Raw genomic sequence first — 71,812 nt, 5'->3', positions numbered from 1 at the left:
ACATTATACATTTCCAATGTAGCAAAGTACATAAATTCTGAATTCCTCTAGTACGAATGCGTATCAACATACGATACGTGTCACCGTATGTAAGTAAAACCTATCAATAACGACTAACGACCTTTATTCATAACCGTCATCCATTTCAACTATGATTAGTTAGGTAAGAATAGCTGTTTTTTAACAGTGCCTTTCATTGAACTTGGTGCACCCTATACATTGTAGTCAACGGTCCACATGATTAGACCCCTATTCTATATTTATATTTTTACTACTTTGTTGGTATGGTAAAAGGGAAAAGAATAATTTTTGTTTTAACTTTTCGAGAGCGGTACAGTAGCACGTAGCATGTGGGTCAACTGCTAGCTGGCGTGGCTGTCACGACCCCAGCACGTGTGACTGTACATAGACCATAATAATCTCCTTTTATTTTAGCACAAACAATCTTTCGAGCCGACAACAATGACTAATTCTTTCACTTTAGATGCTTACATTAGACGGTAAACTTATAACCGCAATATGTGCTCCACTTTAAAGGACAATTATCGAATCTCCTTACAACCTCATAGTTAAGAAATGAAGTGAGAAACTAACTCCTATCGACACCTGCCTTGAGGTATTTACTTTTTGTTTGAACTTTTTATTCTTGGAATCATAAATTAGAAAGAGGAAAAAAAAGTTCAAGAGACTCTTGGGAGGGACACATGAAGGGTCATCATCAACATGGAAGATTGAATTAGAAATTTAATTACTAGTAGTTTTTAAAGTAAATAATAAACGAAACTATGTAAGAATTAAGAAAGGAGCAAATTTCTAAATATTTTTTTAAGTATAATACATTAATCATCACTTGTTAAGGAAAAAATTAAAGTAGTTTGTATATGTACGTGATCAGTCATGTTTTTTTAGTTTAATTGTTCGGATTTCTTGTAGGGATGGGTAGTATGATCTCCACCCCGTCCTCAAATATGATTTAGGGGATTTTATGTACATACCATCTCTATCTCTATATATAAAAAAGAAAAGAATCAAGAAACATGGTCCCAAAATGAAGGGTATATATACCACACTGAGATTCTGAATGATGGAATATGATCATTATTTTTAGACTCTCAAACCTTTAATATATAATATATATACACTTCATCTTTTGTTAATTATATTTATTTTTCTATCACTTTTCTTTTCTTTCTCCTTTTCTCTTATATTTAAATATGAATGTAGACATCAACATATATATGATTACAAAACATTCTCCCAGGGAAAATAGTATCCCTAAATCGATCGAAAATGGAGCAGGAATAAGAGGAAAGAAAGGAAAATATTACATAGTATCTTAAATCAATATGTAATTAAGGAATAAATGTTAAAAATATTCACCAAAAGCCTAGTTTTATTTAAATTATCAATATTTTTACTAATTTTTAATGAATAATACTAAATAATACCATTTTTTTAACTAATCGATTTTATTTGTATGCACTAATTCTATATCATTCATTTTTGCTAAGATCTATAAAAATGAACAGTGAAAAAGATTAAATAACAATAGTCCATGTGTATGAGGAAATATTCTAACTCTATCATACATTTAATTGAGTAAAATATAATAATTTATTAAATTTAAAACAAGTTGTTTGTTTAGAGTATCATCCGTTCTTGTTATGGACCTAGGCAAGTACCTGGGTTTTCCTTTGACTGGGGGCAAGATGAAAAGCAGTGATTTTAACTTCCTGCTGGAGAATGTCAATAGAAAGATGGCCTCTTGGAAGACCAACCTCCTTAACATGGCAGACCGGGTTTGCTTGGCTAATTCAATGATGGCCTCAATTCCAAGCTACATGACGCAAGTGTTCTGGATTCCTAGGAACGTGCTCCAGAAGTTGAACCAGACAATGCGTGGTTTTGTTTGGGCGAAGGGTGGGGGAACTCGTGGTTGGCATAGAGCTAGTTGGTCCACCTTAACCTTGGAGAAGAAACAGGGAGGACTGGGTATGAAGGAGATGACGATATCAAATACTGCCTTGATGGGCAAAGCGGCTTGGGCGATGCTAGCTCATCCAAAGAAGTTGTGGGTGCGTGTCATGCAACACAAATACATTCACAGTGAATCTTTTTTGCAGGTAAAGGCTAAACCAACGGACTCGCCGATTTGGCGAGGAATCCTTAAAGCTCGTGACCAACTCCAGGACGGATTTAGATACAAACTAGGCAATGGATCATCCTCTTTCTGGTACTCGGACTGGAATGGGAGAGGAAAGCTGGCAGAACAGGTGTTGTTTGTCAATATTGCAGACACTGATATCCAACTGGCAGACTTGATAGTTAATGGAAACTGGAACCTTGATCAAGTCTATACGGAAATTCCTCCGCATTTCAAAGATTCCCTGGCATTGATAAAACCTCAGCTTCATATGAATAAGGGTGATACGTGTGGTCTTGGTGGCAAGGGAGCAAAGGTTACTATACTGTCAAAGAGGCTTATATGTGGCTTAATAACAAAGATAGAGGTCACCAGGCTGGAGATGGCGACTGGCTTTGGATTTGGAAACTTAACTGCCCAGAGAAAATTCGTATGTTTATATGGCAAGTGATTCAGGATGTTATCCCCACCAATGGAAAACGCTTTCGCTGCAGTCTTGCTCCATCGCCGGCGTGTCCCCGCTGCTCGTGCCCGGAGGAAGACAACCTTCACTGCTTACGTGACTGTGCTCATGCGAGGGAGCTTTGGATGTGGCTGGGTGCTTGGGCTTGGCCAGGTTTTAATTTGCCAGATGTGGGGAGTTGGATTCGGAGAATGGTATCGAGTTCTCAGTGCTCGAGATTTCTGGCAGGAGCCTGGGGAAACTGGAGATGGCGGAACAACATGCTTTTCGACATGGAGCCTTGGACCCTTGAAGTTGCGTGGCGAAAGGTGTGCCACGACCATGATGAATTTGTGTCCACCCTCAACAGACACAAAGAGCATGCATGCAACAGGTTGACTAGGGTGTGGGAGCCTCCGGGAGCTGGTTGGATTAAACTCAATTCGGATGGCAGCTACAAGGAGAATGTTAACGCCATGGGCAGCGGAGGTTTGCTCCGTGACAACAAAGGGAATTGGCTTCAAGGGGTGATCCGTCATGAGTCTGAAGGAAATCCCTTGCTGGCTGAAATGTTCGCCCTCCTGGACAGTCTTCGCCTGGCTTGGGATGGAGGTCACAGACGAGTTCTAGCAGAAGTGGATAGTGAAGATCTGTTAGCAGCGATCGATGATGAGGTAGCAGGAAACTATGTCATGGAATTCTCTGAGATTAGGGAGCTGATCAAGAGAAATTGGGAAGTTAGATTGACTCGAGTTCCTCGTGACTGTAACTCTTCAGCGGACCATATGGCAAAATTTGCAGCCTCGGAGCAAAGTCTAAGGGTTCAAGTGCTGAACTCGCCCTATGCAGAGTTAGAACCTTTTATCCTTCGGGATAAGTTGGGGATTAGCTAATTTTTCTTGCTTGTTTGTGTGATTTTCCGATGGAACAAAAAAAAAAAGAGTATCATCCGTTCAAATTGAATATGACCGATTCAATAACTTTAATTTTAATTCGAGTTGACTCGCTATTTCTTCGACGACCTTCAATTTCAAATAAACTTGACACTTGAACGGTTCTTCATTTAACCCGTCCAACAGAACAACAGCTATTCCCGATCGATCTTATTGTCTTAACTGTGGTTTCTTCTAGATTTTTGGGAGGAAATCAAAGTCAAACAAAATCAATTAACCAACTAATTTTTATTGCCCTTTAAGTAAAGGTGTGGCCCTTAACTAAACAAGCAAGACTATATAGTATACCTTATGATTAAAACCACGTTGACAAAAGTATGCAAATATATATAATAACGCAAAAATAGAAAACCATGCTTAATTAGTACTAGTAAATGGACTATCGTGTAAGAACCCAAACCTATAGCTACCTTCATCACGTACATGGCCATACATTTCAGTTTCACCTTATCAAGCATAAGTCCCAACTAACTATCTGGTTAATTAGTCATCATTACTAGCAAACACTTCCTACAATGCTCGCTTTGTAAGAAAAGACTTAGGCCAAATAGTTGGAGTGCGAGGGAAGGGTTTGCAATTGGTTGAGGGTTCAATGGGTCAGTAGTATGATAAAAGATGTCTACTAAAATTATCCACGAAAGTATTTCCAATGACTAAAAATTTGTAGGGGAATAAAAAAGAAAATGAGTTTTCTGCGGATTTTTAATAAAAATTTGCCAAAAAAACTGCAGGAAATAACAGAAATTATAGAAGTATGAAAGAAAGGAAGTCTAAAACAAAATATAGGGATGAATACTGAAATGTTTTATTTTTTTGAACATTGACTAAAATATTATTTGAGTTTGGATATAAGAATGAAGAATAGGTAGGTCTGTGTCTGTGGCAAAAGTGTTGATATAGATAGACACAAAGAGATAAACATGAAAATTGAAAAACCGCAAAGTATTATGATATTGACAACGAGATGGCATACCATTCCCTTTTTGCACCCCACAAGTTAGAGTATCATTTTCAAATCTCTTTCTTTTGGATTTTTTTGGTTCATGAGATCTCACCTCAGGGTTTATGGGTTTTATGATAGTAACCTTTCGTCCTGACTCCCACATTTTTTGTGATTGAGTTAAAATTATTTCTCACTTTTATAAATTAGTTCATTTTTTAAATTATAAAAAATTACATCAATAGTAAAAAAATTACCTATGTAATAGGAGAAAAGGAAACTTATTTCAAGTTCACTACCAATAAATCATTGTTTATTTTACACGATTAACTAATTAAATTTCAAAATCAACTAATCAATAAAATTAAATAAAAATTATTATATAATGTATTTGAAATATGATTGGATGACCGTGTGAAAAATATTTACAATTTTATTAAAAGTATATTTTTCTCATATAAAAAAATGATATAATTAGTTGATTACCAATAATGTGTAGCACAACAAATAGACAATAGGGCTATGCCCTTCTTTATATGGGCCCTTCGAACCCAATATCAAATGATTTTATTTAATTTTGATTTGTATGGCATTTTTATTTCTTTTTTTGGTCACCTCCTTTTGTTTTTTTTTTGTGTGTTTTTTTTTTGTCGTAGGTACGTACTTGCATTGATAAAAAGGGTCAGGCCCACGAAATTACAACAAATTAAAGGCTTCACTAAAGCCTAGAACTCCTTTGACCAAAAAAAAGCCTAGAACTCCTCAGTCTTTACTACAGAGCCCCTAATAATGACAATAAAAACACTATGGGCCTGCTGACTGAGCAAAGGGTAGCAAGGGAAACACTGTGTTTTCTACTCAACCTTTATCAATCCACATCGTTTTGTGAACTAGTATCATTTGTTTTGGGCCAAACTGAACTGTAACTTGCAAACAAGTCGTATAGCCGTGCCAAACAAATTGGTCACCTGGCCCGGCAGTGAGTTTGTTGGGCCTAACCCATCTCAAACTCAACCAAAATAAAATAAAACTCAGGGTGTTAAAATTCGCACCCTCCACTTTACCATTTAAGATTTAAATTTTGGAATGTTAAAGAGGGTGCCAAAACATTTTAGTGTGAGTTGAGAAATTCAACACCCTAAAACCCATCTCAAATATATCGAAGCTTTAAGGCTGTTAAGGTATTCGACAAAAAAAAAAGCTGTAAAGAGTTATATGCACAAGAGGCTTGTGTGAAGGCTAGGTTGGGCCATAGCCACTTTTGTGGTATTCGTGATTTCTGGCATCATAATCTGAAAGTTCAGGGTTGACCAAAAGATTTACAACAACAAAAAAAGTTGTCCAAAAGAAAAAATCTGATAGTTCAGGGAAGTTATAACTTCTAATCTTCTATAATATCATCAAGGTGTCACTACTGTCTACTTGCCATGTTCTTCTAATTAAGACAATGCTTCTGCTTGTATAGTTTTTTCATGTTACGAATTGAAATTAAAGCATGTTTGGATCTAGGTACAAATTAATGCTAGTTTTAACGGACATTAACACTCAATTTAAGACAAGACATCATCAAAACTCTTCGATTAAGATAATGTGCTTGCTGTGGTAACTAAGGTCAAGGTATAGTACCATAAATGAGTTAACATAGTAATAAAGACTCATGTATCACATGAGTCAGCAATTGTATTTTCTCAATAATGTACCTTAAGATTAATGGCGTCGATTAGATATGTGTTAAGCCTCTCCCTTGATTGAAATCGTGTTGCTCAGACTCAATGTTAGGGTCGAGATTCACTGCAACCTCTGCAAGGTTGTGGTGGACGTCAACAAAGGTCGTTGGGGGACAGTTGAGTTGCCCAATGAATGAGAGTACTATTGAGACTAGAATTATAACATTGAGAATTATAAATTCAATTACAACATGTCATTAGTCTATTAAATCACCTAATGTGGGTATCACACCCAAAAAAAAATATGAATACCACAAAATTCACGTTAAGATAAATGTATTTTCACATTAACTCAACTCATAACTAACACCGAACCATTTAGCTTGTACCGTTGAAATTGCTTGTAAATTTAATTATAGCACTGCTATTCTAAAGTCAAACGTATTATATGGCTGAAATCATAGCACCTCAAAAATATATTATCATGCTGCATGTCTGATTATGCTAGCTAGCGCATGTCTTAGAGGCTACAGTTGACATTATTTTCCTTTTCATTATTCTATTACCATTTGATGTGAAAATCAAAATTTCAAGAGCTACAAGTCTAAAGCTAGCAAACCATAGGGAATTAAATCATATAAAGTTTCTGGAGTAATGATATATACACACCTCCTTATTTATACACTTCATTTTCACCTATTTTTATTTCTATCTCTCTCCTCTTATCATCTATCACATCTTATACTTTCTCTCTCTTACTTTTTCCTTTCTTCCTATCTCTCTCCTCCTCCACTTCTTTCCACCTCAATTTAGAGGTGTGGACAAATAATTATTGAAGTTTCTGTGATCTAGGGGGACCCTTTCACAGAAGGTTTCAGCGTTCCATTTGTCAAAATAAGATATGCAAAATAAGTCCCCCCAATAAAAAATGGCATGAGAAATGAACAGGTTCTGTCCTTAGTAGGCAGAGGCTCCGGCAATAGATGAACAAACATGATATCTTTTGTCGTTTTTAATATTTTATTTGTTTAGTTATTTGTATTTGTTGAGTACGATCAAACAAGAAATCTACTCCAATTGTTACTTGCAGTTTATTAACCCTTTTTGTCTCAAGATCGAGATTGGGAATGAATGAGACAGGTACGGGACCAAAGGATATTGGACCAGTTGTGATCTGCTTTAGAATCAGTGTTTGGAATTCTTTGCTTCTTCTTGTAAATATTTCAACAATTTTCCTTTCTAACATTAACAATTGATTAGAAGATAAAATCATGTGACAAGTGACAACATCCATACACACAGTTTAGCGGCAGTTGTTTCACTTCTATTACAATTTGTAACGATAAAAAACCTCCGTAAATTATGCGTATTGTGAAGGTGTCACATGATTCATGTATGTTCAAGAATATTTCTCTTTAAGAACTAATTATACTAGAATCATGTTCTAATTGGTCAAGAAATATTCAAAGAGTAGTACTTGATCAAGAAAGTACAAGTTCTAGTTAATTATGCAGAGGAAAAACAGAAGAGTGTAGCCCTTTTCAAAGAGCTATTTCACTAATACATATAATGTATTGAATGAGATAGATAATTAATTATTATAAGTTTGAGCTTCCTTCTGAGCCAAGTTAAGGTTTGGTAAGAGCAACCACTAATTTTTCATTGTTAATTTGTATTAGTACTTTATGTTGTCTTTCAATTCCGTGCTATGACTTAACGCTTCACATGTGATGTCAAGCAGATCAAGCACCCTGATTAAATATTCTGGTATTAGTTATTCCGTTTGTTTATTCTGATTAATATTATTATCCTTTGATTAAGTAGCATTGAACCATTGGCCAATGACTAGAGAAGGGGGAAATGCATACATGTTTTAAACCTTTTACTACTTGGTAGAAAAGAAATTAGTATCTTGAAGGATCTTCTTAATTAAGAACAATCTTGAAGATCTGGACAAGCTTTGCTTTGACTTAGCTTGTGAAGGATCTTAAACCTTGTCATAGGTATATATATAGGAGGTTTTTCAGCAGCGAGAATCATTTATATTTTAACTTGCTTCTGTGTGCAGGTCACCAAACTTTTTCTTTTTGAATCCAATGTCACCAAACTTCAAATTGAAATTCATCAATTTAGTCATTTTTTCAACCTGATCCATTTTTTTATTTATTTTTTTATCAATAAAAGCATGAGGGCGCCAAAGGTATGTTTGACCGCCCTTCAGCATATCCTCAAGAAAAATTAACATAGATTTTTCATCTTCACTAATCTATCTACAAATAATTTGTACTACTTTTTTTTTTATAAGCCAAAAAATATATTGAAGAGAAGTACAAGGGGTACTTCAACCCAATACAAGGAGAGTTATAGATAGCTACAAAGATTACACCTCAAGTTACATAAGAAGGAAACAAGAAAAAAAAACCCTTGGGAGCAAGACTTTGCAAACAATGCCTCATAAAAACCTTACTAGGAAAACCCCCTAGGGAAAAACCTAGTAAGGAAAATGAGAACATTATTTACAAAGCCAAGATGACACCACCAAGGGGCCAAGCAAACAACTAATTGATCCAAGACAATGTAGTGCTCCACCAACCAAATCCACCTCAGCCAAACATAATAAACAATAATAACAAGAAAGCCAACACCATAGTTCGCTCAACACTAATAGTAGCCCCAAGGAAACCAACAGAGAAAGAATTCAGAATGGCATACTCCATTCCCCACCAATACAATATAAGAAAAATCCACTCTGCATAAACCATATCAGATAGGAAACCACTGCCATATACTACCCTGTATTGTAGAGACAAAATAGCTCTCCAGCTCACCACCAAACAAAAGCATGGTCAAGTCCATTATCAGCATCAAGGATATTCAAAGAAAAGCTAATGCATCATTTTAATGCACTCCACAGGATTCATTAACCATTCAAAAAAGGAGGAGATAAACTTATTCTCATTTGATCTCTAGACCTTATGCTGCACTAAATCCACTACTCTATCAATATCAACAGAATCTCCCCTGAATATAGCTTCATTCCTGCACTGCCATAGTGAGTTAACACATGCAATCCATATCATATTCATCACCAGCCATGATTTCTTGCTTGCCAATAAAAGATTTTCATGAGAATAAAAATGCATCTTAGCACCATTCGACATAGCTGTTTGAATCCCCAACCAACTATACAACTTCATCCACACCCTCCAAGCCACTTGACAATTAAAAAACAAATGTTGACTGCACTCTTCATCAGAATCACACAAGCCACAGGCAAGAGATGCATTTGCAGGTAGTGCATGTCTTCTTGCTAAATCAGTTCTAGTTTGAACTCTATTAATTATAACCTTCCAGGATAACACAAGCTGACTTGAAGGAGCTTTAGTCCTCCAAATTCGTTTAAATACTCGCCTTTCCTCCAACCCAGAGATACCTATTAGTGCTCCATAGGCAGATTTAACACTATAAATACCCGTAGCATCTTTTACCCAGCACCAAGAATCACACACCCCCACCTTTGGAGAGAAACTTCCTATGAGTTGCAGCAATTCCTCTGTTTTTAACCTCTCCCGATCCAGCAAAGGCCTTTGCCAATCAAACCTCCACTTCCAACACCCATTCTCCCAACTTCCCATCTCATGGATTGTAGCCTCTTGCTGCGTAGACAGAATAAATAGCCTTGGTACTTTACTAACAAATAATATTTATCTATAAAAAAAATCTGTAGCTATAAGACAATAGGTATATATGGAAAATAATAATAAATTTTTATGAAATTTAGAAAAGGGCTTTATATGTTTTCGAATGATAACTCAAGTGGTAAAAGCTAGGGGACATATGAATTAGATGGAAAAAGTTAGCGATCAATTCCTAGAGGGTGCAATTTATCTTTACGATTACTAAAAAAAAGAAAATGATCTTATTAAAATAAATGATCTAATTTATATTTTTACAAAAAAAATCAACTATAATATACAATATGTATTGGGTAGCATTTAAGGGTATTAAATTCATGTATTGAGTAACATTGAATAGGATAATAAAAGTTCAATTAATGCAATAAGTGTATGAAAAATATAATATAATATAATATAATATAATATAATATAATATAATATAGTATGGGGTATTATTTAAGAGTATCAAATCAAGTTACGTTGATGAGAATTAATTATTAGTGGCAGTTAAAGTTTAATTAATGCAATAAGTATAAATGGAAAACGATAATAAATATTTCTGAAATTTAGTAGAAATAATTTTATAAAATGAAACTAAATATTCCTCTAAAAAGTCTTATAATTTGAAACAAGTGGAGGATTATTTTTTCTTACAACAACAATAAAAATAGAAAACAAAATGTTCTTCAGGCTTAGGGTTATGGCAATGGGTAGGGTAAATTTGGGTAGGGTACTATAGTACCCATTCCCTAACTCACGTTTTCAAAAGATATCCGTACCCGTTCCCATACCCGTGTGGGTAGTGATTTGAATGTCCGTCCCCGTACCTTATGAGTACTTATATGCCCGTACCCGTACCCATTATCCGCAATTTAGTTAACGAAAATGCAATTTTCATTCTCAAACAGAAAATAATATAACTACTATTATAATAAAGAACATTAATTAAAAATACAAAAGACTATTCAAATATTTAATAAGTAAAAGCATTCCTTTTTAAAAGAGTAAGTTAGAAAGTTAGAAACTTTAACTAAGTTTGTTGATATATATATACTTCCAAGTGTGTATATATAATAAAATTAATTAATAAAGTGTGTGTGGGTATGGGGCGGGTTGGGTACTATACTACCCATACTCGCACCTGTACCTACTAATTTTTTGCAGGTAATTATCCATACCCTATCCCAGACCCTTCTTGCGAATTTTTACCCTACCCATTGTGGATAATTTTAGCGGGTACCCAATGGGTTCGAGATCCATTTTCATCCCGGCTTAAAATTTCCATTCCGCACGTGTAATGCTACACAAGAGAAAAAAGTAGCACGGACAATATAAAGAATTTTTTTAGTGACAATAAAAAAATTAAAATATATGAGAAAATGGATTTTTATTTAACCTAAATGATTAACATGAGATATTTTTAAAATTGATTGATTGCCGATGTAAAAAAATTCATACTGACGTTATATCAAAATTAAACTCTATTGACAATTTTTTTAATTATAAAACTATGAAAAATATTATAGATATATATAGTCATATAGACACCAATTAGTACTACTTTCTTTGGCAATTTGCTTAGCTATTAACAGTTTGGAATTTTTTTTTTTTTGAAAGGAACACTTTGGACTTCAAATGTAGTTATAGAGAGATTATCATCTTGATAGTAGCAGTCAAATCATGCACTTAATGTGATAGCTTATTATTCGTTATTTCTTTATGTTATTAAAAAATTATTGCTCTTATCATAATGCATGCTTGAATTATATTAATTTACTATTTATAAAATAATTCATTCAATTAAGAGAATACGACTGAGAAAGACTAATTTACTAACATTTTTATTAATAACTAGCATTTGCTTATACAAAAAATTAAGAGATATGACTACAGATAAATAATAATAATAATAATAATAATAATAATAATAATAATAATAATAATAATAATAATTACTACTACATATTACTACGAAACTGACGTTGAAGTGGTACATTAAATAATGATGTGGACTAAGTTATCGTTTTACATTAGCTTTCCATCGTAAAGAACAATGTATCAACTAACAATTAACAAACATGGATATATAAAAGATGTGAGATTTGAGTACGTAGCAGAGGCAGAGAGTTCTTGATATGCAGCATCACTCTATTATTATAAATTTATGGTTGATAACGATTCCCATTTGCATTTGTTTGTTAGCAATATTGAAAGTTTTGTTCAACCGATTAACAAAATTAGAAACCATTAAATATTAGTTAGTTGTATATACACCTTATAGTATAAACAAGAGTTAGTTGTAAGCGCTCGAGTAGTTTGGTAAGAGCTCCAAAAAGTATATTTCTTTATATTAATTGCAATTAATGAAATGACGAAATGGGTTATACTTATATTAGAAGCACACATAACCCTAGTAATTAATTGAAACGAGTTTACATATTTTTCATGCTTTCTCTCATAACATTTATTAATTTCCTAAAGAAGACTATTACTAATCTCTTAAGGCTATCTATATTTTTTTTGGGTACAAGCCTATCTAGATTTTAATTAATGTTTTCAGGTTCGCTTGGCATATTAATTAGGCGTGGAAAAATAAATCTATATAATTATTATAATATGATTATATTAGTCATAATTCCTTACAAGTGTTGTATACTTTTTTTGTTGTGTTTCGTAATTCTAATCTGGGTGTGGTGAAGATAAAACATTTTTTCAAGAATGTGACTTGTGAATAAACTCTCAACTCAGGAGTCCAAACAACCACTTTTTTTCACCGGTATTTACAGGATAACAATTTTTGTATACTACTATAAGTTTATCAACCAAACTTTTTTTATATTAAAATGATAAGTAACTTAGTCAGACCTTATATATGTATTGGAATGAGCTTGATTAAGTTGTAATATATATACTCTATTCTCATTTATAAGTTATTTTTTGAGTTTTTTTCCCTAAGTTGTTTTATTTTTATTTTCTTTAGAAAACCCCTAAGTTGTTTTATAATATCAATAAAATATTTATTGCTTGTAACTATTTTTTTCATTTTCAAATAATAAAAAAACTATTTTTTCTTAATTTTTAAGAATTGGATAAATTTGACTTATAAATATAGACGAAAGATGTATTTTCTATGGTATGGTCCACATTGGAGTTAGTGTATGTTTAAAAAGGAAAACTTCAATTAAATAAAATTATTTTTTGTTAAATAATGTAATTAATTACATTATTTTTTGCATTAATTACATTATTTATATAAAAAAAATAATGTAATTAATGCAAAGTTAATTCAATTTAATTCTTATATAAAAAAGGTCAAAGTATACATTGAATTTAATTCTTATTATTATTATTATATCGAGTAACGGATGGATGGAGTAAACTATATTAAAATTTCATTTTTTGATATGTATTCACGTGGCATTGGCAAAACAGGATCCTCACCCCACATTCATTTTCAAAGGCCCAAGTTGGTTGGCCATTCGTGAGTGAGTGGGGGATGCTCATTTTGAAACACATCATTTTGTAGGTCCCTAATTAATGATTCAAAACTATAAAAGAAAACTTAATACAATCACCAAAAAAATAGAAAAAATATATGAAGGGGTTATGACTCATGATTCATTCACATGAATGAATGTTGTGGTAAACAATAAGATAAAGTAAGTTAAAATGAAATAAATGACAAAATTAAATTTGAATGAATCATATTTCCTATTATATCCCTTCTTTTATGTGAAATGATTATCATAGTACGTATGTATTGAAATATAAAAGAGGAAGCACGTAAATACAGCTAGCTACCTCTCAATTTGGGTTACAGCTGCTATTGATTGTTATGGTGGGTCGCACCACACTCTAACAATTCTCTGATCCCCGGAGACACCACCACCATAAACACTGTCTCTCCCACCACCACCGTTCACTTTCTGACACAAAATTCTCCGCCATCGTTCGTTCGTTGTCAAAACTCAAACTGGGTTCGTTTTGTTTTTCTCTGCTTTTGTCTTCATTTTTTGTTTTACTTTTGATTTTGAGGTTTTTAAGGATTTTGAAGTTTTTAAGGTTGAACTGTTGAAGTCAAAGGTTTTGTCAGTCGTGTTGTGTTTTTGTTTTTTGGGATTGGCGTGGCGGCGATTGAATTTTCTCGGGAAAATCCTGGTGGTGACGGCGTTTCGTTTGGCTGGTCGGAAAGTGGGAAGAAAGAGACGGTGGTGGTGGTGAGAGTGGGGGGAGTTTGCTGAATTCGATGAAGACAGAAACTTTGGTGGAAAATAATTCTGGGAAATGAAGGGCACTCAGAAAAGTGACATGTTTTTGGTGTGGAATTGAATTTTTTTGAGTGGAGGGTGGTAATTTAATGCTAGCTGTGAATTGAACATACCCTATTGATTCTTGTATTGAAGGGAGGGTAAGTTTGTTGCTTTGTTTTTTAGACTTTAGTGATTGCAATGCATTTATTGCAGAAAAAGGAGAAGGTAGAGTGTGTGGGGAGGGAGAAGGAGGGGCTAGAGAGAGAGAGTGTATGTTGCAGTTGACCATTATGAATGCTATAATTACAACTCATCCATTATCTCTTAGTACTCTGTGGATGCTTTTATTATCAGTATATTTAATTCATTCATTCTAATCTTTAATATATCTTCCTTCTTTTCTCAACCTGAAGCATCGGAGAACCACATTGATTTACCAAATTGCAAGGGGGTTAGTTGGTTGCTACTCTTTCTCTTCCAAAGCTTCAGTCTCTAGGTAATTCTCTTTTTCTGCTTTGATCTCACCCATCACATCACTACCACTCTCTTCTTCCTTTCATGGTTCATGATCAAACACTTTTGTTTTTTGTTTTTGCTGTTTGTTTCAATTTCAATTTCACAACCTTTTGTTTCTCATTTGCTGTCAATTTTTCATTTTTTTTTCTCTGGAATTGTCAATTCTCAAGGGAGATAGGAAAAAAACAAAAACTGTGATGTTTTTCACTTTTGCAGATTCTGAGAGTGTTAGATGTATCATATCATAACATGGTCCCCAATTTTTTAGCACTTTCATTTTTTAATTGGAGTTTGGAAGTTTTGGGATCTGAGATAGATCTCTATCATTTTGACCATGTTCCCTGATTTCCTTCATGTGTAATTTGGAACCCAGTTGGGGTTTTCACTCTACTTTTTCTCTGGATTTCTCTAAACATGCTTATTCTGATCATGAGTCAGATCTAATCAGTGCTAAAGGACAAAAAATTGGTAGGGATTTTGTAGGTAGTCGTCTTGTTATGTAGGCCTTGTGATTTAAAATTTGGGTTTGTACTTTGTAATTTTCTAGTCCAAAGCTTTCGATAAAGCTTGAGATTTTTAAAACTTTATTCTTGTCCTTTTATACGTGCTGGACTGTCCTTGGATTCTACATAGGCAAGATCTTTTTTACTTATTTAAAGAAAAAGGCAACTGCTACTTTCTTTTTAGCACTAAAATATTATCATAGGCTCATAGAGAGAACTGGGATTCTTAAACAAACCAAACTGAATGACATTGTTTGGAAGTTTGAAGCTCAAGATAGAGTATGGTCCCCAATTTTACTGATTTGAGTGCTTTAACCCAAACCTTGTTGCAATTTAAGAGCTTGTGGTAAATTTTCCATGGTCCTTTTCCTTTCTTATGCTCTCCACTTTACCCTGTCATTAGTGCCATGACTTGCATTGAGTTCTGTTTAATACCAGTAGCAGCTAAAATTTTCTTCCATATATGGGAGTAGGGAATGTATGATATTAGTGACAGAATCAGAGGTTCTTGTCTACTGAGATCCAAATAAATATTTTAAGGTTTCTAATGAATAATGGATTAGCTGTTTCTCTTCCTTTTTATTCTTGTTTTACTTGTCTTTCTTCTTATTTTATTCTTTTGATTGTCTGTTGTAGTTGTAGCATTGAAATAGAATCTTTGTTATTGGTGCTTGGCTTTGAGTACCTTTGTAAATGTTTCCATTATTGCTCTTTATTTCCATTAAGTGCAGTTATAGCTGTGGTTACTTGCAACCTAATTGTTTGCTTGCTGGTTTTCAGGTTCCTGCAGAGTATTGTGCGATCAGATTAGTTTCTTTGATTGAAAACGGTCAAAATAGCATTGGTTGTTGCAGCAAAGAAAGTTCACCCATGTATTTAAATATAAATACAGCATGAAACTAGGTAAAAAACTATTAAATTATGATCTCTTCAATTTGTCCTGTTACTATCTTCAACAGCATTTGCATTTACTTTTGGGTTATTAAGGGTTGAACAAGTATGGCTTTGCTTAACCTTTGGGGCAGTAAGAAGATTGTGGTCCCTGAAATGGAACTCCTTTATGTATTTTTTTTAAGTTTGTGGGGCCATGATTCCCAGCTTTCATTCAAGGTGCATTGTTCTTTGCCTAATTGTCTCATATATCAAATATGAACTCTTTAAGATTGTTATAAGCTGATGAATTAGGTTATGATAGTATGAATAATATAACCGTTTTCAACTTTGGTTCTTCTTATGATTTTCTGAAATCCTTAATGTCTTCAATGGAGTGTGTTTTTTAATCAAACTGCTTAATATTGTGAAATTTAGCCTTATTAATTCATTTTTTGCAGAAGGTGAACTGTCTTTCTTCCCAACAAAGAACGGCCTCGTGCCTGAGTCTGAATTGCCTGAGTTCAATGACAATGATCAAAACTCTGCTGGATACAAATCACAAAACCAGAAAGTGAAGGAATATGATAATAAGCTCCCTCTTTATTTAATGGAGAATAAACTAGTTTTAGATCCATCACCATTTGTCAAGGAGTCAGCAGATTGCATGACTACACCAAAACTTGATTTTCGTAACCGCGTGATGGATTTGAAATATGATTATGAAGCACAGATGCTTGAGTTAATGGAGCCCTTATCTCATTCTTCCAAGGATATGGAGTCTATCAAGTTTCCAAATGACAAGCAAGCAGTTAAAGAATCCCCTGCTTCACCAAAATCTAGTCCTCTGGAGGAAATGGATTCACGCGAGAATTCGGGGGATGACTGTATGGACAAAACTGTTACAGAATATGAACCAGAAAGGGTAGTTCGTTGCAAAGAGAGCAATTGCCATGCTGTGAAGGATATCTGTGTTGATGAAGGAGTCCTTAACAAGCATAAGATCATGTTTGAGAATAGTATTGATGAAAAGTCTTACAATTTTTTCCCTCTTGGGAGTTTTGAAAAGATAGAAAAGCAGAAAGAAAACACTGGTATCAATGTACTAAATCTAGCGGAAACAGAGGAGTCTGACCAGGTTTTAGTGAATCATGCTCAATCCAAGGAATTAATGCGCAAAGACGAAGATATGACTGAAAATGTTATTGGTAATGTCAATGAAGAGATGGTTTTACCCGAAGACAAGGTTTCTATACCTTCTGATGACGAGGGGGAACAGGTATTCAACATATTAGAAAATGTTTTCCAACTATTTTTTTTGGAAATCAATGTTTAATGTTCTTTTAAAAGGTTTGTTTGAGTATTTGAACTGCCATGGTTGTTACCTGTTACACACAGCATTGAAAATAGAATGTGTTCATGATTGAGTCACTGCTTGAGCAAGGTGACGGCGATTTCAAAACTTAAGAAACATATCTATTTCATTTTCAATGTACATACTTTTAAGTGAAGTTTCTTGTTCATTGATTATTCCCATATCTATTATGCGGCAAGCAGATCTGTTGGGGCTTTTATTAACCCGGAAAAGAAAAATTATTAGCTTCTTTGGAAATTTTGTCTGGTCATGTGTTTGCAAATTGCATACAGACATGCAGAAGGTTCAGATAATGATGCTCAGTGTTATATTTGCAGATTTCAAGTGAACCTGAATTGCACCCTGAGTCCGGAGAGTTGAAAAATAAGGGCGAGGAAGCAGTGATGGGAAGTCTCTCTTTGGTTCTAGCAGCTAATGAATCAAACAGTGATAGCATTGTTCTGGTGAATGAAAGCAGCACTTATCAGTTTGATTCTTCAGCTCCTGAAGATTGTGGCAGAAAGGAATGTCACCAATTTGCTGAAACTCAACATACATCTATGCTTGTTGAGGCCGATGATCAGGCTTTTACAACCGAGATTCGACACAGCTTAGGCGAGTCAAGTTTCTCAGCTGTAGGCCCTGTACTTAGTCATATAAGTTACTCAGGCTCGATACCATATTCTGGTAGCATCTCTCTTCGATCAGACAGCAGCACAACCAGCACTCGGTCCTTCGCGTTTCCAGTGTAATTTGCCTGAAAACTTTGTCTTCATACCTTTCAGTTGGATTCTTTGTATTGGCAATGGATGACTAATGCTGATTTCCATCTTGTGATTGCAGATTGCAAAATGAATGGAATAGCAGCCCAATCAGAATGGCAAAAGCTGACAGGAGCCGGTACCCAAAGCACCGCAGTTGGAGGGAGAGGCTTCTTTGCTGTAAATTTTGAGAGAATATTTTCTTCTCTTATAGGTTTAGAATTCATATATATCATTTAAACTCAACCGTCATATGCATATACATCTTCCTAACTGTTCACAGTGTGCATTAGGTTTAGAATACCTACTGCACAGTTTAAGTTTATCATGTTTTAGAATGCTCAGGCAAGTAAAAGGTATTGTTGTACCTTTTGCTTGTGTTTACCTTTCTCATTGCCCTCATATGGTTTCATAGATCTTTTTTTTCTCAATTTCAATTACAAACAATTAAAAGTACATATTAAAGTTGAATCATTTGCCTCCAGTTAAATATATAACTAAAATCTCTAAATTGAGAAGCTAGCTAGTTTAATTATCAAAGCCTCTTGATTTGACCACCTAGCGCGTAAATCAACTTTCACGAGGTTATTCTAGCTTAAGCAGGGGTCTCGAGGTCGGGTTTCAGTGAATGCTGCCATGTTAAATACTTGGTAAGACGAGCTTTGTCACCCATAAAAGTCATGCTTGGCTCGAACGGGATTTGCCTCAATGGAGGATGCTTGTGGGTTAAACCAAAAGCCTTTTGATTTGGTTGTTAAAATGTCGCCTTAGTTACTTTGGAACAGAAGGATTTGCCTCCGGTTAGGTACGTTTTATTGGAGAAATTTAGGAAATAGATAGAATTAGTAAATTGCCATACATAACCAAAGAACACGTAGAACTTCAACCGAAGAACATGTTTGGCAATAAGTCAATTTGGGATTTTAATGCAGCTTAGACAACTCATGTTTTCCTTAACTACTTTCATAATGTTACTTCCATTTATAAAATATTTATAAATAAGATACTGCTATATGAACTAAACATAATGCAAATAGGAGAAACTTAGTTATGGTGTCTTTTTGTTGAACTTGTCTTAATTAATTATCAAAATCTTTTTGCAAACTTCCATTGTGTTTACATGAGTATTTGTAAACTTTTTTTTTTTTCGAAGGATGAGTATTTGTAAATTTATTTTTGGGTAAAATTGAATTTGGCTGAAACTTGAAAGTGGGCTTAAATGTCTGCTATCTGTAAGCATTATTTCACACCAAATTCCAAGTCCAGAAACATCTCCTTTGCGAATAACACAAATTTGGGTTATGTTGTTCAAAATTAGCTTCAGTTTAAACTTACATCACAGTATCTAATGTGAATGTGTTCTCTGTTTATCATATGTTTAACCATGTTGTGCTGCTCCACTTGTACCATTGATATCATGTGGATGGGTTTTACTTGTGATGTCGATGATTCGAATCAAAATCATCTTGTGGTAGCAGGGTGAGGACATGTTATGTCACAACTTTTTTCCTGTGTTAACCAATATATTATCACAATGGATAGTTGTAAGACTAATCTTTTGTCCAAATGTCAGCGCACTAAGTGGAAGGAGACTGATTAATGAGTTTTTTTGATTTATAAGAGTTGAAAATCGAACCCCTAACCACTTATTTAAGGGATGAAGTGCTGAACTACTACGTCAACGCACTAAGTGGAAGAAGAGTAATCAATGAGTTTTTTCGATTTATAAGAGTTGAAAATCGAACCCCTAACCACTTATTTGGGATAAAGTGCTGAACCACTACGTCAACTCACTTGGTTTGTTATTTCATAACTAGATCAAAACTAAAGGAGCACAAGGGCTGAAATTCTCACAACTCTTGTTAAGGAAACCGATAGCCAACTCAAAGTCTGATTCTATAAGCAACTTGGAAAACACCCTAGCCTTGGCAATCCTAATACCATATATGATACCCCAAAGCTCAGTCCAGACGACTGAACAATTCGCCAACTTAGCAGAAAAACCAACCAGAAATTTTCCCTATTGATCATGGATAATCCCCCACATGCTGCTTTATTCTCACTGGGATGAGTGTGTCATCAATATTCACTTTAACCCAAAGATCCATAGGAGACAAGAGAGTTGCTGATTCGATTAGAGTTAAAGGAGAGAGCAGAGGAGCTGGCAGCATGCTCACATTCTGACAGAGCCTGGAGAATGAACTTGATAACAACAGCAGGGGCTTTGCTCAAATTTTCATAAACTAACTCATTTCTATCTCTTCAAATCTTATCCAATGTAATCCCCAAAACAAGAAACCAAGAAACCTTAAGATGTGATCTGCAGATACTTATCATATGCCTTAGGCACCTAGCGTCATTAGTGAGCTGAATATTACTAACCCCTTTCCACAAAAATAACTTGACCCTTTGAGGCCCCATCCACTTCCAAACTAATTTGAAAATTTTGTTTTGGTCCTCCATGTTAGTACTGGCGAGGCTAGCATCAGAAGACTATACGGAGAACCTGCCATTAGATGTGAGATTCCAGGCCATAGTACAGTTAATAAGCTGTTGAGGGAGCCAAATATTGAGCTGATTCAGATTACATACACAAGACATTGAGACAAAAGAAGCTAACAAATCTAGCAATATCCAAACAGGATAAGACATTGAGAGCATAGGGCTGCAGAATACTATTAGTTGGGACCCATAAATCTGTCCTCAACATCACATAATTACCATTCCCTATCCTGCAAACCATATTAGGCTTAACCTTTTCCCAGCTAGCACACCCTCCCCTCCAAAGGTTAGAGGGAGTCCTTCCTTTTTGGAAAGAAGGGAGATCATTATTACCACAATTATACTTAGCTTTAAGCACATCAACCCAAAGCTCCTCAGACATGGTGCAAACCCACCCAGATCACCTTCATCATAATGTTTGGGTTCATTGCTTTGGTGAGCCTTAGGCCAAGCCCACTATTAGAAGAGGGAGAGCAAACCTTCTCCAAGAGGCTGAATGAATTCTCTTGCTGCTAAGAGTGTCCCCCCAAATGAAATCCCTGCATTTTTTTATCCATACTTCTACAAGTAGTAATTGGAAGCACATTGTTTTGCATGACAGATGAAGGTAAGGCTGTCAAAACTCACTTAGTCGGAGTTAGTCTTCCACCCAAAAAATTGGCCTTCCAAACCGACAACCTTTGGTTAGCTTTCTCCGGGATATAGTGCAAGGTATTCCTAGAGACCCTCTTGTAATGCAACGCCCCACCTATGTATTTTCCAAGGTCAATAGTTCTAAGGTAATCAAAACTAGAACTAATTTGCTCCCTGACAGTAGAGTGCATATTCTTTGAGATTTGGTTTCTGGCCAGAACTAGTACAAAAGAGCTCAATAACCTGCTTTATAACCTCAACTAGGAAAGGGAAGCTTCAAAAAAAAAGGACTAAGTCATCAGAAAACAAAATGTGATAACCTAGGTCCATGCTTTTCCATCTTGATTGGTTTCCACAACCTTGTTCAATTACAGTGTTAATTAGATGGGATAACTTCTACATACATATGACAAATAGGTAAGGTGAAATAGGATCACTTTGCCTAATCCTTCTAGAGGGTTGAAACTCTTGAAGAGCTTCCCCATTCACCAACAGTCTCATCTTCACAGAAGCAAGACATTAGACAAGTATGAATCATCTAGCTGAAATTTTCAGGGACCTGAATATGTTTCAAGGTTTCCAAAATGAAGTCCCATCTTACTCCATCTCCTCTAGCTCACTCCTCCCCCTTACACATTCCCCCTCTTCTCCCCCAAAACCTACACCTCTCCCTAAAATCTGGTGCGAGAAATTCACATGGACAACATCTTACTAAAATTATCACGTGTGCTAATGACTAGGAAAGAAAAATTAAGCCACATTAATATTGTGAAGTATAAAGACTTAGGGCTCGTTTGGCACGCCGTATTAGACATGATAGTATAAGCTTATACAATACATTATGAGTTTATCTATTGTTTGGTGATGACATTGTATTGTATAAGCTTATCCATCAAAGTTCCCTTATACGTTAAAATGACGTATTATTTAATCCATCATGTGAGTGATGGATAAGGCATGATAAGGTTGTGACGTATAAGTCACCATCACCACCACCCTCCATTGCTGCCAACTTACACCACCATTGGCACCACCACCGCCACTGGTATTGTCGCCACCACCCGATCACCACCGCCGCCACCACCACCGCCCTACCGTCACCACTGGTGTTGCCGCCACCACCACCACCACCGCCCTACCGCCACCACCGACACCACAAACCTATCGCCACCACCACCATAATCGCCGCCACCACTCTATTGCCACCACCGACACCACAACCACCACCCTATCGCCACCACCACCATTGCCTCCACCCTCCACCATCGCCGCCACCCTTCTAAGCCGTCACCGCCTTACCACCACCACCCTATCGTCGCCAACACCACAAACATCAGCGCTGCCACCACCCGATCACCACCGTCGTCGCCCTACCGCCACCACTGGTGTTGCCGCCACCACCACCGCCCTACCGCCACCACTGACACCACAACCACCACCCTATCGCCACCACACCATAATCGTCGTCACCACTCTATTGCCACCACCACCGACACCACAACCACCACCCTATCGCCACCACCACAACCATTGCCTCCACCCTCCATCGTAGCCGCCACCCTAGCGCAGCTGCCACCGCCGCCACCGTCACCACCCTATCATCACCACCACCATCGCTGCCACCACCACCACCACCACCACCAACCTATCTCCATTGTCACCATCACCGCCACCAACACCAATCTACCACCACTGCCACCACCGTTATAATCACCTTCATATTTGATTTTTATTATATATCATTATTCAATACTTCATTAAACATAAAATTGCATTACTTTAAACGATATGGTAAATTATACAGAGTATGACCAAACGTTGGATAGTATATGAAAGTTATCAGGGCTTATACTATCAGGCCTAATACTATCAGGTCTTATACTATCAGGCCTTATACTATATGTAAGGCCCAAGTTTTAACGTTTTGGATAAGTGAATAAAATAAAGGAGTTATTTGATTAAGATAAATTTGGGAACGAAAGAGGTTCAGGAAAAGTCCAAGAATGTATCGAAAAACCGAAAGAGTTATAGCACGACTAACATACGCTTAATCCTAGGTCGAAGGTATTAGTGAATAGTTAATTTACGCTTTAGGACACGATGGAAACTAATTCCAAAAATCCTCAGAGAAATGTTAGAACTTCTCTTTTCCGTCCTTAAACAACCATTTCGATGCGAAATCCTGGAAAGTACGAACGTCAAATTCCAATTCTCGGAAGTTTGCCGAAACGGAATCCCTGATAGTTCGAAAAACCTAAGATCGACAGACGATGAAGACTTTTTCTATCCGGAAACTCAAATGAAGATTCCACCCGCGTTCACCTACTTCTCTCATCATTCCTAATCTTTCTTCAGAAGGAAGTTTTCTTGTCCGACGATCACTGCAAAAAGTAGTTTTTCGGGATAAACCGACTTACACCGACTTATGCCGATTTTGGATCTTTTGGTTTAATTCCAAGAATTCTATTTTGAGTTCTGGAATTCTGTCGCCAGAACCTATCTTAGAATGCGCAGAGGAACGCGCAGGGAAAAATCGGAATCGCAAAAAAATCATTTTTCCGTTTTTCCAAAACCTATAAATAGCTTGAAAAATTAGATTTTTTTCACAAAACCCATTTTCCCCACCCCTCCAAGCCGCGAGTTTCTAGAGAGAGAGAGAGATCCGGATCTTCGTCGTTTCTTGCCCGTTTGCTTCACCGTTCGTCACTAATCGAAGACCTCGAGGTAGGTAATCTATACTCTCCTTCGAATCGTCGTTTCTGTCCATTTCTCTTGCGACTTTCTGAGTTCAAAATTTTGAGGTTTTTGAAAAACTGTTCAAATCAGCTGATTTCAGCGTCTAAACTTCTTCCCTGCATGCTCCTGAGCGTGTTCTGCGGATTAGATTTTGTCAAATGTCGACGAAATGCCGCCGGGATCAATTTATACCCTAAATACCCATTTTTCGCCAAAGTCGCAACCTTTACGCTCTAATCTATCGACTTGGCTTAGTGCTAGTAGGATTTGTCGTCATAAACGTCGTTGTGGACGTCCCCATCCAATTTGTTTTTCAAAAATCCAATTTTGAAATTCTGAGCTAAAAATAATGACCAAACTACCCCTATATCAGTTTTCGATCCGAAAATTTTTCCGAGCCTAGAACCGTCTTAGTTACGGCTTATGTTAACCTAGGAACCAAGTTTGATCGAAGAAAAATCGACCCTCCCAATTAAGGAAAGTGGCCGAGAGCTATATCAAGGGGGGAGGAGAATCCGATTTTTCGAAAACTTGTCTTAACGCGTTAGATTGTCGTACCACGGAGGTAGTAGTGTACTGTGTAACCCTAGGACTCTTTGATTGCTGAGTTTCTGACTCTTGGTGTTGATTTCTGTGATTTTTGCTTAAGGTTCGTTTGAGGAGATTCCAAGAAACCAAGGAGAAGAGCTTGAAGAACATTTGGAGGAGGAAGCTGGAAGACCCACCGGTGAGGGCTACTCTCTGAATTACTAGATAATGCTTTAGGTGTCGATGAAATTCGACTTGATTTATGTGTTATGCACTTAATTGCTAAATGTCTGAAATGATTTCTGAGGCTTCGGCCGAACTTGTTGAGTACTTGATGCCATGATATTGTGTGCTAAATGATTCACATGCTATGTGCTACATGGTTAACTTAGGATGTGTTGGAATATGCTGTTTATGCCTATTGGTTGAGCTGTTTCATTGATGCTATTCCACTCGTGCCTATGTTTCTGGAAAGTGAGGATTACGGGCAAGTCATGCCGAATTTTTATGAGATTTTGAGAGAGTTTTAAAGGACGAACGGAGTTCGGACCTTGTTATGTTTTAATGGATCGAGACCTTCTCAGGGAATTATTTGAGATTATGGGATCTCTAAAAACTCTTAGGAAGTATTATAAGATTAAAATGAAAACTATTTTATCACGGAAAACTCATAAGACATTAATCAACTTCTAAATCCTTTGAACAATAATGATACCCTTAGATAAGAGCTTAGAGCCTGAATATTAGTTTGGGAAATATGAGAAGTGTCGTCGAGTCCAAGTCTTGAGGAAACTTACAAGTTTCCGAGTATGCTTATACTCTTTTCGCTCGATGAGCAGTTTAATGTTTGGCTATCTAAAGTTTAGCCGGAGACTATAAGTTTCCAAGTACTTCGGTACCTTTTCGCTCGATGAGCAGTTTATTGATTGGCTATCTAAAGTTTAGCCGGGAACCATGAGTTCCAAAGTATCTTCTTCTTCTTTTGATTAATTCATTTTGTCGCAGAATCGACGTTTGCCTTAGGGTAGGTTTTTTTTAGAGACAATAAGTTAGCTAGAACACGTGACGACGTGTCGAGTGAGGTCGGAGACGTTGTTTGGCTAATCACTTGCATTCATGCACTCATTTTGAGGTTAATACACGGCGGATTACCGGACCTCGGTGGATTCCAAAATGGTCATAAGACCCGGATTTCCATATTTAGGACACTACGGTGGTCCTCAGTAGCAGACGGAATGGCAGACCTACGGGTTCACTGCTGATCTGACTACTTTTGTGTGGTGTAAGAGGCGCCCGAGCGGAATGGTCCCACTTTGGCCGGTGTTAGGGCTGACTCGATGGTGTCCATCCTTCTTCCGGAATGCATTTTGTTACCCAGCATTGCATTTCATGCAACATACATGCTGACTTAGTTGCTGAGTGTGATTGGTACCTGTTTATCCTACTTGAGGCATGCTAATTCTTATTATTATCTTTATATTCATTGTGATATATGCAACCCTAGGATGTTATCCCTAAACTCTAAGCCTGAGAGGCTAATAATTATTATCCCATATATATATCTGGCTTTAATATTTATATAATTCTTTGGAGTTGACCCTCGCGTCTTCTGTGTGTGTTTGGGCGGACTACGCCATTGTCAGTTGAGTATGGCGGACCGGTTCACGATGGTTCACCCTTCAGGGGAAACTAGGTTGAAGAAGCTTGATCAGGAGGACTACGGTTCAGGGGTGGTCGACCCCGCTGGCCACCGAGCGACTTACTCGAGATGGGATTAGTGTAGGAGTAGAGTCTTAGCTCTGACCGTCATTGTTTCTTTGGGGACAGGGTAGTTTCCCGCCTATAGCTTTTTGTGTGGTTCCTCTACGGGGATCACAGAGAGTTGGTTGGGCTAAGAGGTCTTGTTTTAGGCCGCTGGGCCAACTTGTTCTCAGATTTTGAGGTTTAGTGTTACGGACACAGTATTTTTACCTTGGTTTGTACTTTTGCCTACGGGCGTTACTCTCTTTTACTTTCCGTCACTGGAGGTTTACTCGTGACGTGGTTTACAACTTACAGTGGGGGCTGTAATCATATTGTATATTAGTTCTGTTATCTTCGTTTTAGAGTTTCATCTCTTTCTGTCTTTACTTACACTATCGAAAAAAAATAATTCACGTTTTTCCGCTTAAGTTATTTCTTTGGTTACTAAAGTGACGCCACCGAAATCGGGGTGTTACAATTGTGGTATCAGAGCTTAGTCGAGTCTTTCGGGAGTCTTTGGGGAATAGGTCTTCTGTGCTAGGTTGTGTGACTCTGCAAAGAGTAAAAATTGATTGTCTGCCAAGCGATTTCTCGCTTAGAATTGATTGAAGTTATTGCTTGATCATATTGTATAGTATGTTAGATGCTATCCGATGATGAGTACTAACTGTTTGTTTGACTAAGCATAGGATGGTAAGCCCTGACAGGATGGCAAAGGCAATAGCTACCATGATTGAGGCAATGATGAATCAGGCTGCTGAGGACGCTTACAGACGCGCTGAGGAGGCTGCACGTGAACGACCTCAACCGCTAATCGAGGCGTCCAAGTACCAGCATAGTGGATTGGATCGAGCTGGAGCTGGAGGACCAGTGAGGTCAGATCCACAGGAGTACCGGCAGTGGAAGCCATACCAGCATCCCGAGGGAAGAGACCCTACCCAAGGATCACGCAAGTTAACGACCGCAACTAATTTCCAGGAGGCTGTGACATGCTACCGTTGTGGGAGACTTGGACACTACGCCTTTCAGTGCTCAGTGACTGGACCACAATGCTTCAAGTGCGAACAACGTGGACATTTGGCCGTGAACTGTAGGACGTTCCAAGCGGGACCGTCTGACAACAAGATGAAGGGTAAACTTCCTGCCATATCTAAAGGGGCGAGGAAGCAAGTAACGTGTTACAGGTGCAAGAAGGTGGGACACCACTCTAACAAGTGTCCAGACGGGAGACCTCTATGTTTTAACTGCAATCGCCCGGGGCATCAAGCCAAGGATTGCAATGTAACCAGGGTTGAGCCATCTGTGCCTACGGTAAGAGGAAGACATCCTGCTGCACGGGGAGGAGTCTATGTCTCGTGCGGCGAGGGAGCTGACGGACTAGTCAGAGGAGAGCGCACAAACGATGGTAACCTTCTAACTATTCCTTCTCATTCTAGTATAATACGCTCCATTACTCTCGTAGCACATGCGACGCACCAATTTTACTTAAATTGTTTAAGCATTGACTTTATAGTTATTACGCCTAATAATACTTTATTTGACCATTGCTCGTGTTTAAACTATAGAAGTTACACGAGGTTCAGAATAACACGTTAAGCCTAGAAAGTAGTCTTGCACCGATGCGTTTAACAAGAAGCTAGAAGCTGAAGGATGAATCTCAGAGAGATTCCGTATGGATAGTATATGTATGGTGTCGAGAGTGTGTAGTTCCGTAGCGGCATCATTGAGGATTTAATATCAAGATCTCTGTGACTACTGGATGTTAGGAACTCATCGACTGTTCCAGTGGGTTTTTCTAAATCTTCACCTTCGATGTATTAGGCCTGATCAACTTAATATTGAGGGGGTGATATTCGGAATCAGAACTGGCAATGGACTTTGATAGATGGATTGGTAAGATTAATTTGATTGGATCGAGGATTAGTGGAGTCGGGAAGTAAAGTTTTTGTTAAGTAATTGATTTCCTTTGGGGAGGAGTTATAGTTTAAGAAATGGATATTCATTTAAGAAGTATTGAAGAATTAAAGGACATTTGAGGTCCAAACGTGGTGAAAGTTTAGGTTTTAAGTCTATGAATTCTTGTCTTAAGTGCGTAGGACTCAAGGTTTGTTGGGTTTTGATCGAGAGACTAAGTATCGGATTGATGGGAGGACGATCTAGTTACGGAAATAAAGAGTTAGTATTAAGATAAATACTTGAGGTTGTTATAGGTGGACAAATTTCTTAGAGTCTAAGAGTGAATGGAACTTTGTTATGGATTCCGATATTGCATGCTGGGGTTAGCAAGTGAATTTCACTAAGTTAAGTGAGGATTTAAGGGTTAAGATTGACCTTGGGAGGTGAAAATCATGTTCGAATCAGAGATTTAGTGGTGTTGGCATTAATGATTGTAGTTAAACCTCCGAATGTTGAGGGATCGGATGATAAAATGACTAGTTAAGTTTCCTGAGGTACAGCTATGGTTTGATCTTCTAGGGAATAAGTTCGGATTTGGGGGAAGTGTTAAGGATTTTAGGTAATTGTAAAGTGGGTTGTGAATAAGTGAAGGTTGGTTTTATGGTTCAAGTAAGGGAAGTCTCGAAAAAGGGGAGATGACAATAATGGATTGTAAGATATTAAGATGGTGATTAGCTTATAAGTCGCTGATGAATGGATGTTAAAAGGGATTGGGTCTAGCGATGCACAAGGTATTAAGACTCACGTCGAGTTTTACTTGAGTGATGACTAAGTAGAAGATTGATCTCATGGTGCGAATGAGGATAGTTACGAAGTTGGAATCGACGTTAATGGACTAGTAGATTCCAAGGGAATAGTTCGTCTATGAGTTATAGAGCGATCGAGTTAAGTTTTGAATCATGAGTGGAGATCACGAGGACAGGTTGAACATTCACTTTGGAATGCCAGAGGTGTACTGATTTTAAGCAGAATTTTTGGACGAACAAAAGTAAAGGATCAAGTGGTTAAGGTTGTGCAATTGCACGTAGCGTCAACCAATGTTATTTCCAACATAGAACCGACACGAGTGGTCGAGCAGGACGACATAGAGCTTAAAGTACTTGTTTGACCAGAAGGAGTTGAACATGAGACAACGACGCTGGATGGAATTTCTCAAGGATTACGATTTTACCTTACAATACCATCCTGGAAAGGCTAATGTCGTTACTGATGCATTGAGCAGGAAGATGCATATCTCATCAATGATGGTTAAGGAGCTGCAACTGCTGGAACAATTTTGAGATTTGAGCTTAGATGTGAGAGCATCTGAGGGAGAACTGAAGTTTGGGACGATCAAGATCACCAATGGATTGATGGAAGAAATCCGAGACCAACAGTTACAAGATGAATTTTTACTCGGAAAATAAGAATTTAGTAATTCAGGGTAAGGACCCGGAATTCAAGGTAGGGAGTGACAATATCCTGCGATGCAAGGATAGAGTGTGCGTACCTAACAACCCTGACTTAAGGAGGTTGATTATGGACGAAGGTCACAAAAGCAAGTTGAGCATTCACCCTGGAAGGAAAAAGATGTATCAGGACTTGAAGGTGAATTTTTGGTGGCCAGGGATGAAGAGACAAGTGGCAGGATATGTAGCTGCATGTTTAATCTGTCAAAAGGCGAAGGTGGAACATCAGAAATCTGCGGGTATGCTACAAAGCTTGGATGTACCTCAATGGAAATGGGATAGCATATCGATGGATTTTGTCGTGGCATTACCAAGAACTCAAAGAGGATATGACTCGATTTGGGTAATCGTGGATCGACTGACTAAGTCGGCTCATTTCATACCGGTGAGAACTACGTACAACGTGGATAAGCTATCAGAGATTTATATAGCTGAGATTGTGCGACTTCATGGAGTGCCAACAAGTATCGTTTCCGATAGAGACCCGAAGTTTACTTCCCATCTGTGGGGAACTCTTCATGAGGCTTTGGGAACGAGGCTGAGATTAAGCTCTGCTTATCATCCACAGACTGATGGGCAAACTGAGAGAACTATCCAATCATTGGAGGATTTGCTACGAGCTTGCGTGTTAGACAATAAGGGCAGTTGGGACACCCTATTGCCACTGATTGAATTCACATATAACAACAGTTTTCATACGACCATAGGTATGGCACCGTATGAGGCATTGTATGGCCGCAAGTGTAGAACACCTTTATGTTGGTATCAAGATGGAGAGAATTTGTTAGTAGGACCGGAACTTCTGCAACAGACAACTGAGAAGATTAAACAGATCAGGGAGAAGATGAAGGCTTCTCAGAGTAGACAGAAGAGCTATGCAGATCAAAGGCGTAGAACCCTGGAATTCGAAGAAGGAGATCATGTGTTCCTGCGAGTTACCCAGACTACAGGAGTTGGTCGAGCAATCAAGTCAAGAAAGCTGACGCCAAAGTTCATTGGACCTTATCAGATTACTCGTCGTGTAGGACCGGTAGCTTACCAGATCGCACTACCGCCTTTTCTATCAAACATTCACGATGTATTCCATGCGACACAACTGCGGAAGTATATTGCTGATCCGACGCACGTCATCGAGTTGGATGACATTGAGTTGAAGGATAACTTGTCTTTCAAAACACCGCCAATCAGCATTGGTGACACAAGGATAAAGCAGTTGAGGGGAAAAGAGATCGAGTTAGTGAAGGTTATTTGGAACAAGGACACCGGCGATGCAACGTGGGAGCTGAAGGAAAAGATCAAGGAACAGTATCCAGAACTTTTTACTGACCCTTAAGTTTCGAGGTCGAAACTTTCTTTTTGGAGGGTAGTAATGTAAGGCCCAAGTTTTAACGTTTTGGATAAGTGAATAAAATAAAGGAGTTATTTGATTAAGATAAATTTGGGAACGAAAGAGGTTCAGGAAAAGTCCAAGAATGTATCGAAAAACCGAAAGAGTTATAGCACGACTAACATACGCTTAATCCTAGGTCGAAGGTATTAGTGAATAGTTAATTTACGCTTTAGGACACGATGGAAACTAATTCCAAAAATCCTCAGAGAAATGTTAGAACTTCTCTTTTCCGTCCTTAAACAACCATTTCGATGCGAAATCCTGGAAAGTACGAACGTCAAATTCCAATTCTCGGAAGTTTGCCGAAACGGAATCCCTGATAGTTCGAAAAACCTAAGATCGACAGACGATGAAGACTTTTTCTATCCGGAAACTCAAATGAAGATTCCACCCGCGTTCACCTACTTCTCTCATCATTCCTAATCTTTCTTCAGAAGGAAGTTTTCTTGTCCGACGATCACTGCAAAAAGTAGTTTTTCGGGATAAACCGACTTACACCGACTTATGCCGATTTTGGATCTTTTGGTTTAATTCCAAGAATTCTATTTTGAGTTCTGGAATTCTGTCGCCAGAACCTATCTTAGAATGCGCAGAGGAACGCGCAGGAAAAATCGGAATCGCAAAAAAATCATTTTTCCGTTTTTCCAAAACCTATAAATAGCTTGAAAAATTAGATTTTTTTCACAAAACCCATTTTCCCCACCCCTCCAAGCCGCGAGTTTCTAGAGAGAGAGAGAGATCCGGATCTTCGTCGTTTCTTGCCCGTTTGCTTCACCGTTCGTCACTAATCGAAGACCTCGAGGTAGGTAATCTATACTCTCCTTCGAATCGTCGTTTCTGTCCATTTCTCTTGCGACTTTCTGAGTTCAAAATTTTGAGGTTTTTGAAAAACTGTTCAAATCAGCTGATTTCAGCGTCTAAACTTCTTCCCTGCATGCTCCTGAGCGTGTTCTGCGGATTAGATTTTGTCAAATGTCGACGAAATGCCGCCGGGATCAATTTCTACCCTAAATACCCATTTTTCGCCAAAGTCGCAACCTTTACGCTCTAATCTATCGACTTGGCTTAGTGCTAGTAGGATTTGTCGTCATAAACGTCGTTGTGGACGTCCCCATCCAATTTGTTTTTCAAAAATCCAATTTTGAAATTCTGAGCTAAAAATAATGACCAAACTACCCCTATATCAGTTTTCGATCCGAAAATTTTTCCGAGCCTAGAACCGTCTTAGTTACGGCTTATGTTAACCTAGGAACCAAGTTTGATCGAAGAAAAATCGACCCTCCCAATTAAGGAAAGTGGCCGAGAGCTATATCAAGGGGGGAGGAGAATCCGATTTTTCGAAAACTTGTCTTAACGCGTTAGATTGTCGTACCACGGAGGTAGTAGTGTACTGTGTAACCCTAGGACTCTTTGATTGCTGAGTTTCTGACTCTTGGTGTTGATTTCTGTGATTTTTGCTTAAGGTTCGTTTGAGGAGATTCCAAGAAACCAAGGAGAAGAGCTTGAAGAACATTTGGAGGAGGAAGCTGGAAGACCCACCGGTGAGGGCTACTCTCTGAATTACTAGATAATGCTTTAGGTGTCGATGAAATTCGACTTGATTTATGTGTTATGCACTTAATTGCTAAATGTCTGAAATGATTTCTGAGGCTTCGGCCGAACTTGTTGAGTACTTGATGCCATGATATTGTGTGCTAAATGATTCACATGCTATGTGCTACATGGTTAACTTAGGATGTGTTGGAATATGCTGTTTATGCCTATTGGTTGAGCTGTTTCATTGATGCTATTCCACTCGTGCCTATGTTTCTGGAAAGTGAGGATTACGGGCAAGTCATGCCGAATTTTTATGAGATTTTGAGAGAGTTTTAAAGGACGAACGGAGTTCGGACCTTGTTATGTTTTAATGGATCGAGACCTTCTCAGGGAATTATTTGAGATTATGGGATCTCTAAAAACTCTTAGGAAGTATTATAAGATTAAAATGAAAACTATTTTATCACGGAAAACTCATAAGACATTAATCAACTTCTAAATCCTTTGAACAATAATGATACCCTTAGATAAGAGCTTAGAGCCTGAATATTAGTTTGGGAAATATGAGAAGTGTCGTCGAGTCCAAGTCTTGAGGAAACTTACAAGTTTCCGAGTATGCTTATACTCTTTTCGCTCGATGAGCAGTTTAATGTTTGGCTATCTAAAGTTTAGCCGGAGACTATAAGTTTCCAAGTACTTCGGTACCTTTTCGCTCGATGAGCAGTTTATTGATTGGCTATCTAAAGTTTAGCCGGGAACCATGAGTTCCAAAGTATCTTCTTCTTCTTTTGATTAATTCATTTTGTCGCAGAATCGACGTTTGCCTTAGGGTAGGTTTTTTTTAGAGACAATAAGTTAGCTAGAACACGTGACGACGTGTCGAGTGAGGTCGGAGACGTTGTTTGGCTAATCACTTGCATTCATGCACTCATTTTGAGGTTAATACACGGCGGATTACCGGACCTCGGTGGATTCCAAAATGGTCATAAGACCCGGATTTCCATATTTAGGACACTACGGTGGTCCTCAGTAGCAGACGGAATGGCAGACCTACGGGTTCACTGCTGATCTGACTACTTTTGTGTGGTGTAAGAGGCGCCCGAGCGGAATGGTCCCACTTTGGCCGGTGTTAGGGCTGACTCGATGGTGTCCATCCTTCTTCCGGAATGCATTTTGTTACCCAGCATTGCATTTCATGCAACATACATGCTGACTTAGTTGCTGAGTGTGATTGGTACCTGTTTATCCTACTTGAGGCATGCTAATTCTTATTATTATCTTTATATTCATTGTGATATATGCAACCCTAGGATGTTATCCCTAAACTCTAAGCCTGAGAGGCTAATAATTATTATCCCATATATATATCTGGCTTTAATATTTATATAATTCTTTGGAGTTGACCCTCGCGTCTTCTGTGTGTGTTTGGGCGGACTACGCCATTGTCAGTTGAGTATGGCGGACCGGTTCACGATGGTTCACCCTTCAGGGGAAACTAGGTTGAAGAAGCTTGATCAGGAGGACTACGGTTCAGGGGTGGTCGACCCCGCTGGCCACCGAGCGACTTACTCGAGATGGGATTAGTGTAGGAGTAGAGTCTTAGCTCTGACCGTCATTGTTTCTTTGGGGACAGGGTAGTTTCCCGCCTATAGCTTTTTGTGTGGTTCCTCTACGGGGATCACAGAGAGTTGGTTGGGCTAAGAGGTCTTGTTTTAGGCCGCTGGGCCAACTTGTTCTCAGATTTTGAGGTTTAGTGTTACGGACACAGTATTTTTACCTTGGTTTGTACTTTTGCCTACGGGCGTTACTCTCTTTTACTTTCCGTCACTGGAGGTTTACTCGTGACGTGGTTTACAACTTACAGTGGGGGCTGTAATCATATTGTATATTAGTTCTGTTATCTTCGTTTTAGAGTTTCATCTCTTTCTGTCTTTACTTACACTATCGAAAAAAAATAATTCACGTTTTTCCGCTTAAGTTATTTCTTTGGTTACTAAAGTGACGCCACCGAAATCGGGGTGTTACACTATACGTCGCACCAAACGGGCCCTTATTTCAAATAAAAAAAATGGGACCAAAAGCTGTGTGAAATTTTTCACAGGTCAATTTAAATTCATCCCTGTTTATCAGGGACCAAAAAACATTTTAAATTAAAAAATAGGCTGAACTCAATAAATAGAAACCAATTATTATATTAAAAATACGCATATCATTCAATATTTTATTCTTAAAATTTGGATTTTGTCTAACTCCACCCTCAAAGTTGGGTCAAAGGTGAAGATTTGTCTACAGTATAAAAAAGATATTTAATTATATCTAGTCAAAATCACATTTATGAGTGATATACAATAAATGACGTAGAATTGACTATGTGACTATGATACCATATTAAAATTTGAATTAGGCATAAAATAAGTTGGTCAAACTATAGGAATACAAAAAGCCTAATATGTGACTACGTGACTTGCTTGCTCTCCATTCGTGGTTGCATGCAAGCGCCGATGAGCAAAGTTGTTAATGGATGCAAAAAAAAAAATAAAAAATAACTACCTCTGCTAGGGTGATCTCACCTCTGCTAGGGTTTTCGCACTGACGGAAATAGAATGGCGAACGACGGCGGAGGGATTTCGACGGAGGAGAAGGACCTTCACCGGCGGAGCACCTACAAGCCTAAGCACACTGGAGGGAGTTCAGTAGGCAAGGAACCCTTGGTTACAGTGACGGGTCTTAACCTGATGAGGAAACCGCTTTCGTATAGAGACATCTGCACTGGAATTAATGGAGTGGACCGTCTAGAGGAGGAGGCCGTGGAAGATTGCTTTGGAATGGATTCTGACGGTGATGGCTCTGAGTCGGATTCAGAAGAGGAAATGTCAGAGGTTGAGAAAGAGAGAGATCCCCTTTGCCCTGTGGTCAAGATCACGAAGAAGGAGTACAGGGAAGCCTGCAAGCCATGGAAGAAATCAGTGATTGTTAAGCTTGTGGGGAAAAGGGTGAGCCTCAATTTCATGAGGGCACGTCTTGCAAGTCTGTGGCAACCGTATGGGGAGATGGAGGTTATTGATCTGGATCAAGACTTCTTCGTTGTACGCTTTGTGAACCAGGAGGACTTCATGCATGTTTTTGATGGCGGCCCATGGGTGATCCTGGGACATTGCTTGGTTGTCCAACAATGGAAACCAGGATTTATTCCGGCGGCGGGGGTCTTGGGACGTGCTGCAGTATGGGTGCGTGTAACAGGGTTGCCAGTGGAACTGTACAAGAAGAAGTTCTTGTGGCGAATCGGAGCGGAACTGGGACGTATGATCAAGGTCGATGATCGCACTCTGAAGGAGTGTGAAGGTGGTAGGACTCAGGTGGGTATGGAACGAGGCAAGTTTGCTCGCTTATGCATCGAGGTCGACTTACAGAAAACACTTGTGGCAAAATTCTCTATGATTGACCTGGACTTTCAGGTGGAATATGAAGGCCTGAACTTGATATGTTTTCATTGCGGGAGATATGGCCACAAACTAGAGAAATGTCCTCTGCTCGTTGAGGAGGTGGGGAAGAACATGGAGTCGGGGCAATCGAGCACACAGTCCCAGGCGGTGTCTGCGGTGGCCCAGCCTCACATGTCCACAGCGGCGCCGGCGGAACCCTTTGGGGAATGGATGGTGGCAAAGCGTGATTACCGGAAACAGAAACGCAACGTCCATGCTGGCGGAGCGTATTCTAGGGGACGTAGAGCGAAAAATCAGGAAGGAGTTACAAAATCTGGCTCCCGTTTTAATGTGCTGCGAACTAATTTGAATCAAGATGAGAATGTGGGCCATGGCGTGGTTAATAACGCAGAGAATATTCATGTGATTGATGATGACTTTATGTCACAAGAGAAAAGTGTGGGCCAGGGTGAGTTAAATATCTCATGCAATAAAGAACAAAATTTTGAAAAGGTTGACAAAAATTATACAAAGATTGCGTCCAAGAATGAAGTTGTTAGTACTTCCATGGTCGAGAATGTGGGGCCAAGGAATAATGATGATATGATGGGAATTGTGGCAGAGGTAGTTATACCTCAATCATTGGCTAATTTGGAGACTCCAAGTGAGGGAGCAGGTGCTGGTTCCGTTATGAATCCCGAGTCGGTGAACACACATGTCCCGTTGGTTACCGAGTCCGGTGGGCTCGGATTGAAGATAATTAATGTTGGAAATAATTCCCCGGAAGCTGGCAGCGATACTACTCAAGGATTAACTAGCAATTTTCCCCCATTGTTCACGTCCCCCTCTGGTATTGGACAACAGGTTAAAAAAAATTTACCTTTCCAATCTAGGGGACCAGTTGTTCTAGGTGGCATCTTTGGTAGGAAGGAACGTCAGAGTGATGCGTCATCCTTTGGAAGACCTCCTGATTTTTCTAACCCTACCAAGCCATCTCATGGACTTGAAGCTCAGAATATGGAGAATATGGATACTTTCAGCAGGGAAAGAGAGAGGAGTTTATCACCAGGCTCCTCGACGCGACCTAATTAGGTTGTTTTCTTGGTCCACTTCTCAATGGTTTCCATGATAGGTTTTGAAGATTTTATTATATTCATGTGGAATGTTAGAGGAGCTATGAATGCTAATGCTAAATTAGCTCTGAAGAATTATATCAGCTTGAGTAAACCTGATGTTATTATTCTAGTGGAGACTCACTGTCAGTTTCATAGAACAGCTAGGTTCTGGAAGAGCCAAGGTTTCATTCCTGGGTGCATTGTGGAAGCCGTTGGTCAAAGTGGTGGCATTTGGGTGCTAATTCATCAACATTCCAAGGCTATCATCTCTCCAGTTGACTTTTTCTCTCAAGTGCTCACCTTTGATATTGTTGTTGGTGCTTATGTCTGGACTTGCTCGGCAGTGTATGCTAGTCCCGTGGCTATGCAGAGAGAGGCCCTTTGGGAGCATTTATCTCATCTTCGAGGTAGTGTTTCAAGACCTTGGCTTGCAGTAGGCGATTTTAATGAGATTCTTTACCCTTCGGAGGTGAGGGGAAGTGCTTTCCTTCCTGGGAGAGCTCGTCGTTTTGCTTCTGCTCTGGATAGTTGTGATTTGATTGACCTTGAGGCGAAGGGGGGTCAGTTCACTTGGCATCGGAAGGAAAGGGGAATCCTTCGTATGTCTAAGAGATTGGACCGAGCCTTTGCTGATAGTGACTGGAGACTTGCTTTTCCTGAGGCTTATGTAGAGGTTCAAACAAGGATGCATTCTGATCACAACCCTATTATAGTTAGATGCAATGTTCCTGGAGAGGGTCCAGTTGAGAGGCCATTCCGTTACCTTGCGGCTTGGGCTAATCATGATGGCTACCGATCTATTGTTAGCAATGCTTGGAGGAGCCCGGGGGGAATGCTGCGTGATAAGCTCTACCGTGTCCAAAATGACTCGATCTCCTTTAATAAGCACACCTTTGGAAATATCTTCCAACGGAGGAGACATGTGGAGGGCCGGCTTCGAGGAGTCCAGAGAGAACTTGATGTTCGGGTGACTTCTAGTCTAGTCCAGCTTGAGGCTCAGCTTCAGGCGGAGTACCGAGATATCTTGCGGAATGAGGAGCTTCTTTGGTACCAGAAGTCCCGAGAGCAGTGGGTTAGATTTGGTGATCGTAACACTGCTTTTTTCCACACACAAACAGTTATCTGTAGGAAGAGAAATAAAATTCATAGACTTCAGTTGATGGATGGCTCTTGGAGCTCAGACGAGGGTGTGCTTCAGAGAGAGGCCCAGGATTTTTTCATGGATTTGTTTTGCTCTGGGGGGGATACTTTGCTTGACCACTTTCAGGTGCTGAACTTTCCGTCTATTCCTGAGGATTGCCGGCTGGATCTTCTTGAGCCTGTCACCATTGAGGAGGTAAAAAGAGCTCTTATGTCCATGAAGTCGTTCAAAGCCCCAGGGCCTGATGGCTTTCAACCTGTGTTCTTCAAACAGTATTGGGATATTGTTGGGGAGGATGTTTGGAGGGTGGTCAGTGATGCGTTTAGTACAGGTACTATCGATCCTTCTCTAGCTGAAACTTTGATTGTTTTGATCCCCAAAGTTGATGTTCCTAGTCAGATGAAGGAGTTTCGCCCCATTAGTTTGTGTAACGTTGTTTATAAAATAATCACGAAGGTGCTGGTCCTTCGTATCCGCCCTTACTTGGATCAGTTTATTGGCCCCCTCCAGTCTAGCTTTATTCCGGGGCGGGGGACCACTGACAATGCTATCTTGGCTCAGGAGGCAATTCACTTCCTTGATCACTCTAAAGCAAGAAACGGCTCTATGACTTTCAAAATTGATTTGGAAAAAGCTTATGACAAGCTTTCTTGGGGGTTCTTGGAGGAAACTCTGAGGGAATTTGGGTTTCCAGACCTCATTATTCGCCTTATCATGAGCTGTGTGTCTTCATCCAGGCTTGCTCTCCTTTGGAAGGGTTCTAGGCTCCCTTGGTTTAGCCCTGTTCGGGGTCTCCGCCAAGGGGATCCGTTGTCTCCCTACCTTTTTGTTATGTGCATGGAGAAGCTTTCAGTTCGTATTCAGAATGCAGTGGATGCGAGTTTGTGGCATCCAATATCTCTTTCTAGAGGTGGTCCTCCTCTTTCTCATATTTTCTTTGCAGATGACGTGCTTCTTTTTTTGCAAGGCCTCTAGATCACAAGTTGAGATGGTTGCTGAAATTTTGGAGGACTTTGGCTCGGCATCAGGTTTGAAAGTTAGTGCTGCGAAATCAAAGGCTTTGTGCTCTAGAGGGGTTCCCCAAAGTACCCGTCGAGATATTGCAGTTGTATGTCCCATCAGAATTGTTCGGAACCTGGGCAAGTACTTAGGTTTTCCAATGATCAGTGGCAGAGTATCTCATGGTGATTTTGATTTTCTTATGGACAAAATTGAGAGGAGATTAGCAGGCTGGAAGAGTCGCCTTCTCAACACAGCAGGAAAAATTTGTCTTGCTAGGTCTGTTATCACAGCAATTCCCACTTACTATATGCAAGCGGTCTGGCTCCCCAGGAAGACAATCCATTCGATTGATAGAGCGGCTCGAAACTTTATTTGGTCTAACTCCGCTGCTAACCGTGGGTGGCATCGAGTGAAGTGGGAGATTGTTACTCAGCCCAGGCATGCCGGAGGACTTGGGATTAGAGATGCAGCGCTTGCAAATACCTCTCTGCTTGGCAAACTGGTGTGGAACTTGTTACAACAATCTGACAAACTATGGGTCCAAGTGCTTACCCATAAGTATATAAAAGACCATTCTTTGTTGGAAGTCTCGGCCAAGCCTAGTTCTTCTTCCCTTTGGAAAGGGGTGTTGCGTGCTAGAGATGAATTAAAGGACGGGTTTGGTTTCAAGTTGGGGAACGGTGAGTCCTCTTTTTGGTACCATGATTGGAGTGGTCATGGAAACTTGGCAAATCACATCCCTTATGTGGATATTCATGACATCCATGTGTCTCTTAGAGATTTGGTGATTGGAGGGGATTGGGTCACGACTAGTTTGTATACTGTTGTCCCTTCTTTGATTCTGCAGAAGCTGCACGACATCACTCCTCTGGTGGATGATAGACTCCATGATCATTGGACGTGGAAGAAGGGGAGACAAGGTGTGTTTACTGCTGCTGCTGCATACTCCTGGCTTCTTGAGTCTTCTTCCCAGCTCCCCCCCTCTACACCCGATTCCTGGAAATGGATTTGGAAAATTCAGGTTCCGGAAAAAATTCGGGTCTTTGTCTGGTTTATCATGCAGGGTGCGATCCAAGTCAATAGCTTTCGGTTCAGATGCAAGCTTGCAAATTCCCCTGCTTGCCCGCGCTGTCAACATCAATTCGAGGACATCTTGCATTGCCTCAGGGACTGTAGAGTTGCGCGTGATGTCTGGGTTCGGCTTAATGCTCTCGGGTGGCCAGGCTTCTTTGTGAGTAATGCCCAAGCTTGGGTAAAATCGCAAGCTCAAGGTCCTCATGCTTCTCTGTTTTTTACAGCAATATGGGGTATATGGAGATGGAGGAATAATGAAGTCCTAGGCGATAACGATTGGACAATGGTAAGCACTGTGAATTGGATTATTACAGAGCACAGGGATTATGATCTATTACTCACGAGAGGTCTGTCGTTGTCCATGGTCGACGATGCTCCAGTCCGTTGGGCTCCCCCTGTTTCCGGTGAGTACAAAATGAACTCAGATGGGGCGTTTAAGCATGATGATGATCGAATGGGAATGGGTGGCATTGTTCGGGATGCCCATGGTTCTTGGATATCTGGTTTCTATGCAGGTAGCCTAGGAGGAGATGCTCTTCGGGCGGAGATTGCAGCTCTAAAGCATGGTCTAACACTGTTGTGGAATGCCAATGTTAGGAGAGCTACTTGCGAAGTTGATTGTTTGGATATTGTGGAAGCTTTGGAGAATGATCGGTATCAGTTTCATGCCTTGGCGTCTGAGCTCCTGGATATTCGTCTTCTCCTGGATCGGGATTGGACTGTTACTCTTGCTTACGTCCCTAGAGAGGCGAATGCAGCAGCTGATTGTCTCGCAGGACTTGGAGCTAGCCTCCTTTGCCCCCTGACTTGTCTTGAGAGCCCTCCTCAAGAGCTTCAGCCGATTCTGGCTAGAGATTTGTTAGCTTTGTAGTCTTTGTTTCTTGCCTGTTTAATTTTCCGATGTACCAAAAAAACAAAATAACAATTATAATAAAAATAAAAATGTAATTTAATATTTTATATTAGATTCTTAAAAAATATTTTATACAGGATATGATTAAAATAATTCATAAAATATATTTAATATTAGTTAACTAATATTATATAATATTATATTGGTGATAAATTTTTGACCCATTTATTATTTTTGAAAATGAGTTTTTTTACCATTTAATTGCTCATTTGTCATATTCGAGTCACCACAAAATAACACTATAAAATGAAATAATACTCTCTTCATCTTTCTCCAGTATTCTTCTTTGTTTTTCCCTTCATTCCTTAGCTTCTTGATATTCTTCAAATCTCATTGTCCAAACCTCCAAGCCAAGTTTTAATTTTTTTTTTCAATCCATCTTTGATTGTCTTTCCTTTGTAAAACTCACTCTTCTTCATTTGATTTAGGTTTGTGGTTATATTCTCTCAAAGCAGTACATTCTTTTCTTGATATTCTAGTTTGAACTTTGAGTCTTTCTTTTGTGTTTGTTACCGGTTTAAAATTTTGTTGACTTCTGTGAATTTTAAATTTTGGGGAAAAATTAAGTTGATTTTGTGGGATTAGTGGTGTTTTCATTTGAGTTTTAAATTTCTTTAGGTGTCCTTTTCACAATTTCTTTTAGTGTGTATTTCAGTGTGTTTGGAAAAAAAATGGAGAGCTCAAAAAGTAAGAATGATGACAACTTGGGTGTGAATAGAACCGGTAAGAAAATTAGAAAAAGTCATTTACATGAAAACAACGCTCATGCTTCCCTTCGTTACAGGCGACGCCATCATGGTGATTACATATACACTATAAGCAAGGAAGAGCTCAAGGACTTTGCTCAATTTCACACTGGATTACATTCTCATGATCATTCAACAAGGCCAATTTACAATCACCCGGAAAGGCAAAACATGCGGTTAAACACAATCAGACCACCACCATTATTGCATGTTAAAAGGCCACCAATGCTGGAAGCCCCCTCCCTGGCTCCTTACAATAATGATGTTACATTGCAAAGATCTCCTCCATCTATACACACATCATCAAGTCTTGTGCCTAATATTCCTTCCACAGAAACAAATGACCCTCCAATTTTACCATCTTCAACATTTGAATTCATATTGCCTTCTTCACCAACCGCTTACATGAATCTAGAATCCCCTAAGTTCTATTATCCACCACTACCACCGAAAATGCAATTTCCATCTTCTTTAACAGATTTCCCTTTATCTCCCGATTCAGAAGCATGTATTCCAGAGCCACTGCTTTTTCCAGAAGAATGTCCACCATCACCATCTGAAATTCCTGACATAACAAGTCCTAGAAGGGGAGATCAATAACTTTCTCATTTTTGCAGGTGTGGGAATGGTTGCGGATCAAAAGGAGGGACTTTCACTACTTTGTCTATACGCTACTTAGCGGGTTTGGCTATGACCTTGCGTAGCTTTCTAATTATTTGATCTTTGGATGTTGTTTTTTTTTTGGCTTAATACATCAGAAGGCCCCTGAAATTGTAAAGGGAATCAGTTCCAGGGCCTGAAAAAATTTCGCATCAAATTGGGTCCCTAAGAATTTTTTTTTAATTCAATTAAGGACAAATGTTGCCAGACTTCAATTTTAGCCTAGTCAGCAATTCCACGTGGCTTTTTTATTTATTTTTAAATTATAAAAATTATTAAAAAAATATTTTTAATTCCAGTTCATTTATTAAGTCAGAAAAAAAAATTAAAAAACTTAATAAAATCCTAATCTAATAATCTCTTAACAAAACAATTACATAATCTAAATAATAAACTAACCTAATAATCTAATTATAACCAATCCCTGATTAAATCCTTTCATCCCCAAATTGAACCCAATTACAAAACTTCCCCATCCCCAAATTGAACCCAGACAAGAAACCAAGTTCTCCTTCCTCCTCCATCACTAAGAACAACAACCAAAAATAAAATTCCAGCAAGAAACCAAAAATACCCAGACAATACTCAATCTCTCCTTCCTCCTCCATCACCAAGAACAACAACCAATCTCAAAAAACCCAAAGCAAAGGTGGGTTCTGGAGTTTGCGGTGGAAGGTGCAAGGCATGGTGGTGGTCCATCGTCTCTCGATCTCGCTTCGCTGTCTCTCGGCTCCTCGCACCGCGCCTCTCCATCCCCCCTCCGTCTCGATCTCGATGGAGGTTGGGGTGTGAGGTTTCTATCGGGGGTTCTCTGTCTCTCTCGATCTCTTTCCCTGGATCCCTCCTTCTCCTTCTCTTGTCTGTTTTTCTGGGCTCTGTAGAAAGGGTGAAGGTTGTGGGTTGTGGTGGTGGAGGCTGTTGTTGCTGTCTGTGTTCATGAAGGTTGTAAGGTTGTTGTGTTGCTGGGTTTAGGGTAAAGATTGGAGATGCAACCGTAAACTTTGGATCTACGAGAAACCCTTGCCTCTGTTGTTTCTGCTTCTCTCTACCGTGGGTTGCTGCAAAGGAAAGATGGAATTGGAGCTTGGCTGTGATGAAGCTTCGATAGTGGAGGAGGGGTTTTCTTGTGCTTTTGTTAAAGAAATCCTCCGTTTAGATTAGGGATTGATGGAAGAGAGAAGATGAGGTGGTGGTGGTTCTAGATTGCTGGGTTTGATGGAAGAAGAGGAAGTGGAAGATGAACAGAATGAAGATGAAGATGTGGGTGGAAAATAAATTTTGGGGTTAGATGAGTTAATTAGGGCTGGATTGATTTATTAAGTTTTTAATTTTTTTCTGATTATTTAATTGAGCTGGAAATAAAAATAATTTTTTATTATTTTTGTAATTAAAAAATAATAATAAAAGCCACGTGGAATTGATGATTGGGATAAAATAGTCCGCTGGCACACTTTGGCCTTAATTGAATTAAAAAAAAAATTTCTAGGGACCCAATTTGATGCAAAAAATTTTTAGGCCCTGAATTTGATACCCTTTACAATTACAGGGGTCTTCTGATGTATTAAGCCTTTTTTTTTCTTCCTTTGTAATGGGTTTGGGGTACCCCTTGTACTCTCACCATTAATAAAGAAGTGCTTATCCAAAAAAAAAAAAAAAGAACCTTCTCATTTTAAGCCACTTGACCACAACACAAGGGTGCTCACAGCTCACTACATGCTTCTAACTAAAGTTGTGTTACTTCTTGTAGGAGTTTTATTTTCACATTAGCATTTAAAGTACAAGTAAATGGGACTGTCTTTATTCTTGCCTAAATTTGTTTTCTAGTTTATCAAAGTATGTATCACTGCTCTCATTTAATATGTCATAGACACACATAGTGATAGATCCATGAATTTTCAGATGTGAGAGCAATTTATAGTTTTATACCAAGTGAGTTTGTTTTTATTATAAGATATGAGAGTGCTATGTTGTGTCTATACTCTATACAACCATAAATGAGTGATTAAGATTAAAAGAGGTTTAGTAGTCACATATTTATTTTACAAAGTTACATGAATTTTTGTGGTAATCTTCACAAGTGGTAAGAGCTAGGGACATAAGGGTTGGGTGGGGTGAAGGTCCTGGGTTCAAACTCGGATGAGAGATTAATTTACTAACATTTCTAACAATTAACATTTGCCTATAAAAAAAATCTATCATGAGCTTTTTCTAAGTCAATTTTAATAGTCATCCAACAAACTACTTGTTCCTCATTGAACGAACCACTTCTCGCATAATAATAATATTATCAGTGTTGTGCCTTCCTGGACTGGACTGCACTTACACTGCAAGGTGTTTCACAACAATGAATCTAAATTGGTTCCAAAAAAATTTACATGACCTTTCGTCCCTCGGAATTTTTATTTTGAAATAAGGACCCAAGACGTCATAATGCATATGTGGCTTATTTTTTTCCAGTCACTAGAATGTGTTAATCCTAGTCGCCTACGTTGACCTTTTGCATCAGTTTTGGTCACTGCAAAAAAAATTGAACCAATTTCCGTCCCTTCTTCATCTTCCTCTATATCCTAAACCCTAACACCATCTAACGACATCGGCCAAGCTCCAGCATTTTATAGCAATTGCTTTAACCTCCACCTCGCCTTTTCTCCTCCCCTTTCTCCCCACCTTCTCCTCCTCTGCCCTAAACCTAATGTTGGTGAAAACAAAAAAACAAAAAAAACAAAACAAGAAGAAAGTGGTGAGGTTGATGATGATGTTTAGATATGGATCTTATTGTTTATTTTTGCTTTTATGTTATTTTTCCTTTTAATTAAACCAAAAGAATTTATTAAAAAAATTATACAAATTTACTCACAGTTTATTAGACCATATATCGATAACTACTTCTCACTTGTTTACCAGTCGTCGGAACTGTGATAACCTTTTAATGACCTTGGTTGTTAGTAACTTAACACTGGCTTCTCCCACAAGGAAGTTACTGGCGGTTGTAGCTGTTGGTAGTCTTTTGACGATTGTGCTAGAAGCTTTTGTTAAATATTTTCAACGAAATATATACCAACAGGTAGATCGTCAATATAGTTCATCAGAAATTTATCTATACTGACAGTTGGTTCTCAATAATGACATGTTTCTTGTAGTGATTGAGATGTGATTTGTTTTTTTATCTCTAAATGAGTGCAAACATCCGTTTACACCGATACTATTAAGAATCCAAACATATCACATATATATATATATATATATATATATATATATATATATACTACTACTACTCCCTTAAGTACTCCTTTATTTTTCATGAAATGTTGCGCTAGCTCTCATTGTTTGGGTGGCCACAATTAGACAAAAAGCTAACCTTTCTTCAAATATTGCGCCCAAAAACACGTTGCATGTGCTTGTCTTTGAAAACCGCAAGGACTAGCTCCATTTCCATTCTAAAGGTCATGATTTTCTTGGTGTATGTTCATGTCTTGAATGTCACATGGAATTAGCAAGACATGCTAAGCTTATCATTAGTCGGATTCCAAGGGCAACTTGTAATACCATGAACCCTAGACTCGGCTTGCATGAATGTCGGTCAGCGTGAGAGGTTCGAGGGCCTTGAATGGTGGTACAACTGTACAAGTACAACAATACTATTTGTAAAAAATCAATCCGTACAGTTGCCACCACTGATATTCACTATAGTATGATTTAACTATAACAAAAATCTCAATTATAAACAGCTTAACAATAACAACATTCACCAAATCATTATACCTTTACGGCTGTCCACCGGACAGTTTTGGTCGATTTCGGGCCAAGAATGTAGGTTGAAATATAATCAATCTGAATAATAGCTCAAGTGATAAGAGCTAGGAACATAAGAGTTGAGTGAAGTGAAGGGTGAAGGGTCCCGAGTTCAAACCCGGAGAAGGGATTAATTTACTAACATTTCTAACAACTAACATTTGTCTATAAAAAAAACCACCAAACTCGCTAACGCTGGTCCAATAATTATAGGTCATTTGGGTTCGGTTTTGATGATTCGTAATTTTAACGGGTGAGTTCATATGAATTGAACATCAGATAAAATAAAAAAATAAATAAAGATGAATATATGAACCCAAGAAGATGATATACATAACTGATAAAGGTTTTTTCCTCATTGTTTGTACTGCTTTTGGCTAAACCTTTATGATTCAGTCATAGCAAAGCAGATACGGGTTTATCGTCCTCAGGGATTGTGTGAACATCAGTTCCACTAATTAAACATTGATTTGAGCGGATACAAAGATGTTTGATAAATTGTTTTTGTGATTTTCAATATAAAGAAAGCGTAAAAGAAAGTTTACAGAGACAACGAAGAAGAAAACATATTTAGAATGCATTCACCTAATCCTCTAATTGTTTCCACTCAATCACTTATGTAAAGGTACATTTCATTTATGATGTCGAGAGCTATCCACCTAACTATCCCTAACCTAGGTGAATCTATCAGTTGGAATTCCTAGACGTAATCCCTTACCATCTAGAAAACCAAAAGGAACATTAAAACTCAAATTCTCTCTCAAAGACATTCCCAATAACAAATTTATCCTAAGACAAGGTACCCTAGGCTTGCGAATCTCCGTTGTCACCCCGGAAACTCCTGTTAGAACTCAAAACCCCACCTGTCACGTGGAAGCCCACTATTGTTCCTACCTAAGATAATCTCACCATAAGACAACAAGTTCATTGAGTGGTTTCTCTCTTGAACCGGACCCGCAATTATCTCCCGATCTCATGTTAGTCCATAAAAATCTAACACAAATCAATGATACTTGAAGTGTAGAAAGAAAAACTTTAACACACGGCGTGACCTAAGACATAGACATTCTACTTTCATTGATCTAAGCATACACCAACTCATATCAACCTCTTGATCTATTTATAAATTAGTGAAGCTCTTTTGATTATCAATTGATTGGTTAGAAGCATGAAGTACAAAGAGAAACACCATACATGAAAGATTTCCATTTACATCAATAATTGAGTTTACAACAATCAAAGAACTAAGCTATAACATTCTAGATACAAAAATAGAAAAGAACATATACAAGAGATAAGAAAGGAAGAGATGAAACCCGAAGAACGGAGACGAATCCACGACGATGGAAACTTTGTCAAGCTTTCCATAGCCACCAAGAGGTTGTCACCATGCTCCAAAGCTCCACTCTATCAATTCCTAGCTCAGGGATCCTTCCTCCATGAAGCCCAGCCTCCTCTGAATGTTTTAGGGAGGAAAAATGGTGAAGAATGGAAGAGATCCTGAGAAATATCGTGTTCTGGCCTTTTATAAGGGTTCAAGGCGGTTTGGCTCGCTTAAGCGAGCTTGAGATTCGCTTAAGCGAGAGCCTTTTCTTAACACTGAAGTACTCTGCTCGCTTAAGCGAGCATAAGTCTCGCTTAAGCGAGGGTTCACTTTCCTTCTATGCCACTGAATGGCTCGCTTAAGCGAGAAAGAATTCGGCTTAAGCGAGATTGTCTTCCAGAATTGATACCCTCTGCCATATAATTTCGCTTAAGCGAGTAAACATTTGGCTTAAGCGAAATTCTTCATTTCTTGGCCTTTTGACATCTTGTGGCACAGATCTTCATAGACTTTCTCCTATCATTGAAAACAAAAGATTAAATGTGAAAAATATAATAATTACTATATTTCTATACTAAACTTAACTATTTACTAAATTAACTACTTATGGGGATAAAATAATCAACAATCCAAGCATAGAGGTCAAATAAGTGCTTAAAATGATATTTAAAAACACGTAAAATTGGCACTTATCAATAACCATGATTTTTTTAATGAAAGATTAAAATTTACATTCCATTATAGAAGATAGTTTTAAAAAAAATGAAAAATTCAATTACAACCGATTTGGTTCAATGAGTGACTGCATCTCCATCTCATTAATTCAAAAGCTACAATGAATTGTGTGTCATATTCAAACATAAATTGTTGTTATTGTATACTTTTTTTAAGTTAAAAATATATTATATAAATAAGAAACGTTGAGAAACAACCTCTCTTAATTTGGGTAAAGTAACCTAGCCAGCATAACTCTAGACAAAATTCAGCTCATATAGCAAAAATCTCCCAAGCGCACAAGAACGTGCTAAAAACCTAGTTAAAACCTCAAGCGACTACGTACTCTTCTAAAAATATCTTCTTAAAAGTGGAACAAATGGCGATAAATTTGACGTAAGGAAACAACCAAGCCACTCGACACCTGCAACAAAGACCAAACCAAAAGAGCAGACAAAAACCCTAACAGATAAAATTAAACCAAACCACACTATATAGAGCTGATACCTAAAAACCAAGATATATAAGGAACAAAGGAAAGATAACAATGTTTGCACATGCTCTAAAAACAGCCTCCAAACTCGTAGTAGTGGCACAAATTAAAACGGACCAACCCATCTAAAACCGTACAAAAACTAAGACATTGAAGCCGGAAGGCGACTGTTGCCACAACGAGCAATATCTATACATGCCACACGTGATCCAACCAACCGCATCACACCCCACCAGCTTCCACCGACACGAGCTCAAGCCACACATGTTATTGTATATATACCTTTATCACATACACATAATTTATATTAATTTAATTAGTGCATGCATATCTCATGGATGAATTGAGGGGAGAGCATCTACATGCATATATTGTAATAGTTCAATTAAAATATCTTTACTGTACTACAAATAATAAGTAAAACTATGATGATGAAAGTATAAAATAAATAGGTGTGCATTCTTCAAATACACAGGCAGGGGAAAATGGAGCTGCTTTTGAAACTATATATGAGCATAATTAGCAATATGAGGGGGGTGATGTACTAGTTAGTGTTAGTTAGGATAAGCATCGTTAAAACTGATCGAAAGTCATCAGAAACCAATTAAGGGCCCTACAACATTAGGTGAAAAACCAACCCAACCCAATTTGTGTGAAACCTCCCAAAAAGTGATCAATGAATAATATTTAAGACTTTCTTCTAGTTTGTTTTGGAACTCTACGTTTTGTGTTTTGTGCTTTGTGTTTGCTCTCTCTCTCTCATGCGCGTGTAGGTGTGTGATGTTTCCTTCCTTGTTGTGTATAAAAGCTAAACTCACCTGCTGAAGAAAGTCACCCATATTGCATGCTCTCAACAATATTAGAAATGGAGCTTATAATCTTCATCACTCTTCTCAACATTTTTTTCTCTGCTCTACTACCAAGTACTTGTTCTTCTTCGCAAATTCAGTTGCAACCTTCACTTCATCATCAAGGTAAGCAGTAAGCACCGCCATATTTAAAAGATGGTGAACTGTCTTTGAGTGGGGCGAAGCCAGAGGAAACTCTGGTGGAAGCCTACAACGATATTAATTCATTCACTTTCTTGAGAATCCCTCATTTTATAAGTCAAATCATCTATGTTTCTTCATGATATGAGTGATTGAGGAGTTTTTTTCTTCTAAATGATCAAGTTATATCTTAATTGTAATTAATTATGCTCTTCCTTGTATGCCAATATAGGGTCAGTCAATGTGCATGCGCACGATCAGCTTCCTCTCCCAACACTGCCTAGAAAGCTAAGATTTGCTGAGAAGGTAACAGCTCAAATATGTAGAAGCTTCTTGCTTATCAAAAAAATAAAAATGGAGAAGCTTCTTTAGTCCTCATTTATTGTTATGTGATCAATTATGATATTTATTCCGGAATGTTCCTAAATTAGGTTGATGAATCTGGTGGTGAAGCCAAAGATCTTGCATCACACAAGGAGAAAGATTCCCTTCCTACAGGTAATTAATAGTAAATATTTTTTAAGTTATTATTATACTGTTAGTATTTATATTTATATATACTAGTACTAGTTACTACTAGTTTATACCTAAAAAACAATCATTGGGCTGCATTGGATGCCAAGAATCAGTTTCAAAAAAAGATGCCAAGAATCATCTCTAATTAATTAGGAATCTCAAAACCTTTTCTTGAGTACCAGGTAGCAAGAGGATCTATTTACCTTTCAGGGTTCAGGCACCAAATCAAGTGAGATTTTATCAAGTTAGGGGTAAACAAAGAGACTATTAAAGGAGTGGAAAGAATAGCATCTATGGACTTTCTACATATACCTTCCCCTATTTTTTTTTTCTAAGTCAATAATCACCTTAACTCGTTGACACAGTACAAATAGATTAATTGACGTTACGTACTTATTTTAAAATAAAAAGTGAATGAATCACTTCTTATGAAATGAGATGAAAGTCTCGCACATTAAATAAGCATACAATGCATATTCACAGACACATTAACTGATTAGAGAAAAAAATTTGAAAGCCACATATTAAATTATAGGATATAACTTAAATCTGACTTTAGTACTTCAGGTGTTATTTTCAGCTGCCTTCTTTATTCGTTAAGAAGGAAGAATTTACTTTGACAATTTTGGATTTCTAATATACATATGTATATTATGTATGCAAATTGGACACATAATATGCCACCAATGAAGCGACCACCTTTTGAAGATGACCTGTTTTCCAAAAGCAAGAGTGCTTTTTACAATTTATATATAATTGAGACAAAATAAGAAATGATACAAAAATATATTCTATATTATCCAAGGCATTGTTTTATGATTTGATTCTGCTCAACTCATGTGTATTATATCAATTTCAATTTTCAAATACACATAAAAGATTAGTTAGCTAACATGTTTACGAAATTATGGAACTTTTGCAGGGAAGAAATACGATAGGAAACAAAACATGGTGCTGGGCAACAAGGAGTCAAGACAAGAATGGATAGAAGGGGAGGACGACACTTCAAAATACTTTACGATGGATTACCACGGCGTCAGAAGACGACGTCCCATACACAACAAGCACTTACCGGTGACTCCATGAAGCAAGACTTAGCTAGTAAAAAAACATAACATAGGAGGTCTTCTAAGTTACAATTTTGACTAATGTATGCACTTATATATGTAACATATATGTTAATGTATTATGTATTAACGCTCTACCTTATAGTTTGAAGGTATTTTTTTCCGTTTTACCTATTTTTAGAAGAAAAAAGCACTATTAGGGTGCATAGCAAAATCCTAAAATTCGTGACCAAACTAGCTAGGACTTGGGAGTTGGGTTTGGCACCCCACCTATGGGGCTTGGCACCCCACTTTATTAAATACGGAATTTAAAATTCCGTATTCTTCATATTGAATACGGAACTTAAAATTCCGTATTGTATTTAAGCATGCGTGTCACATTTTCAACCACTCATTATATACTAAAATAGATACGGAATTTTATTTTCCGTATTGATACGGAACTTTAAATTTCGTATTTAATAAAGTGGGGTGCAAAGCCTAAGGGGTGGGGCTCCAAACCCAATTCCCCTAGGACTTCAACCAAATAGCAAGTTCTTTTAATATACTTCCTCCGTTCTAAAATGTAAGTTGTTTTAAAATTTATATCATATTTCAAAATATAAGCTGTTTTGTAAAACCAATGCAATTTTTCTCTCTTTCTTCCTTATATACCCTCATTTAATATTATATCTCTTAATTACACATTTAATTTTCACCTATCACAACTCTCACTATCCACTTAACCAATAATAACATTTCTCTCTCCTTAATATAACACAACTTTAAATAGGGGTATTTTAATAAAAAAAATTATCCATTAATGAGCTCTTAAACAATGTGCACAACCTAAAACAACCTATATTTTGGAACCGAGGGAGTATTTATTTGTCTCAATGAACATTTTGATGATTTCTTCTTGGAGTTAGTGGTCAGACATTGGGGTTACCATATATGGCCAACATTTCGGAAAACATGTTCTCGGAAAGCAAGAAACCAGTTTGTAATAATAATACTAGTTGTAGGTGGAATCCAACATGATATATTTGATTGTACTATTAGTAAACAATTTTTTTAATCTTAATGGAAGCACGTTATTATCATCGAAATTTGGATATTGTCGTCCAACTCATTAGACTACGCTTGGCTCTTGCTGAATTATGGGGTTTTGTTTACTCCTGATACTATGGGGTCGAGCGCTCAATCTGCAATACCTATGTTTGACTGGAAGTGCTGAACTATTTTGACATACTTGCACTCTAAAGTTTAAACATAGATCAAAGTACACATACGAGTGATGACTTCCATTCATCTGATCAAAATTTATATATAGATTAAGGTACACTTAACTAGAAGTTTTATATCAAACTTCAGTTAACTACACAAACATAACCTAAATTCTTGCATTCATATGATTAACATTGTACTATGTAGGGTTGCTGAATCTTTGTGTTGTTTCAACAAGCCTTGACTTAGCTGTGGAGGTTTAATGATTGGCTCAGATTTCGGGTGCAATAATTCTTTATTTCAAGTAGCTAGATTTCTAAAGAATCATGTAAGCAGTAATATATAATGCAACTTTGGTCCCCGACGTTTACCAATGCCACGATTTTGGTCCCCCACCTAATTTAATTACATGGATGGTCCCCGACGTTGTAGGTCGTGTGCAACGTTAGTCCTACCGTTTATTTCTTAATGGAGAAGGCTTACGTGGACGTCCAGTTGGAGAGAGAAATGAGGTATGAGGAGAGAGGGAAGCATGTGAGTATCACGTGACCCTTATCTGAACCCATTATACCCAAACCCCTGACCTCCCTGGAACGAAGAAGGTAACGCGATTTAGATCCCTAGGGTTTCAGATTTGGGTATAATGGGTTCATATAAGGTTCACGTGAGTTCACGTGATACTCACGTGCTCCCCTCTCTCCTCAGATCTTCTTTTTCTCTCCAACTAGACGTCCACGTAAGCCTCTTTCATTAAGAAATAAACGGTAAGACTAACGTTGCACGCAGCCTACAACGTCGGAGACCATCCATGTAATTAAATTTGGTGGGGGACCAAAATCGTGACATTGGTAAACGTCGGGGACCAAAGTTGTAATTAAGCCAAACAAAATATCAACTCATGAATCAACACCCCAGCATATGTGCAAACAACACATAAGACATTCCCGAATGAGGCTCACTGCATTAAATATATTTACTTTTCAACTCTCATGATCTCAATGGGGGTCGTAAAAACCTAATCCAAATGAAACCAAACTATGAAATATGTGGCTCACATTCACCCAAACGGGTCACGATTAAATTGGGTTGCGGGTTTGCGATTGGATTAGGTCAGCACAATCAGACACGGGCCTCTTATTAATTAAGCCCAAACACTTTTTTTTGCTTGTTCAAAATTCCAAGGTTTTCTTTGTAGCTTAAAAAAAATGCATATACATAAGAATGGGCCTTATTTTTTATTGGTCATATATTTATCCTTTGAAATATCCCAATTAAAATAACATTTGCCTATGTTGGGCCTTTAGCCTTCGGCTTTTTTTTACCATAAATTTGCAAATATGTGGTTGCTACTTGCTACGGTGTTATTTGGGCTTGGGCCCTTTTTTAATACGATCTATTTACAAAGTTGAAGACCAAAATAAAAAACAAATAAATACTCACAATCCTTAATAAAAATTTGGAAAAAAAAAATCCACTATAAAATAACAAATGGAAAATTAGTGGGAGGAAATGATGTAATTGTTCTTTTATTGTTTTGATTCCCACAAAGTCCAGCCTGCATTAAAGTGAGGATTATACATCCATCTCATTCATTGGGTGTAGGTATAAAGTTATAGGAAAGTTACTAGCTAATCCACTACAATTAGGGCCAGAAGACCTATTTTTAGAAACATAAACAACTTTCATAAGGAGAAGATGAGTGTGTTTTGTTGAAAGTCGGTTTTGAGAAATCTTATGATGATTAGCCGGAGGTTTTTAAATTATATGTTGAATAAGATGAGTTTTTTTATGATAAATGAAGGTGTTTATGATGTGTTTAAAAATTGCATATATTTCCATCATAATACGGAGTCCCAATTGCAAATTTTAATTCTGATAGAGACTTAAAATAATGCAATCCTTTACAAAGTTATAGAATAGTTACTTGCTAATAAGCTGCGGTTGGTGCTGAGATTTCTAGTTTCAGAAAACCAAACAAGCGAAACAACTTTTGAAATCTGAAAAGAATAGTTTTGAAAATTGAAAGTTTTCATACCATTGAACCATCATCACATAAACTAAATTCACTTAATTTAAAAAAAAAAAAAAAATCATGACTTGGTGACCAAAATTGTATTTAATTAAGAAAATGATATAAAAAGATACATAAATGATAAAACAAAGCTTCATTTTTCCAATCTCTTTCTTGTGTTCCTCTTCTTACTCTTGCAATCTTCTTCAACCTTTCTCTCTGACTTTCTTTCTACTGTGACACGAGCAATGGAGGACTTCTGGAAGAGAGCCAAGACATTCGCGGAGGAGGCGGCGAAGAAATCGCAAGCCCTCACCAGCTCCTCCGCCACCGCCCGGATCGCCGATCTCGTCTCCGAAACCGCCAAGAAATCCAAGGATTTCGCCGCCGAGGCCTCCAAACATGCCGACATCATCAAAACCGCCGCCCTCCGCCAAGCGGATCAGATCAAGTCGTTCTCCGACACCATCTCCATCCCTCCCCAACTCTCCGCCATTGCCGCTGCTGCTACCGCTACGGCACCACCACAACCCTCCGTTTCTGAGGAAGACCTTGAAAAGTTCTGCGTCACCGATGATCTCAGATCCTTCGTCAAAGGGCTCACTTCTACCACCTTCACAAACTTTACCCTCAGTTCTGGTAATTTCCGAGAATTTTGTTCATCGTTTCACTGTGATTTCTTTGTGATTCTCTGTAAAAACTGAAAACAAAGGCGAAATGATTGGTAGTAAAATTAGTAATCATTCTGTGTTAGGATCATAGACCTATGAACAATGCAATGATTGAACAGTTTTGATTAGAAAATGTTTTGGTTGGTTTGATTGAGTGAGTGCATTTGGAAATGTAGATGAATCTGAGGGTTCTAATGTGCCCACTTCGGGCTCGAATGTTCGGAAGGATCTTAATGAGTTCCAGGAGAAGCATGCCACTCTTGTTTTAACTACTGTCAAGGTGAATACAGAGCTTACTATTTTTATTTAATCTAGTGTGTTTTTATATTGGGTGTGATTGGTTTGTAATGCATTTCGCTTCACATGTTTACTTTAGTTATGTGCCAAGGGCATGAGGAGTAAGGCTGCAAGAGATAGCATCCATATTTTAGTATTAGTGTGTTGAGGTGATTGCTTTATAATGCATTCAACTTCACATGTTTACTTTAGAAATATGTAAAGGCATGTGTAAGTGTGACTCGTGCAAGTTGCATTTTATTTTCTGGGGAACAAACAACAATGATGCATGATTAAGAAATGCATGTACGCTTTGCTTTGATATCCTTTTTTGTATGCTTGCTTTGATATCCTTTTTTCCTTCTAATTCATTGTTTTTATGGTTGATGGTGGTGTTGCATTCATATATACAGGAGTTGTATCATATGAGAATGGTCTCTCTATGTGATAATGGTAGGAATAAATCGCGACTGTTTGTAATCATGAATGGTGAAGTTTTAAACATTAAATCACTTGACTATTTTTAAAAGTTGCATGGCATTTTTAAGTGGTCACGTGACCATTAAGTAATTTTTTATCTTGACCATTCATGGTCCCGCTGTCCCTTTTTACATGTCGTGTTTGAGTTTGATTTCTTTTCATCCTCTGTTGTTTTTTTATTGAGATGATAATAATTCATTAAAAGTACCACCTGCTTATATTGCCATAGTATATCGACATTTACCAGCAGTAATGCTAAATTGCTTATATAATGTATGGAATATGGATTGAAAAAACATGTATGTATTTGAAAATGCAAGTTATCACAGGATGGCTAGTTACAATTATATACTTTAATTGTTATTCTTTTACAGGAAATTTCAAAGTTGAGATATGAACTATGTCCGCGTGCTATGAAAGAAAGACACTTTTGGAAGATATATTTCATACTTGTCAACACCCACGTGGCTCCGTAAGCATTATATCTTTTTAACAAGTGATGTACTGTGTTAGATTTGTTAATGAAGGTGCAGAATTTTGCTATTATATGTGATATTTTTGTTTAAAATGTTCTCTGACAGTTTCTGTATTCTTTGAAGAAATACTATTCACATAAAAGAGGAAGTACAAGAAAGAAAATAGAAAATATACTAGTGATCTCTGCTGGCTTTTGCTATGTACTTATGTATGCTAAAATCAAGTTGTTCTGTAACAAAGTAAAGGAATACAAGTAAAAAGGAAAGATAGAAAATGTTGTGGAACAGCACATTTTAATGATTCTGTTGTTCTACACATTGTTTGGTTCTGAAATTTATGCAACAATGGAAATAATATATAAAATATTAAGAAATTTTCTTGTTAATCATTTTATATGCAATTTCATATCAGGATGTATTCATATTCTTCTCTTAAGTCAGGATTCTAGATAGACAGAAAAAGTATTAGATGATCTCAATAGGTCAGATTTCAAAGTGATAATTCTGGCTTGTGTTTCTAGATTCCTGGCCTTGTATGTTAAAAGAGACGAGATGGCATTAGGAAACTTTTGTAGTATGAAAAAGAGCATTTCTGGTTTCGAATCTGGTTGCACAAGTATTAGACAGAGATCCTAATGTTGACAATAAAGCTAACTAGCTAAGATTTCTTCTACCTGTGATGCAATTAAATTAAATTTGATAGGGGCCTAGGCTAGTAATTATCTAGGAGAATATTTGAGCAAGATATGCTGAGTGAGTGTGTTCAGGGAATGAATTATTTACTTCTGGAATTGTGGTATATTATGAAAAGACTGTGACCCTGTAGATATCATTTTTATGTATTAGAGTTGGCACTTGGGTTCTAAATAGTTTGAGCTGCCTAAATAATTTGAGGGCAGTGTTTTAACATTTTTAAGTTAGCATCATCCAATAACTATGATGTTACAATCAGGTATGAGAAGCGATATATGGAGGAGGTTCAGCTCAGAGAAGCAGCAAAGCAGAATGTGGATACTGAGGTAGAGCAAACTGCTGTTAGTGGAGGATCTGGAAAGGCTGAAGCAACAGGGAAGAATTTGAAGAGTAAATCTTCCAATTCATCCTCTGAGCAGGACTTGGATTCATTTCTTCTTGGAGACCTTGAAGACAGTGATGGAGGTCCAGGTATATTACTCACAGTTTGTTTAGATTTCAATACAGAAACATGCAGTTTTTGTATGTTGAATCAGTAACTGAAATTTTGCGCATTATGTGGGAATTATGTGCAAAAGCATGAATACTTAACATTCTTAAGATTCCTAGAAAAGAACTAACTAGATTTTGAAATCTCAGGGCAGACATTGTCTTTGATAGTTAACTAAGATTTGTCTGTCATAATCGCACCATGGTCTTGTCATTGTGCCTCTCTACTTTTAGATTGATTATCTTTTACATCTTTCAGATGATGGTGAGGGCAGCTTTGATGATGATTTTGACAAGATTGGCAATTCTGTAAGTGCTTTTTATCTGGATCTACTTTGGATTTCTGTTTTCCTTTCATTTACCATTCTTTAGCCACCTTAATGTTGTTTGAGCCCAAGCAAACAAGACACTTTCTATGTGTTTGTTAAAATAAAATGGGATAATAATCTATGTGTATTCTGTAAAACTCATTTTGTTATTAGTAAATATAAGAGGGGCGATAAAAATAGAAGGAGTATCAGAAGGGCAGCATGACATTTGGCACATGGGTAGAACAGAATGTACAGAATGTTCTTTTTTCTTCAGTTCCACCTTTTTCAGTGAAACCAAAATGTACTAGCTACTTCAATGTTGATTGAGAAGGAGTATTTTGAGATATTTGTAAAGGTTCATTTGCATAGTAGACCTCCCTCAGCATTAATAATAAACTTTAGCTGCACACATCTTTTCTTGATATGCTGAATTTGATTTTTATCACTTCATGGGTGCTTTCAGGATGTTGAAGATGAGAAGCATGTGAAGAAAACATCTTCTGCAACAGTTTAGTATGTGCAATTACTTGTGTTTGAGACTCTAGTGAAAATGAAGTTTGCTGCTTGAAACTAACTGAGATATCACTGAATGGTAAAAAGATAAAAGGTTGCAGCAGGTCTGGAGTTCAAGAATGATGGCTGTGACAATGTGTAGATTTGGTGAGCTGGTTAGGAAAACTCAAGTTATTCGTTATTGTTTATTTGTTCATCGTAGTGCCCTATATAGTGGCGCATATCGTTAGATAAACAAGTTGGCGATGTACAGTTTACCTTATTTGTTGATGTGTTATCAGTTACCAAATTCTTACATATGAAGTTTTAACTAGTGAATAGCGCGAGCATAAAAACTCGGCCTTTGTTGCAAGAACTTGATGGTTTTGTGTGGATACTAGTATTATAGTATTTAATCCGTCTAATAATTTACATGTAATATTGATTTGATATAGTATTCACATAATACTGTGTATTTCTCAAAAGTGGGTACGTGTTTACTTTACAAACAAGAAATCCCGTGAATAGAACTCCATTTTTTTTTTGGTTACATGGGAAGATAAAACAAACTAGACTAGCAATAGAACTCCATTAGATTCAATTCTATCAGTTTCCACATTCCAGGTTCCAAACAAAGCTAAAAGCTGAGATGAGGTCATAGGCACACCATAGAATGAAAGCAGGCCTAATAGTTCATAACATCAAATGTAGAAAACTTATGAACTTCTCTGTGCATAGAGTCTATTAAATCAGCAAATGCTTAATCAATCCTACCTTGACAACAATTGCATCTCAAAGATTCACAACATTCATGTGATTGTGAAAAAAGTATCACATAAAAAAATCAACGACACAACTTTAGGAGTTTTTGTTTTTGTTGCCATGAGACTAATCTCTCAGGTCTTGAGGTTCAAAGATTACGTTAAGTTGATAGGTTTTTTTCAACAAATATTTTTCCATACGATCGAACCCTAGACTAGATGCTTAAGGAATCTAATTATCTATGAGTTGTGTTACGCCTTGTTGACACAACTTTGTTCTTCACCGGACGCTTGAATTCACTCATCATCCCACGACTTTGGGACTTTGGCTTGTCAGATGTTAATCTATCGCCGATGATGAACGAAGCAAGTCTAAATATCCTAGCTGAGATTACGCATGACTTACCCCATTTTCAACATTAAAAGGTTGGGTTCGTCTACCGTCGCTAATATGAGGTCTGCATTTACGAATGATCAACAAATACTTCTATAAACCACTTACGATCGTGGATGCATGGGTCAGGCTAACCCCCTAATGATAATCGGAACAAGTTTAAATTTCCTAACTAATTATGCACAATTTACCCTATTCATTAACATTAGAAGGGTGTCTTCGACTACCATCATTGATATGAGGACTGTATTTGTAAATGATCGGCAAGTACTTCTATAAACGATTTATGGTCCTGGATGCATGGGTCAGAAAGCGCGACCTCACTCACCAGCTCAACTCATAAGTACTAGTGAATAAAATGAAGAGTATCCAGTGTGTTTGAACTTTGAGAATATTTTTCATGGCATTCCGCTCCCTCCTCCGTCACATTCCTCACTCCAACACCAAACTCACACTCCTCCGCTCCTCTTCCTTCTTCTCATCCTGCTGCCGCCGCCAAACCTCCCCGCCGCCGCCTCAATCTCCGCCGTCACCAAAGAAGGTCCCATTCACGGTGTCCATTCACGGCAAGAAATGGCAGGACCCTTATCACTGGATGTCCAACGTCGACGACCCGCATCTCCTCGACCATCTCAACCGCGAAAACACCTACGCCGACGCCTTCATGGCCGACACCCTCAACCTCCAATCCACCCTCTCCTCCGAGATGAAAGCCCGATTACCCGCCACCGTTTCCACTCCCCCTGAGCGTTGGGGACCCTGGTTCGTTCCTCCTCCATTTCCCCTTAATCAAATAGAGTAATTTATGATTCCATTTGAGCTTACTTGATAGCATAGCGCTTATGTAAGTGTTTGGGAGAGCTTATGCAAACAGCTTATGACTGTTTTGAGCTTATTTTCATAAGCTACCCAGGATGGCTTCTGATAAAGAGCTTATGCTTATATATAGCTTATTTTTAATTTATTTCAATAAATTTTTAAACATAGCTTATGAAGAAGCGCTTATGTCATAAGCGTTTATGGTCGCTTTAATTAAGCTGTTTTCCCAAACGGGTCTAATACCATTGCATTTTCACTAATGAAGTGCATGTTTTTAAGATTTAGTAATCATTTTTATTTGAATGAGTAACTGTAGTTGAAAATTGATAATGTGGAACTATCTATGAATGGGGACTGTACCAATGTTGGTGAAGTGAGAATCCAATATTCCAATTGTAGCAAATGTACCATTTTTTGTTTGTTTTTATGTTTAACTCTTTGCATTGTTTTCTTGGTCTTATTTTTTTCATGTTATCTTGGTCAGGCTATATTACCAGTACATTCCAGAGGGAAAGGAGTATCCTGTGCTGTGTAGGAAGCTGGAAACGGAGAGAAGTGGTTTTCTGAAGACCCTTTTGCTTCGCGGTGGAATGGCAGGATCCAAAAAGGAGGAGATTTTGCTTGACTGGAATGAACTAGCTGAGAAATATGGTAAGTTTCTTCTTGCTTCGACTCACACACGCATACACATGTATTGGTGTTTCCATTCCTTTCGTGATTGTTGTGAGGGAAAAAGCTTGGTTGTTGTTGTATTTTTTGTTGTTGATAATATGGTCCATAATGCAGGGTATGTACACGTTGGAACATGTAGAATTTCACCTGATCACAACTACCTCGCATACACAGTTGATGTTTCTGGTGGCGAGCGGTTCACGCTTCATGTGAAAGACCTTAGAAGTGGATTAATAGACCCAAAAGTAGAAGTTGATGGTGTTGTTAGCCTGGCATGGGCCCAAGATGCAAGTTCTCTGTTTTATACTCTGTCAGATGAAAACCAGCGACCTTGCAGGTAAAATTATAATCGGGCGTTCGTTTTTTTCAGGGTTGGAGAAGGGAATGGGTTTCAGTTTATGATGGTATCCTAACTTTCGTGTGGTTTTATGGCAGGGTCCTCTGTAAAAAACTTGGACATGATCATGTGAATGATCTCCTAATATTTACTGAAAGTGATTCCAGTTTTTGTGTGGACATAACAAGCACAAAAGATGGCAAGTTCATAACTGTGAATTCAAACTCAAGGACTTCATCCGAGGAAGGAACTTATATGTCTTCTTTTATGAATTTACTATGAGTTTATTCTTTTCTAGTAACATCTGGATCTTGATGCTTATCACAGGTTTATGTTATAGATTCGGCCAATCCAATGGATGGTTTACAAAGATTATGTAAACGTACTTCTGGTGTCCAGTACTTTGTGGAACATCATTCTGGTTTATTTTATATCCTTACTAATGCTCCTCTTCCTGACGGTCAATGGTCTGGTGATGGTTATTACCTTGTTAGATGTCGTGTTGAAGATATAGATTCAGCTAAATTGCAGGTTTTTTTATCAGCTTCATACATCTTGATTTTGAGTTCTCTACTTTCTCTCTGTTTGTGTGTCTAACTCCTCTTAGTATGCTTATGTTTTTCTTCAGAATATAATCCTTCCTGATGAAGATATGAGCCTGTGTGATATGGACATCTTTAATGGACATCTGGTTCTTTTCCTCAATAAGAAAGATCTTCCTCTGTTTTGTTCCTTGGAATTTCCTATCCAAATTGATTTCAAGGTATATGGATTTCAACTTCAATAAATTGTATTGTTTACCACTTGAGTTGAAAGGTTTATGTTACTTTTGTTCTTGAGTTAGCCTCTGCAGAATCTGATCAGGGTGAATGTTTAATGTGAATTACAGAAACAAAAAGGGAATATCATCACACAAAAAAGTTATCGCTGATTTTCCTTTCCTAATTCTTTTATACCCTGAGTCAGTCACACATGCACCCACCTGCACGGTGTGTGATGTTCAACCAATATGAATCAGATGTAATAATTTGATGAAGATAAAGATATCTTCTGAAGAGTATAATCAAAACAGAAAATTCATTTTGCTGTCTTGTTCGGCCCTAGGTAAATGTCTCATTAGATATTAAATTGTATTCTGTAGCCATGACAGATACACTACTGGAAAATGAACATGTCAATAGCAGATTTCAGTCCTCCCTCCCCCTCCATTTTTTTCTTCCAAAACTGACCATAACATTATTTGAATATGGATGTTCAAATCCAAAGTGAAATATAAATTTATTGGATGTTATGTTTGCACTTCCAGAGATTGGATGTCATGTTAGACATTTGCTATTTGTACATATTATTTCCCCTGCAGCATGCACTCTAGAATGCATCAGTTGTTAACTCTAACATAAAGCTCCACTAAGATGAAATATAAAAAAACTGTGTTGTGTCAATTTAACACTTACATGTGAACATATGTTTGATCTTATCTTGTGTTGCTTTGTAGCATGAAGTATACATTCAAGACCTGAAACCGTGGTACTTTCCTCTGCCATCAAATACATGCAGTGCCACTCCTGGTTCAAATCATGACTTCCTGAGTGCCGTTTACCGCGTGGTTCTTTCATCTCCTGTGGTATGACAACTTATAATTATGAATGCACTACATATTTATACATTCAATCATAATATGCTTAATTCATTTGATCATTGAATGTGAATCTTCTTGTTAAAATCTTTATTTATTAATAGTTCTGTCAATATTGAAAATATTGAGTGTTCAGAGGAAGGTGCTGAATAAATATATCTGAGAATTCATTAACGTTTTCTAATTTCACCTTGATGGCCCAAATAACAGCTGTCTCCACTGGACTCTAACCCATTCCCTTTGATGTTCTCTTCAACTTGCATGGTCAACTGAGGTTGAGCCACTTCCAGTGAAGGGGAAGGTTGTTCCTAAGGATCATCATTGTACCAGTTGATGCCCTGTTTTTTCATCCACATACTCAATAGCCTCTCCTTAGATTTTCCACTTCCTCCAAGGCTTCTATCCTTGAATGTTTGATAATAGAACAAACTAAAAAGAATTATACTCCAAGGTTTTCTCTTGAACAAAAGGTTTTTCTTTTCATACGACTTTCAACATTCTCTAAATGACTCCATTCATCTTGATTCCCCCTAGTTATGCAACTAATCCCCTCGAACTGATTAATTGCTCTGACTGTCCTTACCTACTTTTCCCTGATGAAAATATAAGAAAGAAGCCCCACATTGCTTAGTTAGGGACAAATTGAATGGTTTATAAGCCCATGATGAAAATATAAGAAAGAAGTCCCACATTGCTTAGTTTGTGAATAATTAAATGGTAAATACAACCCTCTAGCTTATAAACCATTCAATTGTCCCCAACTAAGCAATGTGAGACTTATTTTTTATATTTTCATCATTTCCTTATCTTCTGCCCTAACTTTGAAACTTCCATGTTAAACTTGTTTTCCTTTGAAACTGATTGGACAGATGCCGGATGTAATTGTTGATTATGACATGTCAAGACAGACATATTCAATTGTGCATCAAGAGGAAGTGAATTGTAGTTCTGTTGGTCAGACACGCATCCCAACGTTTGAGCTAAATAAGAATAAATTTGAAGAGGCGTGTACTGATAAGGATGAGTGTGTCACAAATTCTGATTCACAGAGATCGAGGGACTTTTCTGAAGTATACTGTTGTCAGAGGGAGGAAGTTATTTCCCATGATGGTGTTAAAGTTCCATTAACCATTGTATACTCTAGAGAATCCTGGCAAAAGGGTCAATCCCCAGGACTTTTAGTAGGCTATGGAGCATATGGAGAAGATCTTGATAAGAGCTGGTGTTCAGATCGGCTGAGTTTATTGGATCGTGGTTGGGTAGTCGCATTTGCTGATGTAAGGTTGGTTGCTTGGGTTTTCTTTTTCGTCTTTTATATATGGCATAGGCTTGTTCTTGTGATATGCTGATGGCTCACGAGTTGAGATCATGAAATTGAATGTTTTGCATATTGGGATTTGTTATATGATCCTGTTAGCCTGCCTATAAATGGGAAATTTATGTTATGATATTTATACCTTATATATTTGTGTTTGTGTGTTGGCCGTGATAAAGTGAATTTTTTATTTATGACATTTCTAGCCTCTATTCATGTTTAAATTTAATCATGTGGTAATCTGTATTATGCCAGAGGTGGCGGTGGTGGAGGTCTTTCATGGCATAAATCTGGGAGTGGAATAAACAAACACAATTCAATATTTGACTTTGTATCGTGTGGAAACTACCTGGTTAGTGAGGGTTATGTTCACAAAGACCAGCTTGCCGCTATTGGATGGAGTGCAGGCTGTCTTCTCGTTGGTGCAGCTGTGAATATGTATCCACAACTCTTCCGTGCTGCCATATTAAAGGCAAGTTTTGCGTAATTGTGATTGTTACTTTATTGTGCAGGATAGCTTGTCAGAGATGTGAGGTGTGAGAGTGAAAAATGATTGGGGATCTTTCAAATTTAAATTCTTTTATTAGCACAGTTTCTTTACTGTCTAGCTAAATCTCATTTCTTGCAATGTTTTGTCAAAATTCTAAAGTCTAAACAATTATCACTTTGGATAAAAATTACCCTCAAAGAAGTATCAAGCTTCTGTGGTAAATAACCTAAAATTATCATTGGAGAACCAAGATTAGTTTTTTATTCCCTGGAAGCATATCTCACTGAATCTGAATTCTATCGTTTGGCTCTTAAAATCTCTTTTTCGCCCCCCCCCCCCCCTTTGTGTGTGTTACTCACGTGCTTCTTTCTTGAGAAAACTTCTTAGGAAGTCACTCATCTCATATTTCTCCCAAGGAAAGATGCTTAACTTTGAAGGGGCACCTTGTTATAAGTAGTATTTGTCAAATCTTATATGCCCTCGTTAGCTGTATAGTCTCATACCTATACAGCCTCAGAATACCTCTTGTTTCCCTTGCTACTAATGCAGGATCAGTTCAGCCATGTTTCCCCCACCTAGAAGCCTTGCCAATAGCCGCTCTCCTTCTCATTGCACCGACTATCTCTCTCTTTCTGTGTGTGTGTGTGTCTGTTTTATATGCATTGACTTTAGAGAAAATGTGGCAATGAACTAAATAAATAAATTCACCCATTTTGATTAATAAGGAGAATTAATTTTATCAATATTTTGCACACTTTATCCACAATACTTTTTTTTTCACCTGCAGGTACCATTTCTTGATGTATGCAACACTTTGATGGATCCCAGTCTACCCCTGACAATTCTGGATTATGAAGAATTTGGAAATCCTGAAATACAGTCAAGCTTTGATTCTATTTTTAGTTATTCTCCTTATGACAACATTCCTCAAGGCAGTTGCTTTCCTTCAGTTATGGTTACATCAGCCATTAATGATTCAAGGCAATCTCACTCTTTACCATCTATCAATATGCATTCTTTACCTCCTAATTATACACAAAGCAGCTGTTAGCCCCTTCAAAGTTTTTTACGTTACCATTTGACATTCCTTTTCAGGGTTGGAGTTTGGGAAGGTGCTAAATGGGTAGCTAAAGTACGAGACAGTACCTGCTCTCATTGTTCTCGTGCCGTCATCATGAAAACAAGTATGATAGGAGGACATTTTAGTGAAGCTGGTCATTATGCTCAATGTGATGAAAAAGCCTATGACTATGCTTTCCTCATGAAAGCTTTTGGGGTTTTTAATCAATAACTAGTGGTTGGATGGTCAGTATCAAGGGAAGGCTTTCATATGTCAAGGAATATGATGAATTATTTATATCCTCAAAGTTCACAGCCAATGCCCAGGCTTCAGACTTCAGTGATCAGATAAGTTTGAACATCTATACTTATTTCGTAGATTTTTATCTGTGGGTACCATTGAAGCCACATCGCAACCATCAAACCGAGTACCAACAGTTCTTTCTTCACCTTTAGATTGTGGAGTTTCAGATCACCAGCCCACTTCTTCGCACTCGCCAGCAGGTCCCATCTTGAGCCATCCATCCATCCAACTTCGCCCGAGCCCGCCTTGAGGTCAAGGCTAGTCTTGATGGGGTTGGAAATGGTAGCAACATAGTTTCTAAGAGCTTCAAGAAGGGCAAGCCAAGTAGGAGATCTAAGCGCAAAGGGAAAAGCAGATGACAAATCATGTTTTAGTCTTTTCATGCATTTTTATTGGTTACATAAGTTCTAAAATATTACATTGTCCAAAAAAAAAGTTCTAAAATATTCCAAATTCATGGATTAGTGTCATGTGTACGGCCATCCTTTTTTCTTTCTAGCTTAGTTTGTGCTTAGTGCATTTCTCTAGCTTGCTTTTTTTTTTGTCAAAGCTTGTTTTGTATCTTCAACTTACCAAATATATGTTTTGTATTATGCGAAGTTACCTTTACAATTCATTGGATACACATAAAATCCATTTCGCTTTTTAAAATTTCACTTTGGAGGTTGGTTACTCCATGTCTCTTCTATTATATATCGCTTTCATTACTTCTTTCTTTTCTCTTCCTTTCTCACTCTCGGTGTTCGTTGGATATATGCACTATGCAGATGTCTACACGCCATTTTTCTAAACAAAATGATCACAGACTTATCTTTGTTCTAATAGGTTAAGGACACATTGTTAGAACCCTCAGAACTTGATCCATTCCGAAATCCTGTTAACCAAATGGCAGCATTGGATTATTATGGGTGTGTTTGGATGCACGTTGGATCAGGCCTGATCCACGTTTAAAGACCTCAAACGTGATTTTTTCATCTCCATTGATGTTTGGATGTTAAATGTTGATCCAATTCTGGCCCCAGAATTGGATCCATCCTAACACAACAATTTGTTGCTTTAGCATCAATGTTGATCCAATTGTCCCCTTTCCCTTTTACAGATCCAATTCAAGTCTATCAGATCCAATTCCTGATAAATGTATCCAAACATAAATCACGTCACTCAAACTCACGTTTACCAGATCCAATTCATATCAGATCCAATTCTGGCCAGATCCAATTCTACTAACGCCGAGCCAAACACACACTATATGTCAGTAGAAAGTGATGTATTTTTTCCCACATAGTAAGGGCACATGGCAAAACTGGTTTAAGGTCATAGAAGGTATGCGAATAACTTTTATTACCTCTCAAAAAGGCATGTAAATGGTTAACATGTCATTGACCACATAGTAGTCAATAGCGGCAAATAGCGGCGCTATAGCGGCGTAGCGGAGCGGCTCCCTGCCGCTATTGAGATGAAATAGCGGCTAACTTCACAATAGCGATCGTAGCGACGCGAATAGCGGCCAAAATAGCGGCAGATCGCGGCCAATAGCGGGAAATAGCGGCGCTATATGAACGAAGGAGAAAATGACTCAAGCCCCTTCGTTTTAAATCGTTGGGGAACCTTTTTATGGGCATGTTAGGACTTCTCAGGGCCATTATAGGTCAAAATTGAAAGAATTAAGCTTCATTCTTCATTCAGATTTGCAAATTCGACTTCTTTACCTTGCTTTTGAGAAGTTATTAGTTGTGTGTTATTGTTCAAGACTTATGATTTTTATTTCTATTATGAATGTTATGAATTTTAGGCAATATTTGACATTGTTTGCTATTTATATGTATATAGTATTAAACTATTAATGATATAAAATTACATAAAAAAATTCAGAATAGCGGCCATCCCGCTATGCGCTATCACGCTATCCCACTTTTGGGGCCGGCCGCTACGCGCCACTATCCGGGATTGACTACTATGATTGACCATAGATTAATTTGATGTTTTAGGTACTTGGGATTCAAGAAGACAATTCTCTTAGACAGAAAAGTTCTGGCTAAACTCATTAACCAGTACAAGAATGGGACAATAAGCTGCAAACAGTTCTCCACTTCAGTGAAGGAAGATCATTCAGACCGTGTAGGGAACCCAACTACAAGATCAGTGGTGCCTAAAAACCTCAAGGAAGAGTACTATTTCTACACAAATCCTCAAGAGTGCTTGTCAAATAGTTGATGGACCATATTGATTCTTGCCTATTATGAAAGTTCTAGCTACTGGCATGATATATGTAGTGAAAAAGTAGCTAAAATCTGTGTTCTTAGAAGCTAGAGAAAAAGTAATTCCTATGTGTGTAAGCGCTTTTTTCTCCAATGTTTGTCCACCTATACCCAAATAACCAAGCATTTACAATAATTGCCATCCAAAAGCTCAGTAACACTGAATAATAATAATAATAATTACCATACAAACAAAATAGATGACATGCCCACCCTACAGCGGAAATCTCAATATCTCCAAAATAATCATGTATTTAAGGTTTTGCTAGTTTTAATAACCTTTATCAATGGATTAAAACAAACAAACGGGGAAGGATGTACAGTAACCACAAGGGATATATGCCGCGCCTGCAACAGGTAAGAAATGTGGATGCAAAAGAAGGCTCATAAAAAAGCCACACAGAATCAGTTGTATGTTTTCCTCATTCGTTTTTTAGCTTGATGATCTGAGTCTTCTCCACTGCCTGCATCTCTAAAATGCGCAATTGCCTGACTGCTACAAAGGGGGTTATCATGATTCTGCAGAATAAAAATAATGGTGAATAAGCATTCAGCAGGAAAGGCAAATGCATCATTATTACATAGAAACTTGCTTTACTGATTTTGATTTTGACAGCCTTTGAAACATTGAAAACACACAACCATGCACGCATGCATCACAAACACATCTCACTCTAACATACTTAAAAACACAAGCGCCCGTCCCCCACACAAACACTCTCAGAAACATAGTTCAAAACACAACCATGTGCACACACACGCTTCTTACACCACATACTAGTTATAATTCCATGGTTAAATACAACTCTTAATAACTATTTGTAGGATGTGAAATCAGCCAGTATAAGTGGAACTGTATAGATCTTGCATACTTGAAGTTCTGCACATTTTGGATTATGGAGTTCAAATGCTTGCCACACTGAACATTGAAATATTATGAAAGACCCCACCTATGTCTAATTTTGAATATTAATACGCTTGTATTGAATAGTTATTTAAATCAAATAGTTATCATATTCTCAGATCTAATGTACTTGTGATATATTCAGAGCACAGCAAAATGGGCCAGAAAGCAATCCTGATAATAGAATGGCTATCTTTATAGCTGAGTACATAGGATTACAATGGTAGTCTACATGATATATAAATTTAACATCAGAAGCAAGTTTGACCACCTTATGTCCCTATTTGGAAGAGTTTATTTGAGCTTATCTTATGGCATAATCGCTTATGCAAGAGTTTATGTAAGCTTATGAATAAGGTATTGTCAACAGACTGTGAAATAGAGCATTTAATGCTCTTAATTAGTAGTTATATTTTTGTCTGTATATAATTATGTTGTTTCCTGTTTGTACTTAGTTTATTTTAGGTAGTTTCTTATTTTCATTTATTCTCCTTAATTCTCTCTTTAGTCAAGGATTTCCTTCTTTGACTTTGATCAATCACATTATGTAATTCTCTCTATAAGAAGAGGAATCCCTGTACAGTTTTTCATATCAATAATATTACCAAATATTTCAACTTGGCATCAGAGCAAAGATCTCTGCGCATCTGATTTGCAGCCATGGCTGATAGTTCCTCAGCCAGCGATGATCAGAATACGGAGGAGATTGTGGTTCCCAAAGTATCGCAGCCTCCAAGGCAGGAGCAGCGAGTCCTGTTCGGCGAATCTCATTCTGTCCAAATCACAACTTTTCGACTCAATGGGTCGAACTATTTCCGGTGGTCCCAATCTGTCCAGTTGTATATTCGTGGCAGAGGAAAACTTGGGTATCTCACTGGTGAGAAACCCATGCCAGATACTGCTGATCCACAGTATGCTGTTTGGGACGCTGAAAACTCCATGGTGATGACATGGCTGGTAAACTCCATGGAGGAGGACATTAGCAGCAATTACATGTGTTATTCCACAGCCAAAGAGCTATGGGATAGTGTCACGGAAATGTATTCAGATCTTGAGAACAAATCTCAGATCTATGAACTCACCTTGAAAGTCAGAGAAATTCGGCAGGGAGGTAATAACGTGACAAAATACTTCCACTCTTTGAAGCGAGTTTGGCAGGATCTAGATCTCTTCAACACTTACAAGTGGAACTCTACAGAGGATGCCAAACACCATCGACAGACCGTGGAAGAAGGTAGAATATTTCAGTTTCTTGCTGGTCTGAATGAAGAGCTAGATGAAGTTCGGGGCAGAATCATTGGGAGAGCAACCTTACCTTCATTGGGTGAGGTCTTTGCTGAAGTTAGAAGAGAAGAAACTCGCAGAAGTGTGATGATGGGAAAGACCAAAACGGATGCACCTCCTTCTGAGACCAATGCTCTTGCTGTAGAAACTGCTGCCCTTAAGACTTCTACTAACCAGAAGAACTTCTCAAACCGCTGGTGTGATCACTGCAACAGACCAGGTCATACTCGGGAAAGTTGCTGGAAAATTATTGGGAGGCCAGCACATCTAAAGGGTGGCAAGTCAGGTCCTAAAAATCAAAAATCTTTCCCTACAGCTCATGAGGCAGAAAAGACTTCCTTGAAAAAGGAACAAGTTGAAGAACTCATAAGGTTGTTAAATTCTAATTTTTTATCTGGTACTCCTAGTGGTTCTGTGGCACAAACAGGTAATTTTTCTACCCCTAGCTCCCTTAATTGCACCTCAAATATTCATGCACCATGGATCATTGATTCAGGTGCTTCAGATCATATGACTAGCCTTTCTCCTTTATTTAAAACCTATTCTCCTTGTTCTGGAAATGGAAAAATTAGAATTGCAGATGGTTCTTTTTCCGCAATTGCAGGGAAGGGGAAGATTACCTTATCCAATAACATTGACTTAGGAAAAGTTTTACATGTGCCCAAACTATCTTGCAACCTTCTTTCTATTAGCAAAATCTGCAAAGATTCCAATTGCAGTGTGACATTCTTTGACACTCATTGTGTTTTTCAGGACCGGATTTCGGGGAAGATGATTGGCAGTGCTAAGATGAAGGATGGACTTTACTACTTTGAGGATACTTTCAGAAATAAAGCAGCTCAGGGTCTTTGTGGTATGAGTTGCACCTCTGTTAGGGACCAAATAATGCTCTGGCATAACAGACTAGGGCACCCGAATTTTCAATATCTTAGGCATTTGTTTCCAGATTTATTCAAAA

General features: G+C 37.9%; 7 protein-coding genes across 9 annotated transcripts in view; 5 read left to right on the top strand and 2 right to left on the bottom strand.

The window, feature by feature from the left end:
* Positions 1–9,111: 9,111 nt before the first annotated feature.
* LOC130737050 (uncharacterized) lies at positions 9,112–9,780 on the bottom strand. Its single transcript, XM_057588820.1, has one exon. It carries the CDS (start codon positions 9,778–9,780, stop codon positions 9,112–9,114), a length of 669 nt encoding a protein of 222 aa, XP_057444803.1.
* A 3,827-nt stretch (positions 9,781–13,607) lies between these two features.
* LOC130739702 (uncharacterized) lies at positions 13,608–18,507 on the top strand. 3 transcript variants are annotated; one of them, XM_057592079.1, is made up of 6 exons: positions 13,608–13,799; positions 14,486–14,568; positions 15,872–15,994; positions 16,426–17,240; positions 17,654–18,063; positions 18,159–18,507. In XM_057592079.1, the coding sequence occupies exons 3-6, from the start codon at positions 15,985–15,987 to the stop codon at positions 18,265–18,267; spliced, it is 1,344 nt and encodes a 447-aa protein (XP_057448062.1). In that variant the 5' UTR covers positions 13,608–13,799; positions 14,486–14,568; positions 15,872–15,984; the 3' UTR covers positions 18,268–18,507. The 3 variants fall into 3 exon arrangements, with proteins under 3 accessions (XP_057448062.1, XP_057448061.1, XP_057448060.1); XM_057592078.1 differs by having other exon boundaries at positions 16,423–17,240; XM_057592077.1 differs by having other exon boundaries at positions 13,608–14,230; positions 16,423–17,240.
* Positions 18,508–41,886: 23,379 nt separating this feature from the next.
* On the top strand, positions 41,887–42,561 carry LOC130737049 (protein HAIKU1-like). Its single transcript, XM_057588818.1, has one exon. It carries the CDS (start codon positions 41,887–41,889, stop codon positions 42,559–42,561), a length of 675 nt encoding a protein of 224 aa, XP_057444801.1.
* Positions 42,562–49,654: 7,093 nt separating this feature from the next.
* Positions 49,655–51,882, top strand: LOC130739701 (uncharacterized). The gene is made up of 4 exons (XM_057592076.1): positions 49,655–49,918; positions 50,166–50,239; positions 50,365–50,431; positions 51,372–51,882. Exons 1-4 carry the CDS (start codon positions 49,789–49,791, stop codon positions 51,533–51,535), a joined length of 435 nt encoding a protein of 144 aa, XP_057448059.1. The 5' UTR covers positions 49,655–49,788; the 3' UTR covers positions 51,536–51,882.
* A 2,990-nt stretch (positions 51,883–54,872) lies between these two features.
* LOC130739700 (uncharacterized) lies at positions 54,873–58,997 on the top strand. The gene is made up of 6 exons (XM_057592075.1): positions 54,873–55,372; positions 55,581–55,684; positions 56,535–56,632; positions 57,589–57,800; positions 58,078–58,127; positions 58,593–58,997. Exons 1-6 carry the CDS (start codon positions 54,982–54,984, stop codon positions 58,641–58,643), a joined length of 906 nt encoding a protein of 301 aa, XP_057448058.1. The 5' UTR covers positions 54,873–54,981; the 3' UTR covers positions 58,644–58,997.
* A 1,122-nt stretch (positions 58,998–60,119) lies between these two features.
* On the top strand, positions 60,120–67,055 carry LOC130739699 (uncharacterized). The gene is given in 10 exon segments (XM_057592074.1): positions 60,120–60,538; positions 61,080–61,246; positions 61,382–61,604; positions 61,703–62,135; positions 62,233–62,367; positions 63,100–63,228; positions 64,110–64,522; positions 64,811–65,027; positions 65,833–66,026; positions 66,141–67,055. Coding segments are annotated over 10 exon segments (2,469 nt in total). The 5' UTR covers positions 60,120–60,176; the 3' UTR covers positions 66,337–67,055.
* A 1,747-nt stretch (positions 67,056–68,802) lies between these two features.
* Positions 68,803–71,812, bottom strand: part of LOC130739698 (transcription factor BIM2) — a 10,309-nt gene continuing 7,299 nt past the window's right edge. Inside the window, exon 7 of the mRNA XM_057592073.1 lies at positions 68,803–69,185. Within this exon, the coding sequence (XP_057448056.1) occupies positions 69,072–69,185 (114 nt within the window). The 3' untranslated portion in view covers positions 68,803–69,071. The remainder of the gene's footprint in view (positions 69,186–71,812) is intronic.

This window comes from Lotus japonicus, chromosome 2 (genome assembly GCF_012489685.1).
Source record: "Lotus japonicus ecotype B-129 chromosome 2, LjGifu_v1.2".
NCBI classification, from domain to species: Eukaryota; Viridiplantae; Streptophyta; class Magnoliopsida; order Fabales; family Fabaceae; genus Lotus; species Lotus japonicus.
The sequence above is the reverse complement of the archived record's forward strand: the minus strand, read 5'-3'. Positions and strand labels throughout refer to the sequence as shown.

Excerpts from the sequence above, each read along its gene's own strand:
- LOC130737050 (XM_057588820.1), bottom strand. The coding sequence starts at position 9,780 with ATGGGAAGTTGGGAGAATGGGTGTTGGAAGTGGAGGTTTGATTGGCAA.
- LOC130739702 (XM_057592078.1), top strand. Across the intron at positions 17,241-17,653 it reads CTGATGACGAGGGGGAACAG|ATTTCAAGTGAACCTGAATT; the intron begins GTATTCAACATA and ends TTATATTTGCAG. Across the intron at positions 18,064-18,158 it reads CGGTCCTTCGCGTTTCCAGT|ATTGCAAAATGAATGGAATA; the intron begins GTAATTTGCCTG and ends TTGTGATTGCAG.
- LOC130737049 (XM_057588818.1), top strand. The coding sequence starts at position 41,887 with ATGGAGAGCTCAAAAAGTAAGAATGATGACAACTTGGGTGTGAATAGA.
- LOC130739701 (XM_057592076.1), top strand. The coding sequence starts at position 49,789 with ATGCTCTCAACAATATTAGAAATGGAGCTTATAATCTTCATCACTCTT. Across the intron at positions 49,919-50,165 it reads ACCTTCACTTCATCATCAAG|GGTCAGTCAATGTGCATGCG; the intron begins GTAAGCAGTAAG and ends ATGCCAATATAG. Across the intron at positions 50,240-50,364 it reads AGCTAAGATTTGCTGAGAAG|GTTGATGAATCTGGTGGTGA; the intron begins GTAACAGCTCAA and ends TTCCTAAATTAG.
- LOC130739700 (XM_057592075.1), top strand. The coding sequence starts at position 54,982 with ATGGAGGACTTCTGGAAGAGAGCCAAGACATTCGCGGAGGAGGCGGCG. Across the intron at positions 56,633-57,588 it reads GTCAACACCCACGTGGCTCC|GTATGAGAAGCGATATATGG; the intron begins GTAAGCATTATA and ends TGTTACAATCAG. Across the intron at positions 57,801-58,077 it reads AGACAGTGATGGAGGTCCAG|ATGATGGTGAGGGCAGCTTT; the intron begins GTATATTACTCA and ends TACATCTTTCAG.